This window comes from Semicossyphus pulcher, unplaced genomic scaffold (genome assembly GCF_022749685.1).
Source record: "Semicossyphus pulcher isolate SPU_LCO1_2020_fin unplaced genomic scaffold, fSemPul1.0.p SCAF_6, whole genome shotgun sequence".
NCBI lineage: Eukaryota > Metazoa > Chordata > Actinopteri > Labriformes > Labridae > Semicossyphus > Semicossyphus pulcher.
In genome coordinates, this window is record NW_027211737.1 from 19,062,760 (window position 1) to 19,127,500 (window position 64,741).

At 45.5% G+C, this 64,741-nt stretch overlaps 1 protein-coding gene across 2 annotated transcripts; it reads right to left on the reverse strand.

The window, feature by feature from the left end:
* Positions 1-26,825: 26,825 nt before the first annotated feature.
* setbp1 (SET binding protein 1) lies at positions 26,826-60,612 on the reverse strand. 2 transcript variants are annotated; one of them, XM_069682686.1, is made up of 7 exons: positions 59,870-60,612; positions 52,271-52,862; positions 36,727-37,109; positions 34,509-36,416; positions 34,185-34,392; positions 33,030-34,092; positions 26,826-29,296 (listed from the first exon to the last, which is right to left on the reverse strand). In XM_069682686.1, exons 2-7 carry the CDS (start codon positions 52,703-52,705, stop codon positions 28,791-28,793), a joined length of 4,503 nt encoding a protein of 1,500 aa, XP_069538787.1. In that variant the 5' UTR covers positions 52,706-52,862; positions 59,870-60,612; the 3' UTR covers positions 26,826-28,790. The 2 variants fall into 2 exon arrangements, with proteins under 2 accessions (XP_069538787.1, XP_069538788.1); XM_069682687.1 differs by lacking the exon at positions 59,870-60,612 and having other exon boundaries at positions 52,271-53,005.
* Between the last annotated feature and the right edge of the window lie 4,129 nt (positions 60,613-64,741).

The following is a 64,741-nucleotide window of genomic DNA, read 5'->3' on the forward strand; positions in this document are numbered from 1 at the left end:
TTGCATAACATCGAGATCTTGGTTAGGTAACAGTCCACAAAACCACAGCGACTGACCATTGTGTAACAGATATTTGACCTAAAAAAAATGCTGATCCAAAATAGTTGTGGTTCACTTGGATGTTGACATTTTTTCTACAGAACAAAACAGTGGTTGCCAACATTTTTTTGAATATCTAACACCATCACCAACCACACCTGTGCTTGTACATCATGCAAACGCAGCTCAGCGTCAATGCTCTTACATTGACCGAGTCGACCCTTTAAAGGGATAGTTTGGTTGTTTGAAGTGTATGAGATACTTATCAATATTAAGTGTACTACATACATTGGATGCCGGTGTTTCCGTTTAACGTGTGGCCATGTTAAGAGGAGTGAGTTCGAAACCCGTGATATTTCTTTTAGTTTGTAGGCTATTACTTTTATTTATGTTTTTATGCTTATAAAAACAGCAACATTGTTCGCTTATGTTTCACATGATTACACACACAAGAGACTCCAAAGACGGTTTGGTGTATTTAAAACATTTATTAGGCTAGATACACATTCACAGGAAGAGCGACTTGGTCTCTTCCTGTTTCAGCGTAACAACAAGCAGCGATCAAAATGCAACTGAGCGTTAGTACATGACACGTTTGCACAAACAAGACTTCAAAGACGTAACAGATAAATATATTTTGAGGCATTCTCGAGGGCAGCTACGTATTCCCTTCCCATTTCCAAAAGCTGCTGTAACTACGACAACCACAGAAGCATTTGGCTGAAAGTCGCCAGTTAACATGGCCACACGTTAAACCGAAACACCGGTCAGCACGGTCCGTGTATTGAGTAATTGGCACAGAAGCTAGGCTATATGGTGCTGCAGATAGGGTCAATTCTCATGAAATGTATCCACTTATAAGGACGTCTCACCTAAAAATCAATAGTGGTATCGATTGTACGCTATATTTGAATATTTCACCGTGTTTAACCTATCATCTCTGAGCAGTCCGTTCACACCTTGCATTAGAATGCGTCTCCAAAAGCGTTTCCAGTGACAACTTGTGATCGGGTCTTCGTTCCTCGCTTTATATGCAAATAAACAGGTAACCTACACCATTATAATAAATATCAGCTGAGTAAAAACGGTGATGCCGACTCGCAGCAGAGGGGAAGAGGGAGATAGAAAGAGCTTGCCAATATGGGCGAGCAAGACGGGTGTGAAACAAAATGATGTGCCCTTCATTCTCTTTGGGGGGCCTTCTCAGATGACGGCCCTAAGTCTCCTTTTCGCCCCAGTCTGGGTCATATCTCCTGCCTGCGTCCGGGACCTGTCTCACCCTCTCCCTTCGTGTCTGTCTGTCCATCCCTTATTGAATTAATATAGGAAGTGAACTTTCCCGCAGTTTTCTGCACAGTCCTGAACGCATAAACTTCATTTTTACACCCTCAGAACGACAGGGAAAATGGTATAACTAAAAGAAATCCCCGAACAAAGTGGAAAAGTACTTAAGTGTCGAGTAAGTATCAGAGAAGTAACCTGTGACTCAAATCAGCCTCCAGGTAAGAGCTGCTGTAATGCAGGGACGACGTTTAGCAGAGCATAAAACCTTCAAGTTGTCACTGATTCATTGCACTCGTCTTCCTCTACCTGCTCTACCCGACAGATTGGATCATTAATATGGTATGACTCCATTATGAGTTGTTGTAATGTGACTCCATTATGTGAGCAAGGGTTAAACAGTCACAACAAACTTCATTACTGAACTCGCGTGCTAGAACCATAAACTACTGACATATGTTTTAACTCGTCACGGAGGAGACTGAAATAAACACTGATGCCTCGAAATGATCTACAAAAGCTAACAAGACCATCAGGAAGAATACTGACCATCTCTACATAGTTAATCTTAATGCCTGCAACCAGCTGGGATGGGCTCCAGCCCCTGGACAGGATCATCAAGAGATAAGACATACATCTTTGTCCAAAACCAGACGATTCACACGGTACACAACCGGCTGCTTCATGAACGGAATTGTTCACATACTTGTCTTTGTAGTACGGGTGTTACTGGAGGACACTGCTAGAGGGGGAACACCAGAGAGCTCAGGCCTTATGCAACTACTGTATGTGCAAGATGTCAACAACAGACATGGAGACACTCGAGGACATTAATATTATGTTAATTCTGAGATCACAGCAGCTTTTGTGTGTTCAGTGGACAGAACACATCGTCTGCACCGACCCCGCTCTCCAACATTTCCACATAACGGTCCCGGGTTTGTTTCCATTGAGTTTTGCAGGTTTCCAGTTTGACCTCTTAAATCAAACTCATCTGTCACCAGCTATTTTGACATGCATGTTTGTACTGTGCAGTGGCAATGACACACAGATGTGGATAAATGCGGACTTTTCTTCAAAACTTTCTGCTATTGTTGTCCCCTCTGTCGCTACACTGCCACTATCATGTAGTGTTTTTGGGACGTGCACAGCTGACGCACCAAACAGACGCAGGGAACGCGCATTAGCCATCATGCGTACGCAAGCACGTAGTTAAAAAGCAAGTATTTCTCCAGCTTTATACTTTGTAGTATGGTGGGATGTAGCCAGGACTGTCGGAAGAAAGGTACGTGTACAGCTTTCAGTTATAAACATACGCTGACCTAAATACCTCTGAACCAATCAGGGCAACGGGATGTGTGATGTAGTGGTAGGAAGCACGGTGGGGTAACATCTGACTCATTATCTCTACTTGTAACGTATCTCTACTCTAACTTATTACACAGATATTTGACATGACGTAACTTTAGGCCAACACAAACCATTTACACAGGCCACTTCATACGACACTGGTGTGATAGCAGATCTAGAATGTTCGGCATCAGCGACAGCCATCTTGGTTGTTTCTAAAAAACGCCTATGCGGGTTTTAAACTGGCACAAATAAGATTACAGGCTGTGATTCCCAAAACCTGAATCAGGTCAAATTTAAATCTGTCTGACTCTAAAGAGCATGACGGATCTGCCAGAGGAGATTCAATGTTATGATTAAAATAGTTTGTCCTTGGTTTATCTTCACCTCTGTCCCATTAACCCCAATCGAACTTAAATTCTGTGTCAGAGCTGTTATACCGAGACTAATTTAGAGCTCCTTTTCATCACAGTAACTCTCTTGACGAAATATAATTTATTGAGCAAGTCAAAAAGGCCGGACAGTCATCTGAGATCATCGGAGCTTTGTTTGGTGAACAGCCACATCACCGGGACCACAACCAGCCAAGTCACACAACCAGAGGAGCTGAACGGGTTCTGCGCTCGCTTTGAGGACCTCAACACCGACCAACGGAGGGGGATTCTGGCCATAGAGGGCACACAGGACACACTATTCTCCGTGTCATCGGCGGAGGTGTGCACCGCGCCGAGGAGAACAAACTCACGGAAGGCAGCTGGTCCAGACAACATCCCCAGGCCACCACCATCCTTGCCCCTCCCAAAGAAGAGCACAGTGACCTGCTTAAATGACTATCGTCCCCTTGCACTCACCCCGACTGTTGTGAAGTGTTTTGAAAGGATAGTCATGACAGACATCAAAAAGACCATTCCACCTTGGATCCCCTGCATTTTGCATATCGTCAGAACCGTTCTATTGATGATGCAATGAACGCCACCATCCACAAAGCCCTCACACACTTATACCCCTTTACCACCTAAATTTATCGTGTTGACGGGGGGTTTTCAGACCCGGTAAGACCCACTTATAAATGCCGAATGTCTCTTTTCCCACTGCCAGTGCAGTATACTCCTTTCGGTCTCTTTTCTGGTCAGTCTCTGCATCACAGTCTGACGTCACAAACATACCCGAAACAGGGTTAGTGAAGATGTTACGGTGGTTAGATCTTTATTGTACCTATAACTCATTCAGTCTGTGTATCAGCGCCAGAGAGAGATTTCCAGCAGTTTCTCTGGACTCATTGAAAGAGGAATGAAGAAGATCCTGCGATAATGAAATAACACACCGGTGTATGTGAGACAATTCTTCTTTTCATTTCCGGATGTTGCACAGTCACCCATTTGCTTATCATAATCAGCGTATTCTTGCATAACATCGAGATCTTGGTTAGGTAACAGTCCACAAAACCACAGCGACTGACCATTGTGTAACAGATATTTGACCTAAAAAAAATGCTGATCCAAAATAGTTGTGGTTCACTTGGATGTTGACATTTTTTCTACAGAACAAAACAGTGGTTGCCAACATTTTTTTGAATATCTAACACCATCACCAACCACACCTGTGCTTGTACATCATGCAAACGCAGCTCAGCGTCAATGCTCTTACATTGACCGAGTCGACCCTTTAAAGGGATAGTTTGGTTGTTTGAAGTGTATGAGATACTTATCAATATTAAGTGTACTACATACATTGGATGCCGGTGTTTCCGTTTAACGTGTGGCCATAAGAGGGAGATAGAAAGAGCTTGCCAATATGGGCGAGCAAGACGGGTGTGAAACAAAATGATGTGCCCTTCATTCTCTTTGGGGGGCCTTCTCAGATGACGGCCCTAAGTCTCCTTTTCGCCCCAGTCTGGGTCATATCTCCTGCCTGCGTCCGGGACCTGTCTCACCCTCTCCCTTCGTGTCTGTCTGTCCATCCCTTATTGAATTAATATAGGAAGTGAACTTTCCCGCAGTTTTCTGCACAGTCCTGAATGCATAAACTTCATTTTTACACCCTCAGAACGACAGGGAAAATGGTATAACTAAAAGAAATCCCCGAACAAAGTGGAGAAGTACTTAAGTGTCGAGTAAGTGTCAGAGAAGTAACCTGTGACTCAAATCAGCCTCCAGGTAAGAGCTGCTGTAATGCAGGGACGACGTTTAGCGGAGCATAAAACCTTCAAGTTGTCACTGATTCATTGCACTCGTCTTCCTCTACCTGCTCTACCCGACAGATTGGATCATTATAAATCCATTATTACAGCTTGTCAAGCTGCTGGTAAGTGGTATGACTCCATTATGAGTTGTTGTAATGTGACTCCATTATGTGAGCAAGGGTTAAACAGTCACAACAAACTTCATTACTGAACTCGCGTGCTAGAACCATAAACTACTGACATATGTTTTAACTCGTCACGGAGGAGACTGAAATAAACACTGATGCCTCGAAATGATCTACAAAAGCTAACAAGACCATCAGGAAGAATACTGACCATCTCTACATAGTTAATCTTAATGCCTGCAACCAGCTGGGATGGGCTCCAGCCCCTGGACAGGATCATCAAGAGATAAGACGTACATCTTTGTCCAAAACCAGACAATTCACACGGTACACAACTGGCTGCTTCATGAACGGAATTGTTCACATACTTGTCTCTGTAGTACGGGTGTTACTGGAGGACACTGCTAGAGGGGGAACACCAGAGAGCTCAGGCCTTATGCAACTACTGTGTGTGCAAGATGTCAACAACAGACATGGAGACACTGGAGGACATTACTATTATGTTAATTTTGAGATCACGGCAGCTTTTGTGTGTTCAGTGGATAGAACACATCGTCTGCACCGACCCCGCTCTCCAACATTTCCACCTAACGGTCCCGGGTTTGTTTCCATTGAGTTTTGCAGGTTTCCAGTTTGACCTCTTAAATCAAACTCATCTGTCACAGTGACCTGTGTAGAAGAAATTAATAATCTTCAGGTCCGATTCAGTGGCTGGTTCAGATGAGTTTTATTCACTGCGCAGTGGAGAGAGATCATCACAGCAAGTTGTAGAAAACCTCTCTGACTAGAGTCAGCTCTAGTCAGATTATATATCTTGGGTCACAGTAAACAAAGGGCTAACCAAAAGGGCTATGCTTATTGAAATTGAGCAACAAAGGGCAATACACAACCAAGATGAAAGAAGCTACGGTGTCATTCTCAGAGGGGGGTGTCTGGGGGACCAAACTAACAAGAGGGTTCAAGCGAGCTTCTCGAGGCTCATACAGTGGTCTTAGGTGTGAAGAACTCACAGTCTGATGGCTAAACAAATGTATAGAAGGAAGTTAATCACAGGGGTTCCTTTGGAAACATCAAAACCTTGATTAACACTGATGTGATAGCAGGAAGGAAAAAGAATACACTCTGATGTTGTTCAGCTCTGAAGTTACAATTTGTTGAGACAATTTAACTAAAAGTAGAAAGGTGGAACGAATTGTGAAGAAAACCATAATTATTTAAGATGTTAACAAATACAGAATTAAAGCTATAAATTCTGTTTCCACACCTGCTTAAATGACTATCGTCCCCTTGCACTCACCCCGACTGTTGTGAAGTGTTTTGAAAGGATAGTCATGACAGACATCAAAAAGACCATTCCACCTTGGATCCCCTGCATTTTGCATATCGTCAGAACCGTTCTATTGATGATGCAATGAACGCCACCATCCACAAAGCCCTCACACACTTATACCCCTTTACCACCTAAATTTATCGTGTTGACGGGGGGTTTTCAGACCCGGTAAGACCCACTTATAAATGCCGAATGTCTCTTTTCCCACTGCCAGTGCAGTATACTCCTTTCGGTCTCTTTTCTGGTCAGTCTCTGCATCACAGTCTGACGTCACAAACATACCCGAAACAGGGTTAGTGAAGATGTTACGGTGGTTAGATCTTTATTGTACCTATAACTCATTCAGTCTGTGTATCAAACTTGGCGCAGACAAATTTGTAACGATGTTCGAGCGCTGCTTGGACGGAGACGTGTGGAATTTGTAGCTGAGATGACAAGGAGTCGCAGAAGTTACCGACGGAGCATAGCATCGTGCTGGAAAGGGGGCAGAGATTAGCGTGTTGACACAGGTTTTGTGTTCCCATCAATGCCGCATTGGAGCTGAGGCGATAATTACCCGGGTCTACTGCAGAGTCATTTGACCCGGGTCTGAAGCCTTTCCCACTAAGCAAAAAGCCGGGTGTTAACGGGTGTTAGCTGGTTAGAATATGTTAGAATGCTATTCATTGACTACAGCTCAGCATTCAACACGGTCATACAGACTCTCTGAGAAGCTCCTTAGCCTCAGACTGACACCCTCCCTCTGTAACTGGGTGCTGAATTTCCTAACAGACAGACCTCGGTCAGTCAGAGTTGGAAACCGCACATCAGGCATAAAAACTGTAAGCAGGGACCCCTGCTATATACGCTGGTCACATATGACCAACACCAGCATTATTAAGTCTGCGGATGACACTACAGTCATTGGGCTGATCACTAGTAGGGATGAGAGAGCGACCAGAAGAGAGGTGGCAGATCTGGTGGCCTGGTGTCAGGAAAATAATCTCTCCCTAAAAACAGACAAGACCAAGGAGATGATTATTGATCCTAGGAGGAAGAAGGAGCTACACAGGCCACTACACATCAGGGGGACTGAGGTACAGAGGGTGAAAACCTTTTAATTCCTCGGCACCTTCATCAGCGAGGATCTCAGCTGGTCATACAATACTCGACAGATAATCAAAAAATCCCAGCAGCGACTGTACTTCTTAAGGAGGCTGAGGAAATTTGGCACGTCAACCAAAAACGTCAGTGACCTCTACAGGGGTACAGTCGAGAGTGTCCTCACCAGTTCCATCACAGTCTGGTATGGAAACAGCACCGCTCAGTCCCATCCCTTCAGGACATTTACAACACCAGGGTCATCAGGAGAGCTCACAACATTATCAATGGCCCTTAACACACCTGGTATTAACATGTGGTGATCAGATCACAAGTGGACAGCCTTAACTACAGGTGTGAACACACAGGACGGATTGAGGACGCATTCAGATCCGATCAGTCAGGCCACATACGGAGGTGGTCTGGGACGCATTTATCCACATACAGCTGGTAGTGTGAACACACGTGTCCCAGGCCACATTAAGCACCTCCCACTCTCTCCGTATCCACGCCAACGATCATGTGGATACGGGAGATCACTCGCCTCTCATTCCTTTCTGATTTAACATTTCTCTGATGTGTCTCCTGAAAATCGTATTTGTATTTATTTCTCATGTCACTCCAGCAGTGTAAACATAGATTCACACAGTGTGCACGGAAATACAGACAGATCGTGTCTGTATTTATTCAGTAAGGAGACTACATTTAGGTTTTTAATACAGGACGATCCTGAACGAGGGGGAGAGACGGCGCGAGTCGGAGATGTGATTCACAAGTATTTTATCACAGTTTAAAAATCAAGTGATCCACTTGCAGTTGTAGGACACAGATCTGTGTGTGTTTCTCATGCTCTGTCGCTGGCTCAATAACATCGCGATCCGCATTTCTGTGCACAGCATCTAAAGTACAAACTCCTTCATTTTCATGATGTCATATGTCCATATGCGGTGTAGTTCATATATTTAATATTTCACTTATAAGCACAGAGCTGAAGGAACATCAGGCTTCATGATCAAACAAAGTTTCCATACTCAGCTGCCCCCCCCTCCCTCTGAGCGCTTAGAGCTGACCACTTGTGATCACCCAGTACACGTTAATACCAGGTGTGTTAAGGGCCAAAGACAGTACACACCCACAACACAGTCTCTACACACTTCTGCTCTCAGGCAGGTGCTACAGGAGTGTGAAGTCCAGGAAAACAAGCCTGACCAAAACAGCCTCTACTCACAGGTCAGGTCATCAAACACTGCGCCCCTCTCCCTCACATTCAATCACTCTAACAGCTTCAACTGAACTGTACCATACAGACATTTGTTGACTGTGAAATTTACACTACTGTGCAATATTTTCATCACTATGCAAATTTATATTACTGTGCAATATTACTGTTCATGTTGACATACTGTACTTGTATTTACAATATTTGCATGAATGCATCGTGCACTTTACTTTAAACTTATATTTTTTACTTAAATTGTTTTTACTGTTGCGTGAAGGGAGACTGACAAAGTAAGAATTCCATTGTATGGTGTAACCACTGTGTTTTTACCGTGCAGGTAACAATAAACTTGAATGTTGACTTGGGCATCAGTACGTTGACAGCGACATCTAGTGGAAATATAAGAAATTACACTTTAACTGTGTCTTCATTCCTCTCCCCTCCATGATTATTTAACCTGCAGACCTCACACTGAATCAAACCGACAAATTCCTCTGGAGCCCTTCATCTAAAAGCAGCGTCTTCACTACAAAGTGGAGGAGTTTCGCTGCAGACGATGGGCAAATTCGAGCAAAATGAAAGTAATCAGACCAAGACGTACGCAGGATCACTTCTGCCCTTTACCTCTACAAATCAGGTCTGACAAGAGTAGAAGAGGCAGCCAACTCACCCTCATGTACAAACAAAAATGACGAGGCTGCAAAATATGCCCCTATGCATGTGTTTGTTTCTGTGTGTGTGTGTGTGTGTGTGTGTGTGTGTGTTAAGGGGTGGTGGGTGGTGAGGGGGCTCTTCAACCTCTGCCAGAGTCTATGGAACCTGATACTTGATGACTCCTCATCACAAGAATGTGAGTTTCCTTCTCTCGGAGCATCTGGCCCGACGCCCGGCCACATCTCCATCTGTGTGTGTGTATGCGTGTGTGCGTGTGTGTGTGTGTATGAGTGTGTTACTTGTTACTATTTGCCCCTTTTTCAGAATGAGCGGCCTCTTTCAGCACAGTGAAACATTCTTTGTATGATGGTTGTCTGATTGTTTTCTTATTCTTCGGCTAATAATGCCGTCACTTGCGTTCGAAACACTCTGTAGGACCCCATGCATGCGGGCTGGTGTTGGTGCGTGTCAAAAGTGTGTGGCAACCTTTCTGCATATTTTGCACTTTCAAAAAAGTGGATTTTAATAGCCAAAAATGGTCAAATAATGTGGCTCTTTCTCCTCAGCTTCAAAATAATATGTAGTCAGTTTCTTAAAAAAACAGTTACCCTAGAGACGATAGAAGTCTGCTGCATCTTGTTACCAGTCGCATGTCAGGGAATTTAGAATTTTCAGATGGTAAATAAATAACATTATTACAAACAACGAGATTCATTGTACCGGGAACAGAATTGAAATGCATGTCACTAAATGTACAAGCACAATTACTTATTTATGTATCACTATGAAACGAAAACTTTCCCACAAACCAAATCATAGTCAGCACAAAAAGCATCTGTGGACTTACAAAATCCTTCAACTGTGAGCAAACGTACTGTAGCACTGCTTGAGTTGAATACTTTTAGGTAAATCAGCAGCATTCATCTTACATTTCAACGGAAAAGTCCAAAAGTCCTGCTAGCTAGCAGCTGCCTGCTAGCTAATGTTAGCGCGAGGTACACAGCACATGACAGAAGTCGCAAAAAGTTCTTTTAGCTAATGATGCTAACTTCTGGTATACATGCAGCACGTTCAGTCCTCTTCCTAAACCTCCTGTTCATCGTCCTTGTTTCCCTTTATTTGTTTCGACACAATGTCTTCATCACATTAGCAATTAGCATCCTCGTTGCTGAAAGCAGCCTGTGATCTTCAACACAGCATCATAAGTCATTATTATCCCATATTATCAGCTGATAAGTATGAACATCACTTCACTTACGTATTTCGCCGTATATATGTATGTATCTGTGTATAATCAGAATCAGGTTTATTGCCAAGTAGGTTTGCACCACATACAAGGAATTTGTTTTGGTGGTTTTGGGGCAGAACAATTAACACAGAACTAGAATAAAAATAAGTAAAATACTTAAATAGAATAAGATAAAAAACAGGCAATAAGAATAAGAATAGAAAAAGCAATACCTATAATACAAAATATGTCCAACAGGTGATAAAAAACTGGACAGATGTGCAGGATATAAGTGAGTGCAAAAGTTAAAGTTAAAAATAAAAATAGTGCAGTGTACAGACAATATAAAAGTCCAGTGTGCGTTAATGTAACGCATAGAGTCTGAATTAGAGTCTATTAAACACTTGTGGAATGTTGAGTGACTGAGGGGCTGGATGAGAGTCCATGTCACATGGGGGGTGGTCAGGACCTTGTTGACGAGGCTGGCAGCAGAGGGGAAGAACCTGTTCCAGTATCGGGAGGTTTTGGTCCTGATGGAGCGCAGCCTCTTGCCAGAGGGAAGGGTCTCAAAGAGTCTGTGACGGGACGAGAGCGGTCGGCCACAATCTTACCTGCACACCTCAGGGTCCAGGAGGTGTACAGGTCCTCGAGAGATGGCAGATTGCAGCCAATCACCCTCTCTGCAGAGCGGATGATACGCTGCAGCCTGCGCTTGTCCCTGGCAGTGGCAGCAGCGTACCAGACGGTGATGGAGCAGGTGAGGATGGACTCAACGATGGCGGTGTAGAAGTGCGCCATCATTGTCTTTGGCAGGTTGAACTTCTTCAGCTGCCGCAGGAAGAACATCCTCTGCTGTCCCTTTTTGATGAGGGAGCCGATGTTCAGCTCCCACTTGAGGCCCTGGCTGATGATGGTCCCCAGGAAGCGGAAAGACTCCACAGTGCAAACAACCCACCTGTAGGCGGACTCGTCCCCACCAGAGATGAGTCCAACGAGGGTGGTGTCGTCCGCGAACTTCAGGAGCTTGACGGACTGATGACTGGAGGTGCAGCTGTTGGTGTACAGGGAGAAGAGCAGAGGGGAAAGAACGCAGCCTTGAGGGGAGCCGGTGCTGATGGTCCTGGATTCAGAGACGTGTTTCCCCAGCTTCACGTGCTGCCTGCTGTCAGAGAGGAAGTCTGTGATCCACCTGCAGGTGGAGTCGGGCACGTTCAGCTGGGATAGCTTGTCCTGAAGCAGAGCCGGGATGATGGTGTCGAAGGCAGTGCTGAAATCCACAAACAGGATCCTGGCATAGGTTCCTGCTGAGTCCAGATGCTGGATATAAATATAAAATATATCCTTCCATCCCTTATCTACACTGTTTATCCTGTTCAGGGTCACGTGGGTGCTGGATCCTATCCCAGCTGTCATTGGGCGAGAGGTGGGGTACACGCTGGACTGATCGCCAGTCAATCACAGAGGGACAGTGAAGGGAATTTTTTTTTTAGAGTCACCAGTGAACTTTACGAGCATGTCTTTGGACTGTGGGAGGAGAACAGGCAAAGAGAAAGGCCACCTATGTCCAAACCAGGATTCGAGCCAGGAACCTTCTGCTTTAGTCCATAAATATGTTCCACCAGGAAAGGATGGACGACAGACCTTTAACAGGGCTTTGACATTCAAACACACCAGCGTAGTTTTCCAGATTCTTATGTAATGTAAAGTACATGTGATTTTTTGTAAATGGGCCAAAGCCTAAAAAAGCCAGTGGCTTTGTCCTGTAAGCCAACATCTGTTAAAGCTCCTGTGATTCTTTTCACCAGTCATGAAACTGACGACACCATCAGTGAGTAGATTGACTATTCCTATAAAGTATCATTAATGCCTGTAACCTCTGCCTCCAGGTCGGTGTCAGAGCGACCAGAAGTGGCTTTATTCACATTTTCCGAGGGAGACATTCACATGGAGTCATATTTAACTTGTAAAAAAGGAAGCAGGATGAGATCTTTTATCAGACAACACTACTTACACATGTACAGGACGAGATCAGCACGGAGATAAGAGGCACCACTCTGTCCACAGGGGTCGCGAAGATTGCCACAAACTTCCACACTTGGAAAACATCTTTAGGTGCTAACTCTCTGTTTTAAATAAAGTTCTTCTTTAACTTTAAATAAAACTGCACTTCCCAGAAATCCAAACATGATACAGCTATTTGTATATATGTGTGTGTGTGTGTGTGAGTGTGTATGAGACGCGAGAGAGCAGGTATGTGTGAAGACAAAGGCTCACTTGTTCACGGCGGTGCTTTATCCTCATTACACTTCTCATTTGTTTACACTGTTAACTCACCCATTTCCTACATCCTTCACTGCCTCTCTCTCTCTCTCTCTCCCTCTCTCTCTCTCTGGTGACACATTCATTTATTCAGTACACAATCTGTAATCAGTGTTAACACTCTTGCCGCCCTTCACTCATGACATGAGTTGCAGCTCAAACATGTTTCAGTAAATTGGTCCGCGTTGGCAGGACATGCAGGCGTACAAACATCTCACATCGGAATCAATAGGCCGAGGTGTTCAGCCCGATGAGGAGAAGACAGGACCGAAGAAAAGGATGCGTGTAAGAGGAGGATGAAGTAGTTCAGATGAAAGGGGGCAATAGAGACGATCGGGTTGAAGGTGGAGTAAGTTTGTTTGGTGGTGATAGCAGCTGAAGGGTTAACCGTGCAGCTCACTCTTGGCTCGAACAGAGACGGGCCTGCAGAATTAAAATCAGACAGACAGAGGAAAGTGGGAGCAGAAGAGAGAGATGAAGAGAACGAGAAGAAAGAGGGAGAGCGAAGGAGAGCAAAGGACAGAAAGTAATTGGTTCTATGATGGCTTCCAGCTGCATGGCACCCGGCCAAACCAACTCTTCATGACACACACACACACACACACACACACTCGCACACACACACACACACACACACATACACACACCATAAACATGAGATCTTGGTAGTTTCTGACAATATATGTTAGCAACTGACATGCCTGGCTGCTCAACGTGAAAAATGCATTTTGTGATTGCAATAATGACCTGATACTTTCAATAATAATTACTTCCTGTTGTGGTGGCTGAAAATGTACAACATGAATATGTGTTTGTGTTGTGTGCATGCTGGCTGCAAGAAACAGTGGACAAATGTTTGTTTTTTTACCTTTATGTAGAGACATACCCCTGCAGCAGAGCGATTTAAGGCATTGCAGCAATGGCCACTAGGGGGCAGAAGACTCAGGACCACAATACTCCATCTATTCATTATCTATTCTGCCTATCCTGTTCAGGGGGAGCGGGGAGCCAATCCCAGCTGTCATTGGGCAAAAGGCGACTGATCACCAGTCAATCACAGAGCAGAGACAACCTTTCATGCTCACTCTCACACCTACGAGCAACTTCTAGAATCTGAAATGAACGTTACGACTGTGGGAGGAAGCCTGAGTACTCGGAGGGAACCCACGCATGCACAGGGGGAACATGCACAACATGAACAACCAGGATTCGAACTAGGAACCTTCTAGCTGTGAGGCGACAGCGCTGCACCACTGCACCACCACGCAGACACATTTACCACTTAAATGACATATCTATTGACCTCTGGATCTTAGTTCAGCGTAAATACAGATAAGAAACAGCTGTAGGAGTCGACGCTTCGTGACTTAAATTCACTGACAGCTGATATAAGCACATATGGGCAGATGTAACTGTGTTTGTGTGAGCGTTGGAGGCGTAATGTAGCATCTGTTTGAGACATAGATTGTAAATTAGCAAGTTTCCCTGTGAGGGAAGCGAAAGAGTGTCACTCAAAACTAATTGCTCGAACACACACACACACACACATTTGCACTCACAGCACAACAAAACCACACAGTCATAACACGAGCTATCATAAACATTAAATAGTGCAGACATGATAAATAACTCGGGGACGTATCGGGGATGTGCAGCGGCGGGGAGCGACAGATTAACACCCATGTTAACGATTTGACAACTTACAAACAGTGTCAACAGATAAACAAACAGAATGAATTACACTAACGAGGCAAAAACACAGAAAACGAGCCGTTTGTCGTAAAACACGGCAGCAAAAGAAGTTATAACTGTTCAATTATTAAACATGAAGGCAGATAGATGAGCTGCCAATGGAAATAAACTCATATTAAATCATGACTCCAAACAACATGGCTGTGAACATTTCCCATGATGCCTCACAGGGATGGATTTTGGCATTTACAGTTAAAAGGACTTTTTTTTTTTTGCCTTTATGCATTTTAAAAATGCAAATGAGCCGTCACAGATGTCCCTACAAACGCTTCTAAAAACTTGACAAAGATTCAAGAGGAGAATTTATTCAGACAGGACTTTTTTTTTTTTTTGTAAATGAAGATGTATCTGCGTTTGGCTGAAACATTTATGAGGACAGAGATCGGGAGCTGCCAGTTCAACAGCTCATTTTCAGCTTTGAGAGATCCTCTCTAATTGATATGCGGCTAATACTTTGTTTTACACTGTAGGTTAGTCACGGGCTGCTCAGTAACACTGTAACTCCTTAGACAAGGCTTCTGATGGTTAATCCATGTCTTGAGTCAGTAGAGCCGTCTGCTGTTTGACATTCTCACAGCTCCTCGCTCGCTCTCTCTCTCTCTCTGACTCGAGTTGCCTGGAGGCTTTATCCACTAAGTCAAAACATTGGCAGTTCCAACATTTTAATTCCTTTTTGAAAACTGATTTCCCCTCTTTACGGCCCCTGCTCATCTGTTTTCTATGCGGCCGTGACCAGGAGAATAATGTTATTAGAGTCCAAGTAAAGACGAGAACACTGTTTGGATCAGATGGAGCCTGATGAGGGCTGGAAAGAGCGAGTAAGTGTATCTTTGTTGCACGCCAAATTTCTTCCTCCCTCTCTCTCTCTCTCTCTCTCCTTCTTGCAATGATGGACGTCCACCGCTCTGCTCTCCAACAGATGGCGGACGCATTAGGACGGGGATCTTCAGAAACCAGAGAAGTAAAATTATTATCTCTGACATTTCAATAGAGCCTTTGGTCCAAGCCTCCAGCAGGGCTTCCAAATCCATTCCAGCTAATCTGAACTCCTCTTCACACAGATTATCCTGCTCGAGGCTTTTCTCTTTAAGCCCCTCGGATCACGGCACTTCAAAATCATCTCAAACAATTTACAGTGTGTAGAGCGCTCCCACAACATAAAGGCACCGACGTGTAATGACATTTAAGCCTATAGATACAGACTGGAAGTGACTGTATCCATTCCCCTTGGTGTTTGTTTCCTCAGCGGGAGGCGGGCCAAATCCCAGGCTATGCTATGCTACATTAGCGTCGCACGATTTGACTGTGTTCTCCACTTTCACAGCTATATGAGCAGTTTTCACAAGAGAGTCTTATTATGCATGCTACTAAATGACTAATCTTTAATGAGACCCACATTTAACCTTCTAATGGCTCTTTATTAGACTAACAAGCTATGCCCCAGTGTGTGTGTGTGTGTGTGTGTGCAGACTGTATGTGAGTGCAGCAGTGAAACACTAATTAAGCTGTCGGATGGTGCAGCAGATTAGGAAGGGCCCCCCTGCAGAGTCTTCGGCCCCAGTAGGCAAACAGGCTTCATCCCTCAGCCAGCCAACCCAAATACATCTCAGACCGCACTACCCATAAGACACCACTTCCACGCTCACATCTCCGCAGCCCAGCGAGGCCGGATCAGATGGCCGGCCGGAGAAGACAGCCCCGACTGCTGCTGGAGGCTGGACGGAGATTTAAGCCTCAGCTGCAGGGGGGATTATTAGCCCCTCTCACAGCAGTGTTTGTATTACACACACAGATTTACTCACATGCATCGAGCACGCACACACATGCACAAATGCCTGAACATGAAAATAAAGAAACTGGTGTCAGAGATAAAGTTTGGGATTTAATGTTTTGCAGAGAGCAAAGCGTTTGTCTCATGGTTTAAAAACCACATGATTATATAAAGCTCTTGTATGATGTGTGTGTGTGTGTGTGTGTGTGTATATGTGCGTTTTAAGATGGAGTTACTCGCCACAAAAGGAAGGAAACTTTAGCCTCAACTTTTCACAATAACAGTTGGAACTTTACTGTGAGAGTTATGGAGGGGAAATGTTAAAATAACAAGCCTACAGTTAATGTAGTTTCTTCTCTCGGTTTCTTTCTAGCTTATCGCGTGCACACACACACACACACACACACTCACTCACACCAGAGCGGTGCAGAGCAATTATTTCACTACATCTGCTGTCACATAAATTAAAGAGGTAGCTGTAGTCGCACTCAGCAGGTTTCATGAGTCCTGAATCACAGAAGGCTGCACATCCTGACCTGAGTTTAAATAACTTAATGAAGGAGGTTCCTGCACATTTCTCACCATATAAATGACGCATGTTTTATGTGTCTCTGCTGGATTTGTGGGTTTCTCGCGCTGGGTGGCCACAGATTTGGATCTGAGTTTCTCTTATATTAAGTAAAGTATCAAATTCAGCGTCGTGTCCAAAGGGAACAACGTCCTATTATTCAGCGTTACAGAGCGTGAACGATGAACAAACCGCAAACAAGGGAAAGTCGTTTTCACCTTTCAAGTGTTCACAATTGTGTGACTATTTCAGCTTCAAGTCCATCCTAGTTTGTACATCCTTCTTGTACCTGTTCATGGCCTGCGTGTGACTGCGAGTCTGCTCTCCCAGTCTCTAAAAATGGCCGCCTCGAGGCACGGAGAAGTAGAGCTCGTTTTATTAATGCTACACCTTTGATTAATCTGAGCAAATCTGTTCCCCATCCAATGGCTGACAGCTCTGGGGCCGAAGCAGGGACCCCAAAGCATGCACTCACACATACACACACACACACACACACACACACACACACTCACACACATACACACAAACAGTGTCGGTGAGTGTTGACACAGTCCAGATGTTGGCAGCTCTGTTCCAAATGAAAGCAGGGCAGCCGGCCAACAACCTGAACCGCTCTCCCCATCAAATGATATGTTTACAATAATACTGTTCTGAGGCTCAGGAGACGCACGCACATGTGCACATGCATGCACGCAGGGACACGCACACACTCGTACAGCGCACACGCGCAACAAACGCGCAAGCAGGGGGGAAATGAACTAATGGAAAGGCAGCGTAGCACATTGGGTGCAGAAGCGAAGCAACTCGTGGTGATGCAGAGAGAGAGAGAGGGAGAGAGAGAGAGAGAGAGAGAGAGAGTTTGGAAAAGAAGACAGAGAGAGACAAAGACAGACATGCGGTGACAAAAAGACGCATAAAAAGAGAAGAGAAAGTCATTATGATCTCCTTGTTGGATCCGTGTTCCCCCCGTTATGTCAGTCAGACAGAGACAGGCAGGGGATGGAAAAATAATAACGCGGTTATGTAATGTGCTTATGAGGGAAGTGAAGCAGAGAAACAAACAGAAAGAACCCTCAGGGTCCACGCAGGGGTCAGCAGAGGTCAGACTGCGCCTACTGCTCTCTGTATTAGCCCAAAGACTACATGTCCCACCTTTAAAGGACCAAATGTTGAGCTTTGACAGCCACACCGATTCTGCTTTTGTTTCTTTATCTTTCTTTATCATTACTCATAATTTCTTTGAGCCTAAGGGCCAGAAATTTTGCAAACACTTGGCATTCATCACAAATATTTAAAAAAACGATCTTAAATTTATGCAAAGCAGGTTTTTTTCCTCACAACATAAATCATCTGTCAAATCTTCCCTCTCTCAAAGCAGCCTGGGGGGTCCTGAGCCTCCTTCTCACACACACTTCTGTTGACACACTAAAGCACCTGCACAGGTGTTTTAATCTAATGACTGCCTGAGAATATTTCTATACGCTGTCACATAACCAAATATTGTCAAAATGCGTCTAATGAGCAGCCACTCAGTTTCAGGCTGCCGACTCTGATCCGTCGTTTGTTCTCAGCGTGTTTCTCTTGAACGTCACACAGTGTCAAACCTGTAAGTGTACCTGACAGCTCAAAGCTTCACTCTGCTTCATTACGTGCACGCACAAACCAAATGCACACACGCAGGCATGTGCATGAAGGCGCATATGTTCACAGATGTGACGATTGGCTCGGATTATATTTCAGGTGCTGCAGGAGAAATACTTTTATCTTTGTTTCCGTTCTGAACGTTTCCCCCGAGCAAAAACAATCAGATAACATTTCCTTGTTGTCGAACCCGACGAAGACAAGTCACCGCAGGCACAGAAGAAAGTTTAACAGTGTGATAAAGAAGTTTATCCATCCATCTGTTCCAACAAGACCAGACAACGAGAGAAGACTCAAGCTCATGTGAAACTGCAGATTACAGGGGTCGGTTTGATGCACACGCACTCACAGTGAGTCCTTAAAGCCCCTCTCAGCGTACAGCGTGTTATATTGCAGTGGAAACATAACATTGTTCTGTATCATGATTGTGTGACTTTAGTGAATAATGTCTTTTACTGGCAAATGTTTTTAATAATCTACAGAAGATGATATTGATTTGCACAGAGGCTTTAACAGTTTCTTAATTTTGGACATGAAATGAAAACTGCGGGCATAATTACACCTGCAGGTAACAATCAAAGCTTAAAATTCTGTGCATTATATATCAATAATAAATTCATGCAGCAACATTGTGCATGATGAATTTCGATGGAAACATACAGTTTGCTGCTTCCTCTTTGAATGTTTTTAGCCAAACTAGCAGCATGGCTCTGGGGACGGCAATCTGTTGGGCTGTTGGTTAGTCCACCGCTACGGTCCAGACTGAAGCGTTTAAAAAAACAGAACAGGAATCATCATGACAATTTGTCCAGGAATTCATGAGGATCCAGAGGATGGATCCTCGCGACTTTGGTGATCTCCTGACTTTTCTTCTTTTTCTAGCTGCACCATGAGGTTCACATTTGACAGCTGTTGGACAGAGTGCCGTGAAAACGCAGTACAGACATTCATGTTCCCCTCAGGATAAATGTTTTTACTTTAGTGAGTAACTTTTCATCTAAAAGCAACATCAGGTCAACTTTTAAAGTCATCCAGCACTTTGGTTTATCACCACATCAAAGCAATACATCATGACGTTCTGAACATTTAGCTTAAAGCTTAGCCTGTGTGCAACAGAGCTGCTAGCATGGCATCACCTATAGATGGATTTAGCAAAGTAGACACACTGTATAACATGACAGCAGATATGTAAATACTTTACTTAATTGCTTGGGTTATATATCACTGGAGCAGTCATAGTGTTTGAGCAGTTTGGAGGGGTTGCTTCAGCACAGAGCTTGAAAGGCCTGGCACTGCTGAAACATATGGGATGAATTATCTGCACAACACTGAGGCAGAGAGAGAGAGACAGAGAGAGACACGGAGACAAGAAGAATATTTCCACTGAATGTTTAACTCAATAATTGGATGCTGCCTTTTATTTTGCTGTTTTGGGCCTTTTGAAGCCGCTCTGTTCCATGCTATCACCGAGCTGATGGAAGTGTAATGAAGTGTGGAGGAACGGTGCCAACTTCAGCAGGAATGCCTGTGGTTCAGCCCGACGCTAACAACACGGCAGAGGAAAACGAAGCGAGGAGCTGAAATCATTTTTAACACAGAGACACGCTCCCTGTGCGTCACATAATCTCCTCCACCAAGGGGTGTGTGTGTTCGCTACGGGGGTCCATTAATAAAATATGACTGTATCATATAATAGACTCGTCTGCCAAATTACAGGAGACAGAGAGACAGCTTATTAGGAGGATTGAGGGGGAGGTGTGTGTGTGTGAAAGAAAGACAGAGTGAGTGTGTGTGTGTGTGTGGAGCCTGAATAGAGAGATTAAGTGGCCTACTCTCATCAAAAAGGCACATTACCTAAGTGTTGGCATCATTAATAAGACTAAGGCAGAGCCAATCTGCTAACAAAGGCTCTAACTGTGACCGAGCAGACATGAGAGGGTCGGACAATTACGCTCCACTACAGCCGAGGAGATTCTCCCTCTCTGTTTTCTTTTTCCTTTCTCATCCCACCATCACACCAATATAATCCTATAATACACACACCTCTTTATTTATATACAGGTAGACATATTTCACACATTCTTATGCACACACACACACACACAGAAATCACACTCACAAAACACAGCCCCGCTCTAAATCCAAATCAAACTGCCATGAGTCACACTGTCACCGTGGCAACAGTGGCCGGCTCCATGCAGAACACACTGTGTTATATCTCTGGTGGGGTTTTTTTTTTTTATATGCGCCACACAAAGACACAGACATGAGCAACTTTCAGCTGCAATAATTCCTGCACTCATCTTTCGAGTGGAGCCATGAAAACAGCACTGAGCTGTGCAGGTTTGACTGGTTAAAAGGTCAAAGTTCACATTTTTAATCAATCAAAATCCATAAAAAAAATCATCTTCTTCATCTTAGACTGAAAAAAAAGCATCTGTGTACCTGTCACATGTGCTGCTTTCACGACAGTGAGTGGTCATGCTCTCTGTGCTGTGGATGTGACAGGAGGGGTTAGAGCTGCACTGACACATTTCACCACCAGATGGTGTCTCCAAACACGGCTTCACTGTGCCTAGGAGAAAAAGAGAGAGAGAAGGGGGGGAGGGAGGTGTGCTTAGATGTTACCCGCTCTATCCATCTTCATAAACACAAGCAATAGTCATCCTGTGAAAACAGCGACAAAGATAAATGGAGGGGATGCTTGGTTAGATGGCAGGCGTCCTGGTTAGTTGGCCGGACTGCAGGACGATCTGTTGTAAATTTATGGCTCTGTGTGATGTGTTTGTGGTCTGTGGACGAGCCTCAAACAGTCTCTGATATTCACTGGCTCTTACTCATGCATGCTGCCTCAAATTTTAATCAAGGAGATTGTAAATAGTTAGTGACAGAACTGTTTCAAAACTGTTGCAGGATAAGTACTGTCTCTTTTAAGAGTAAGGAATAAAGCAGTCACACCAAAGGCTTTCAAGAGCTAAATTCATATTTTAAGTAAATATATGGGATTCTGCAGCAAAAGGAAAAGGATACTTGTCTTACTCCAAATACCAACATTACAGGAAAGGTGGTGTTGCATAGACCCTTATGTAGACTTCCTAAAGCCATGGCAGAGATATGGAGATAAACTGCCAAAAGTCAACACAAACCATTATGATTGTTTACAGCTTTTCAGACAGTTGTGGTGCAGATGTTGATAGGACATGAGCTAAAGTACTTCGTCAGCAAAATTTGGCAGAACAAGTTAGGCAAGTCCAAAGACCGAGTGCTCTCTGGTTGTTTCCACTAACTTGTCCTTCTGTTATCCAGAATGTGGTACCAGGACAGAAAATGTGGTAAAACACCATTTTACTCAGGGTATGAAGGGGACAGGACGGAGAAAGAATCAATTATTTGAGAGTATGATCACAGAAGACTGCCCACTACATCTATAATACACTTCAAAGCTCATTGTTGTTGCTGTTGTTGTTGTTGTACTGTGGTTATTTGTCTGTACCTTACTATGCCTGTCTCTTGTTGCCTCTTATCGGTGGCTACTTGACCAATTTTGTTGCTTATTTCCTCCCTACAAAGACTGGCAAGACCAGGAAAGCAAAGCAAACAGACAGACTGTATTAGCCTGTCAGATGCTCATCAACTCTAGTCTTTCTAGTGCATCTTTTAACAGGAGATATGACGTGATTTAAAGCGGAGTATTCTGATTTAAGACACATTTTGTCAAATGTAGCTGTTTGTGGCTCAGATATTTACCAACACATATTTAACTTAATTAGTTTGCTAAGATATGCTGTGATGTCAGCTAGGGTTACAGGAGAGTTGAGAAGAGGAGAGCTTGTGTTATCTTTGAAACTGCAACTTTAGCTAACAACAACCTTGCTAACGTTAGCTACATTACGTACTGTGTTGATTCTCCCTTTAGTGTCATGTAATGGTAACTGACAACACTCACGTTTTTTTGGTAAAGATCCTCCAAATAAAACAAGCGCTTTACATCTCCAAAGAGGCCTTCTTGCATAGCATGCAACACAACAGAGTCTACTGGGGGACAGGAAGTGATCTCACAGGTGAGTGTTTCTATCACGCGCTGCTACAGCCACAAAATAACAAAAACGTAAAGAAGTGAAACTTTTTTTCAGTTAATAATCTATTAATCTAAATGACAATTCTATTGAACTATTATGATTGAACACAAATAGTTCTTGTGGATATGGGTATGAGTCTGTATCAGGAGACAAGCCACCTGTAACCTGGAAACTTTGTCAATATTAGTCAATGCCTTCTGTGTACAGGTTCTTTACCTTTATAAGGAGAGGTACACATCATAGTCCTAAAACAATCAACCGCAGCAAACAAAACTGAGCACACATAGCCACCTCAGTATGCTTTCTCTTAAAAGTCCGGACGAATTTTTTTTATATCATATATCGGCTCGATCTGTCTGAGTGATATTAATGGTCAACTTGGAACATGCATAGTTTTTAGATGCACACATTCAGTTTCCCTAAATCCTAAATCCTGCATACCACAGGAGACAGGTCCTCGGGGGATTGGTGGGAAGGATCCTCCCAAATTTTTTTGGAACATTTTCCTTAAAGAGGAACTTGTTTAAGTTTGGAAACTGTAAACCTTCAGACCCCAGCTGAGCCCCACGATTTATAAGCCCTGTCCTCCCTCATGTACAAACCTCCACCACAGCATTTACATTACAGTCTGTAGCTCCAGATATCATAACACATTCAATCCTGCAAATATTGGTTTCCTTTTGTTTTGCACTTCTATGAGAAATATTGCTACCATGTGCAGATGTCAGATGGAATATGATTTATAAGATTTCACAATAATATAGAAAAGTTTTGAAAATATTTTGTGGGCAACAAGAAAGAGGTCAAAGCATGGGGGCTCCACCTACTGAACATGTGGAATCATTTGTCCATTTACCTTGACATTGAAAATGCCATTGCAATTTTTTGGGGGGGAAATGCTCACAAATATAAAGAACTGAAGGGTGAAATTCCTCTGTAATTACTAGTACAGGCCCTCACTTTTAACACACATGTAACTACTGATAATTTAATCACCTTCCCCTGACATCTCTTTAGTAATAGTGTATATTTTCTTGTACCTGTAGCTTGTGCAGTGGACCACAGTCTCTTAAAGGAAACTAAATTATGACATTAAACATGGTGAGAAAATCCACATTGCACCTCAGACTGATGATCCTGCTTCTCTGGCTCCACAGTGCATCCCTCATGCAGGGTGTGTTTTGCCGTGCTGTTTCACGATGATCATCTGTCTCATCCTCTCTGTGGTGCTGGAGGTGGAGCGGGGCCATGTGGGCTCATTTACAGGCATCAGTGCGGAGTGATTTGGGTGCAGCGTTTCTGCAGCTCTGACTTCCATCAGAGGAGGGATTTTTTTCAGTATAACACCAGGGATGCCAACAGTTCCATCAGCACCACTCGATACACAGAGACACATTTGGGCAGCTCACCCTGCAACCATGGTAACAGAAGAATTTTACTAGTTGGCAGCAGCCAATAGTAGGGCACTTCCCACTCAGCTCTGGCCAATGGGAGCGCAGCCTGCAGCCCAGCCCACCTTGAACTGACACTGATGGGCTAGTGCGGGCAGGATTTAGAGATGTAGGCTTGGCTAATGAACAAGTATGAGAGTAAGAGTGTGTAGGTATGTGTGTGTGTGTGTGTGTGTGTGTGTGTGTGTGTGTGTGTGTGTGTGTGTGTGTGTGTGTGTGTGTGTGTGTGTGACTGAGTGAGGCTGTAGCATAATCTGATGAGAGGATTCCCTCTCTTTTAACCGCATCGAGGGAACACATAGTACTCATTCACTGAGACCAACTGACATTCTGCACTGACAGTGCAGCAAAGCCTCCTGTCATCTTGTCTCGCATAGATTCACATGCATGCTGCACCCACTTATCTAACACACACACAAAAACACACACACTTATGCATGCACAGTCGCAACGAATCAGTTCTCCCTGTACGTGACAAAGCAGTTTTTAGATCAGAATGATCATACAGAAGAAAATACATGCCACCATCAGCTGTCAATAAAGTCATTTATTATTTCACACAATGGATAACATGAACAACTTCAACTGTAGTTCTTTTTAATAAGTGCTCAACGCTGCCAGCCAACAGAAGGGTAGCAAAAGAATGAGCTTTTCTCTCTGAGGAAAGAGAAATAAAAAAACAAAAACAAAAAAAAAAGAACCTACAAGATCATGAGAGATAAACATGACCAAAAGCATGCCAGCGGACATGGATATACATATATATTGCATGTATATATGTGCTTAAGACATATATCTGTATGCCAGCAAATGCAAATACAAAATATATGTGTACATTTACACATACATACTGTGAAGGATATATGCATATGCATGCGCATCTAGTATTTACTCTATATGTCAAATATTTGCAGTTTTTAATATTCATACAATGTACAAAAATGCTTCATGAATTAAAAAATTCATTACAAAAAGAAACATATCAAACAATGTACAAGTCTTGCTCCAAATTCAATTGAAATTCAACTTTCGGCTTGTCTAAAATATTTATGCATACAATCAAGTTGAGCATGCAAATAAAGGAAACCCACTCTAGAAAAGGTTCAAATACACTATGTATACAAACTAAAATATGCCCACACTGTTAGAAGAGCTCACTTTGTGCTCTGAAGAAGTACATTTATTGGTTTTCTCGATGCTTTATCTGCTTCAGCTTTGAATAACATTATAGCTTAGAACTGTAACGTATGCTGTGAGGATGACGACATGTACATTAATGAGGCTCTGTCTCATGTGACCCCTCACTCCATGTGTAGTACACTCATCACAGAAGGCTACAGAGGGGACAGGGGGGTGATTAATATTTAGGTGCCATTATATCCCATCCTAGTAGCTGTTAAATGTGGACTACATTAAAAACACCCTGAACACTGATTTCAGGTCAAACACTGCTGCGTTGTCCTTGATGCTTAGACCAAAGACAACGTAAAAAGACCCTTACATCAGTGCTTAGGGGCCTCCTGTAGCCACCGATGCTAACTACAACACAACAACAGTGACCTCTAACCCCAATCACAGCCACATCCCCTCTGCAGTGTCTGTGTCGAGTGAAAGCTCTGGATTAGGACAATACTTGTCAGTGTTAGAAGGCACCGGAGCATTGGCTGGTAGGAGAGACAGACAGGACGGACAACACCTGGGGTCTTTAACTCTTACACCAGAGACCGCTGACTGACCACAGAATGGAGGAGTAAGCTGCCAAGCATGTAGTCAGACCACGTACGTAGACCTCGTCTTCACCACAACAGACTGCAGACCCAACCAAAGTCATCCAGCAAAGCAAGGTTAAGCACACTAACGTTAGGACGCGTGTATTTTTGGCTATTTCCTCTGAGAACATACACACAACCCTCCTGCTTACTCTTTATGCTACTGCAACTGGCTGCAGGCAGAAAAGCTGCAAGTCAGCAGGGATTCCTATTTTTGGTCGGGTACACTACAGAGGGGTTTGTATCCTCCAAAAGCTTTAATGGTGTGAAAAGGAAATAGTTTTATCATTCTGTGTTGGCGCTGTGACTTTCTCCAATAGGAAATCAATTTAGAAAGTAATTTCTGCATGTTTTCTTGGGTCTTGCGCAGTCGTCGTGAAGAGACGAGGTCTACTGTGGTTTTAGGAGACAGTCCCAGCGTAGCAGAGCCCAACCGGTATCCATGCAGGATGGACAAACTAACACTATTTACAACAAACACTTCAATACTGTAGTTTTACATCTGGTTAAGGCTGTACTGCATAGAGCTGCAGTAACTATAGTTTTCATGAAATGATAGTCACTTTCTGCACAACTTATTACAAATTATTACTGGTATTATTCACAATTCGCGTTACATGAATTCATTTTATTCAGTAAATAAGACCACTTATTTCTCTTTGTCGAAGGGTGGACCCAGAACAGAAATTCCTTTTAAGGTCATTGCCAGGCGTGGCCTGATGCATAGCAAACAACAATGTACGAGAACGGGGTTTCCAGACGACCTCCTCTGCTCCTCCTCTGCCGAGTACATAACCGTAACAGTATGTTGTAAATAACTGTTGAAATACTGGGCAGAGTGAATGACTTTAATTGTATCTAGGACATTGAGTATGATCAATATCTGCGGACAGAAACGCATCTGATATGGTTGACCTTTCTGTCTCCAACACTGCTTTTAGGCAGCACGGAGGCCAGTACATGATGTGGATTTAACATGTATCATATAGTCTCCATCAGTCCAGCCCTTCTGGTTTTGTTATAAAGATATGGGCCAGAATACGAGGAGACAGAGGAGGTGCCTGGTGACAGAGGATGCTGACTATGGAAGCTGTGAAGGGACACAGGCAGTGTCAGGGTTCTGATGATAAGACACATGACTCATTTGCACAATCGTGAATATTTTGGGTCAATTTCTGCGGCACTCTTTGCCTCTTTAATATTTCTCGGGTCAAATGTAATTGGTGAGAGAAAGAAACATAAGGCACAAGTTGAACTGCTGCAACTGAGAATCCCACCCAAGCCAAAGAAGACAAAGAGTCTCCTGGAACAAAACAGAGAAACACTGATCCATTGCTTATATTCTGAATACTTGTTTGAGAAAATACCAACCACTACCCAAAGCCACGTACATTGTAGAAAGAGCTTAACAAAGGCTGAACATATTGACACGTAAAATCCAAGATGGCTACATTCTAGAGTGCACGTGGGAATGCTTCACTTTAGTGCCAACATGACGGAGAGTTTGTCTGACTCTGATTCTTTTAAATAAAACATCCTCACACTGAATACTGAGACTTTGGTTTCTAATCTAAATACTGGATTAACTTTTAAATAAAAACAGGTTAAGTAGAAAGTATGGGATTTGTTTTTCAGAACACTGACTGTGAGCCCTCTTTAACTGAACCGTCCAATCAGGACTCAGAACCTGGGCTTCGGTTTGACGCTTTTGGCTGCGCAGCCTGCATATACAAATTGATTAAAATAATGCATGCTCTCTGGAATGGATATCCACACCATCAAGGCCAAAACATAAGGCTGGAACAAGCATGTAAGTGCTGCATTTGATTGATGCATGGTTTTTTCATAGTGCATTAAACCAATTTTAAGGTTTACCAAAAACACACCTGATATTCCTCCTGTATGCAATGCCCCCTGCGTATACACACGATAATGAGGGTATGAATGATTATATGTGGTTCTTTCTGTCTGAAAACAAACTTGTCTTGAGTCGCACCCATGTCTGTTTTTGGTTATAAAACAATACACAACTTTCATTGTCTATGGTACAACAATTCTATTGATATACTGTGAGCCAGTACATGTCTATGAGCTGGTTTCTCATTGAACAAGGCAGGCGACAGTGGACTTTGTTTCTATGTACAGTCTGGGACAGTTTCATCCACCATATTGCCTTGATGTCACGACTCAGGACAGGCCCGAGCAGGGAGGGAGAAATAAAGGAGACATGGGGGAGTTAGAGGGAGGAGCAGAAGCACTGGTGGATGTAAAACATGATTGGGAGAAGATGAGAGTAGAGAGGGAGATGAAGTTGAGCGGCACGCACCAGGGAGGGCTAAGGAATTGGGAAGGGGGAGCAGGGGTGAGAAGAAAGCAGGGGGTTACTCCTCGGAGAGAGAAAGGTACATCTGGGGCAGAGAACAGGGAAGAGAAGTAAGGGAGTAAGGTGGCTTATTTACTGCTGTTTTATCCCACATGTCTTTGACAAGCTTCCTCAGAAAGGCAAAAATAAGCAGAGCTGCACAGTTTAATATTAACCATCCCCCTCCCCTTGCTGGTAAATATATGGCTAAAGCCACATTCAGATACAGTATCATAAAGTACCATACACGTCACTGTATCAGATACATAAAGAATCACATAATGTCCTAAACTATCATAAGTACCACACACTTTATAGCATCAGATTCAGTATCAAATAGTACCATATAGTGCCATTGTAAATGAAGGTCCAATGAATCCTTGAAAGGCTCATGTCTGGGTTTAGCAAACAGAGAGAGGGCACAGGAAGTGCTCCCTCCTCCTGCTCCTCCGCTGTAGTCCTCAAACCAGAGGAGAAACAAGTCAAAGTGCACCAAGGAGTCCCAGAATTAAGGGCACTGCATCTGACACAGCACAGACTCCAATAACAGCTCTCCTTCAGTCACCGAGTCGCTCCCTCCTGCCGGTCTATAGACTAGAGGGAGCCCATAACTCATCCCTGCTGTGGCCCCTGCCTCTGCGTTTCCCGGCTCTAGCCGGCGGAGGCACAGATCGCGCTTGATGCACCACAGTCTCGATCGTTGCTGAGATGGAGTCGTGATTTTGAAACTCCAGCGGCTCGGGGGTCAAGCTCGGCCTGAGGCTCTGCCTTCCTGGCAGGTCGTCGCACCTCTCCAGGACCGGCATCCCAAGAGTCCGACCATCACCTCTCCTACCGGCCAACATGTCCAAACCCCGACCATCAGCCCGGTCTTCCTCCCTCCTGCTGGTCAGCTCTGACTCCTCCAGGGGTTGTTTTCGGGGCCTTCCGGGCCGTCTTTTGATGACGTTGTTTCCTGTTTTGGCTTGTCGCTGCAGGCGCTTGGCACGGAGGATCTTCTGCACATGCTCAAAGTTCAAAGAATGCATCCTCCTCACGTCCTTTTGGATCTGCTCCACCTCGCGTCGCTTGTACCTCCGCTTACCGGGAACACCTGGGAGATAAGAGAGAAAACATGAGTGAGGAGAGACACCTCAAGGTAAATTAAGGTTCTATAAAGAGCATGGAGCTTTTGTTCTAGAGCGTCAATCAAATTGAGCAGCCTTGGAAAGGCCAGGAAAGACATCATGCCAGTTTAGCTCATGAAGAGACTGTCTCTTTCTTGCTACAAGAGCTTCCTGCTAATTTTGACATATTCATGTAAGCCTTTGAAAGCCCAGCTGAGCCAGGAGAGCAGATCCTATCCTGTAATTGTCTACTAGAGAGCAGCGAGGAGAGGGGAGAGGAGGAGATCCCATTCTGTGAGCAGGAAACCCACAGAAATGTCTCCTTCAACCATTTAATATGTCGCTACACAAAAACAACCCTGTGCATCTGGAGCACAGGCTGCCAAAGAGCCAAACACACACACACACACAAATACAAACACACATATTGACACATTTATCCACATGCACACACAGACACAAATAGACAAACACAACATGTGCAGACACGCACATGCACAACATGCACGAATAATGAATTCAGCAGTTCAGAATGGCTGAGCAGAAGAAACTGGAGCCATATTGTTTCCTTCACACTGGCGAACTGGGCAGTTTGCCCTTTACACGCTGTTCTATCATTTCTCTTTCCCTCCTTCTTCATCACTCTCTCTTTTCCATTCGATTCTTTCGCAATACGCGACTCTGTAATTTTCAATTAAACTTGTAACGCTGCACCATTTCATTTCCGTCTCTATTTCAGAAACCGCTTCCTGCTCTTGGTCCGTCTCTGTCATTCTTTTTGTTTCCCATCTCTGCCCCATTTCTCAGCTCCCCCCCCCCCACCCCCCCTCCTCTCTGCCTGGGCACTGTTCCCGACGCTCAGACGGAGCCACAGCCAAAATGGAGGAAAAGCACAATCAGACACCAGTCCCCGAGCAGCGCGCACACAACATGTTCGGTGTCTTTTTCTTGAGATATTACTCCTATCGCTGGATTCCCCAACCATCTCCTTTCTTCTTTTCCTGCAGAACGCTGCTGATACAATGTAGCAGGTGCTCCAACGCTAGCCTGCATTAAACCAGATCGGCTCTGACTTCTAACAAATATGGAGGACTGGGTTGCAGGTTCATGTTTAAAAGATGCACATGAGAGAATATTTACTTAGTTTCGTAAAACATCTTGAGTTAAACTCGCTAATGCTTTATAGAGGTTTTAACATTTTGCAACAAGCAGATACAGAGTGTGGAGCTCAATGTTAAAGGGTTTGATAATGAACTAAGAGTAAGGAGAGATAAAGAGAGGCCTGACCGCCCTCCATTTAAACTCAGCCGCTCATCTCTGCCTATTGTTGCTCACGAATTCAGGGCAGACAGTGAAATTAGTCTAATGCAGAAAGCACTAAGTAGCAGTAGTTTATGAGCTGCACAGAAGTGTGCACGCGCTCAGCTCCCTCTCTCTCTCTCTCTCGCACACACACACACGCACACACTCTACTACAAAGTAGCAGAAATTTATGAGCTGCATACACGGAACATAAAACCGGTGACCTTCAGCAGTGTGAGGGGCCGTATAGCACCGAGGACCTGTTTCTCTGTGGAGTAGGAAGTCACTACTACACACAGAGACATGATCACTTATCTGCCGCCCCTGCAGCGGCCAATACCAGGCTTCCTACAGGATGGAGTGATCCGAGATGTATGTTATTTGGTGAGAGTGTTTCTCTGCATGAAAGTTTGAACAGGTCATGTGACACAAAGATTTTTTTTTTTTTATCACTTATTCAGTAGATGACCTGCTTTGTGCGGAAGTGCGTGATACCTGCTGATTAGTGAAGGAACACGCACACACGCGCACACATAAAAAATGAGACTAACTCTATGAAGGCATATTTTTCATATTTTGTTACATTTATAGACAATTTTGCACCTGAGATATTATTATTTACCCTGTTAATATTTTGTGTTAATAGAATATTTGTCGTACATTTAAATGCCTTGTAAACATGTGTGGCCCTCAGGATGAGTAGTTGCTACCTTGGTAGTGCCTAAAGGGGATCTAAATAAATAAATCTATCTGCTGTGTGTATGTGTATGTGTGTGTATTAGTATGACTCTATGCCTGTGCTGCATGCATGCGTATGTACACGCGCCTGTGTTTTAATTGGGCTAAAGCTGTGAAGTGAGGCAGTAAGTCATGCTAGAGGAGGGGCAGGGGGAAAGGGGGAAGGAGAGGGTAATGGGGGGAATGAGGGGGAGGGGAAACTGAAAGAGAAAGGAAAGGAGGAAAGAGAGATAGGAGGAGGAGGAGGAGGAGGGGGAGGAAGAGGTGGAGAAACAAGGGGAAGTCGCAATGGGATGTGGGTATTGTGGGAGAAAGAGGCGTAAAAAGGACAGCGAGGGCAAGAAGTGCAGAAGCAGCAGAAGGAGAAAAGGTGAGGACAGGGGAGGTAGAAGAGGCATAACAACACAGGAGGGATAACATAGAGGGGGGAGGTTGTGTGTAAAGTGTGTGGGGGGGGTAGCGTGTATATGAGTCATCCGTCCTGGTTCCCCTGGGGTGGGGGGTGTATTCTAACTGAGCCCCTGGCTTCTCCTCCCCGCCACTGGACTAGGCCCCAGTCATTAAACCCCTGGCTGCCAGCCAGCTCTTTTAACACAGGCAAGGGCCTTTTACGGCGTGTCTGTAGAAAATAAATCACACTGTGTGAATAATATATCTCTGGCAAAGGCATTGGCAGGAGAGGAGGGAGGGAGGGGAGGAAGGAGAGATTGGTGAATTATAGTCGTCTCCATCCATGCATTACGTTCTCTCTATCCCCAGCCAGATGTGCTCAAAGACAGCAGAATACAGAATGTACCAAAATACACATCAGTCTGGGAGTGAGGATGTGGGGCTCCCCTGCCTTTGTCTGCTTTAAGTCCTGATAGTGCTGCACATAGCACATCTATAAATAGGAATCACATTGATGAGTATGCTTTTACACGGGGAAAACCCTATTAACTTTGACTAAATATGTGATTATACATCCCTACAGCAGCAAATAACAGGCCCGTTATCACCAGGGAACAGAATAATATATTGGACACCAATTAGTTTTTTCTCCTGATTCAGCTCTGTTAACAGTTCTGCAACCTTGGTGGGATTATACACGGCCTGTAACATCAAGATGTTACACAGTAAATCACAAGTGTAGCATCTTGTGCTTATTTGTTATTTGCACATCCAGTGTTCCCTCACAGCTCCGGATGTGAACACGGCAAGCCTCGTGCGAGCCACAGCAGCGTCGTGGTACGATCATTGTCTAAACCTGAGGTCACACAGGTGACTTCAAAGAAAGCCACATTTTATCTTTAGCTTTAATGTATCTCCTCTGAAGAGCGTAAGTCACTGTCGGTTTTAGTTTTGTTTTAGTGACACGTTCACGTTCCTGCTTTTCTCCTGTCTTTGTGTTTCATCATCTGATCTCCTTTCTCTTTCAATTAGAGCTCTAATGATGTCGATTGCTGTGTTAAGCTACTGTTACTATCAGATAATACCTTTGATGCTTTATATCAGAAGCAATGATGAGGTAGTTGTGAGGGAGCTACAGGTAGTCCAGCTAGAAGTGAACTGTTATTCAGTCCAACCTCAAACCTCCAACACATCCTCAAAGTAAGAAACACATTTTACCATCATGAAAAACTGTCCCTGCTGTCAGGGTTTCGAACGTGCACTGGTAATCGTAACGTTGGTGGTTCTTACCAGTGAGGGAGGGACTGGAGCACTCGTTCACTTGTCCTGGCTCCTGCCGGGCAGCTTGGAACGACAGTAAGCCCTGATCTCCAAACACAGCGAGCCTCGTCTTCCTGCTCCGCCCGCTTAACTCGTCCTCGCGTGACCCCAAAATGAGGTCGGACGCCGACTCCGATCGCTGCGATTGGCTGCTGTAGCTGCTCATGAAGCTGTTAATTGGCTGTCGGGTCTGACGGGAGAGGAACTGACCGTCAGCGAGGGAGTGTGTGGACAGCTGGTCCGACTCAAACATCCCTAAGCTGGACCCCAGGCCCGAGGCTCTCCCGCTGCCCCTCTGCTTCTCCAGATGCTTTGAGGAGCTGTGATTGGCCAGGTCCCTCCTGTCACTCAACATGCTGAGACGTGCATTTGTCTTAGCTCCACTGAAGAGCCCGCCCAGCTCCTGGCGGTCCCGCAGTGAAAGGAGGGGTTCGTCCTTGTGCTTATGTTTGTGCTTGTGCTTCCTCTTGTGGAGTCGAACCCCTGCAAGACTTCCTGCATTGCCGCTGCCCAAGGACCCCAGGCCCTCTCTCACAGAGGGCCCCTGGAGGGGGGCACTGGCGTTGCGGAGCTTGGCCCCCGGCTGGAGTTTTGAGTGTCCACTGGAGTGGAAAGCCTTGGGTGGGGGGACGGCTGGCCTCATGAAGGGAGATGGAGGTGCAGGTCCTAGGGAGTGATGGGGCAGGTAAAACGGGGGAGGAGGGGGAAAGTAGCCCAGACTCAGATGAGGTGCGTAAGGCATCGCATACGGTGCTGCATAGTAATTTCCCCCGGCCAGCGGATAACCGTATCCTTGAACAAAAGGCAGCTTGGATGTGATTGGCTCACTGGCTTTGGCTGGACGGCCACGTCTCCGCTTAGCCTTCAGATCGGCAGTCCTGCGCAGATATGAGCTGGAGTCACAGGAGTACGAGTCGTAGGTAACGGGGTAGTAATGGTGGAAGTTGAGGCGGAAAATTGAGGGATATGGGTGCTGGGGGAAGCAGGTGAATCGTCTGTGAGACACTCGTAGCTGCTGGAGCTTCAACACGACCTGTGGGAAAGTTAAAAAGGAGAAGCACTTAGAAAAAAACACCGAACACTCTGTAGAAGATGAAACTAAGAATATATGATAGTTCTTCTAACCTCCTCCAGTTCAGAGAGAAAGTGAAGATGATCCCGACTCTGTAGGCACTTCCTCTTCCGCCGATGATGTTTTTGCTTCTTCTCCTGCTGTGACAGGAAGTTGTCAACAGCAGTTACTTGCCGGTCACAGCGTGTTCTGCCGCCTCTGTTTGATGCTTCTATGGCTGCTGCCTCGGCTGCCTCGTACCCACACAGGTCGAATGAGTACCTGTTCAAACACAAAACGTTAGCACATTAAAACCACGAAAAAGTTTAAGAATTATAAAACAAGGAAGACCTTAATAAAGGTACAAGGAACAGAAGTGTATTAGCAGTGTAGCGCACCTGCGTCGGGAGGCGGGGCCCTTCTCAGTTTGGTCTGAGGTGCTGTTGTTGTCCGTCCCGATCCCGCTGTCACTGGGAATAGTCTCCTCACTGTGGGACTCGCTGATGGGGGACAGGGTCGCCTCCTTCACTGACGCCCCCTCTGACAGGTGAGACGGGGAATTAGCCAGGAGGCGTGGAGGAGAAAGTTTCCATCCCCCAGAGAGGAAGCCCCTGCCAATCGGCTTGGAGGGCAGGGCAGAGATGGGCTGCAAACTGGGCATAGTGGCATCAGAGTGGCCGGCTCTTATGGACGGAGCAGTTGAGCTGGGAGACGAGGTGGAGGAAGGCACTGCAGGGCTCTCATAGAGACTAGATGTGGAGACAGACAGCAGGGGCTTGTCTCGAGTGGTTTTGGGAAGGTTGGAGGCTTGGGTTTCTGCTCTGGGTTTACGCCCCCTCTTCTTACCGATGTAGATGGTTCCTCTCTTACTGACGTTTATCTGCTTTCCCAGCCGAGCCTCGATGGTGGATGCCATGGCGGTCATCGCCGAGGTAACCGGGGCGGAGGATGACTTCAGAGCCAGAGTGCCGTTCTGACTGGAGCCTGTAAGGATCTCATTCAGGATGCTCTGCATTTTCACCATCTTCATCTTATTCACTGGCCTGGAAAGACCCCTGCCACGCTTCAGTTTCAGACTGTTAGCATTGACGCTGGTGGCAGTGGAGGTGAGTTGCACTAGTGTGTTGAGCGTGTGTGTCTTCCTCCTGCGGATCAGCCCTGCAGAGGCTTCCTGTGCCAGCGGGCTGGGAGGGGACGTGGAGGTGCCCTCGTGGATGGTCTCCACTGTTAGGAGCGGCTGTTTCTTGGGGCGTCCTCGTTTCCTCTTGATGGGTGTGTGGACGGTCAGGCTGTCCGTGTTGGTGTAGAGGGGGCTGGAGGGGGTGATGGGGAAGGCTGAGGGGGGGTCAGCTAAGGTGGAGGGGCTCCCCCTGATGTCTCTCTGGGGTGGGGTGAGACTGGCATGGCTTTTAGCTTTCAGGTAGGACCACCTGTCCTTGGCCTTGCTTTGCCTGGAGCTGGTTGTGGAGCTGGTGCTGTGGCTGGGGCTCGGACTCAGAGCCGCCCTGGGTCGAGGACTGGGACTGGGGCTAAGGTTAAGCCTTGGTTTAGGACTGGGGATTGGACTGATGCTGGCCCTGGGGCTCGGGCTGGGGTTTGGGCTGGGGAGTCTGGGGTTCATGTTCAGATTGGGTTTGTTGATGTGATTGTGAGAGGGCTCTCTGTGTTTGAGGGCGTCTGTGCTGATCTTAGGACGACCAACAGGGTTCTTTTTCATTCGATTTGACTCTGGATCAGACCCGCTTGGAACCATCTCTCCTCTTTCTGGCCTTTCCACCCTTTCTCCTTTCTCTCTTTTATCACCCTTTTCTGCTTTTTCTATCCTCTCTCTGCTGACATCAGCCTGACTCGTGAGTCGAGAATCATGTTTGTGAGTCTCTATCTTATGTGCTACTTTGGGTTCTGGCGGTCCGGGCTGGTTTTTCTCTGCCGCGTCCTGTCGCTGCTGTGATTGCTCCTCTACAGGAAACGACTCATCAAAGGAAGGCCTCCTCCGCCTCTTTCTTCCTTTCCCTTCCTCTGTCAGCATGGGCATCCCTCTGTCTTCTTCATCTCCTCTCCTCCTCTCTCGTTCCTCTTTCCTCCTCTCCTCTCTTTCTTCGTGGAAGCGCTCAGCCGTCTCCTCTTGCCTGTACTTCTGCCTCTCCTCTGAGTTAGTCGGGCTCTCCGATCCTTTCTCTGGCTGTCTTCCCCAAGGTGTTTCGGCACTGTGGGGATTACTGAGCATCCTCTGGGAGTCCTTCCTGCCGTACTTCCTCTTGATGTTCCCAAAGAGCTGTTCACTGACCTCTTGCAAACCCCTCCCCCTGGAGACAGAGACACAGAGAAAAAATGATGACAAGTGAAATTAATGGAGAGAAAAAGAGTGTGAGGTGTTTTGCTGATACTTTAAATCACGACCAGTACGAAGAGTTACTATTTCACCAGAGGACTCTCATTCAATGTTTCCAGAACTGTTAATCTCTTATTCATGCATATTTTTATAACACTTAATTATAGGCATGTTCATGAAGATAAATACAGATGTGTTGTTATCACATTGAGCGGTATTTGTCTTCTTCTTGTGCTCATGTTCGCCTCATGATAACATCCATCACACAGTAAAAGGAAGCGTACCTGCTGAGAGAGGTCAGGTTGAGAATACTGGCGTCTGTAACCACCGGCAGCTGCAGGTCTGGAGTCAGAGACCTCTGAGGCGAGGGGCTCCGTGCGGCTGTTCGTGAGAAAGGTTGGACCAGCTCTCTGGCTGTCTGAGAATCTGCAGGATTGGCCGGGGACGCAGAAGGTGCTGTGGACGTGATCCAGTCTGGACTGATTTGGTGTTGGTGTGCATGTTGGAATTGTTGCGCGAGGGCGTGCTGTGTTTGCTGTGTGTGTGAGAGTGTGTGCGCAGGAAGGAGGGAGCTGCGGAGCTGGTGTTTGGGCGGAGTGTGATCTCCCAGTAGTTGCAGCAGGCCTCCCTCTTTCTGCTCAGGCATTCTGAACTGGCGCTCGTAAGTCTGTGGACGAGAGAGAAAACGAAGTCTGGTTACGACACACAAACTCCAATCAAGAGGCGGCTTCACGCAGCTGCAGGGAAGCCGAACGACATGATAATGTGATCACAACACGATGACTACTCGATTTCCTGTCCTCATAACACCGACCTATATTCACAGAGATAACACACATGTAGCTCAGCATCCAGCGCTGCACACACTTTAGATTTGTCAGCACATGTTAAATCCGTGAATTGTTGCGCTCTGATATTACATTCTTGTCTTTTCACAGCAGGACTGAGGCTTTAAATACATCTTGTGTGCATGAGCAAACAGTGCGCCACAAACAAAAGGCTTGTTTACAGAGCAATTAAATTCCTGTGGCAAGGATGTTGCATGCTGGGAGAGCTGGGGGATGTAGTTGGGGTGTCTGACTGCACACAGTATTAAACACAGAAGCCTAGCACAGACATGTCCCTGACTGCACTGTACCAACAATTATATGTGTTTTATTTTGTATTGTTTATTGTTTATTTTTGTTATGTTTACAATTGTTATTCTGTTAACCCCTGAACTGAACATGTGTCCTGATTTCTCCACAAATTTCCATTGGACACCACAAATCTTTCATCCGTCTGTACCCAGTTTATTTGTCCATGTCAGATTGAAATGCAAAACAATACTAATACTGTATTATAAAATGTTACCCTGCTGAACGTATCACTGCTGCATAATCAGTATTCTGCTGGAAGATGAGAAATAGAGCAGCGGATGGCCTTTGTGGTTTAGCCTGTTATTAACAGACTCAGTATGACGCAACAAGAAACTGTTCTGCTGCGCTGCAGGGAGATGTAACCTAACCACAGGCCTGCCTCTCAGCATATACACACAGGCAAGCACACACACACACACACACACACACAGTCACACACACATGCATACAGTAAATGTACAAATTTCAAAGGCTTTGTGAAATCCTGCCTTCACATAGATTGTTGCACGAAATGCTAATGTACGAACACAGTTAGGGAACCAATTATAGCAGCGATGGATGAGCGCCTTGCTAACACACACATTCTTACACATAGAATAATTAATCATATATTTCTTCTTATCTCTCTATTTCTAACCAACCTCTCTTTTTGTTTCCCTCTCTGCTCGCCCGTCATCAGTCAGACTCATGTTGTACTTTCACACCGTCCAGATGCAACACTCACAACCTCAAAAAACACACATGAACGCCCAGTAACACAACACTCACTCGGCGCTTTGATGACAACACTCTGCACACGTGCAAGCAAACACTGAGCAGCGTAAATCATTAACAGTGCCACATAATGCACGTGCTAATAAATATCCTGCACACACAGCTACAGTATCCTCTTCTGTTTTCTATGTGTGTGTGTACATACAAGTGTGAATGCTTGTGTGCATGCATGGTGACACTGGAGATGAGACCCTGGGAGTCCACAGAGGGATAAGATGACAGACACCTGATACACACACGCTTTCTCATTTAACCTGGCCTGGAGTACCTGCTGTTTCAGGTTAAAGGAGGGCACGGAGGAGGGAGATGGTTAGAGTCAGACAGACACACGCACACACACACACACACACACACACACATAAAACATATCCTCCCCACTAACCACCGAGAAACCACAGGGAGATAATAAAGAGAGGGGGGCATGGACACCTTTTCCTACCAGAGATAGAAGAAAGAAAAAAAAAGAATCAGGAATATGGAGCCCCCCCCCCCGCCCCCCCTCTCTGGATGTGGTTTGGCAGCAGTTCAGCTTTTTGTTCTTAGCTTCCGCCCCTCTACCACTTCCCTCTCCTCTCTACCTCTTACACTCCATGAAAACACATTCACTGTCTGATATGTGCTCAAGCAAATATAAATAGATGGAGGTAATCCTATTGTTGTTGCAGACAACACAGTACGAAAATAACCTCTTATTGTCCCGTCTTTACCCAGACAGGGAACACCTTGTTCACGCTCACAGTTTGACACTTGCACATGATTTCATTTTGATTTAAACTGTGCACTTTTCTCGCATGCATGTTTTGCAATGCCCGGTTGCATCAGTGCCAGAAGAAACATTGTTGTACTTACCAAATTGAATCTGATATTGGCCTGTTACACATACGCTGCCCTGATCCTGTTATGTCATGTGAGTAATCGGAGTAGGAAGTTGCTGCCTCTGGATACCAAAACGACAAGCTCTCTTGGTATTTATAAACGGAAATTAAAGAGCTTTCGTTTTAATCTGTTTTCTATCTGGTGTTTATTTGTCTCATTTTATTTGTTTTACACTTTATTGTCCTACTTTATTGTCTGCTGTATTGTGAAGCACTCTGAGCAGCATGTTTGCATGAAGGGTGAGTCAAGTTGAGTTGATCCCAGTGTGAACAGGGGCTGTACTCTCCCTGTGCTGCAGCAGGGGGCAGCGCTCAGGAAATCAGCACCAGCTTGGACTCTGACCCTCTGGAGCAAACCCACAAGCGCAGGAGCTGCGAGGCTTCGGCCTTTTCCACACTGTCCGTCTCCTCCGAGTCCCCTCTGATCAGACTCAGATAAAGAGAAAGGCCAACACAAACCAGACCGGCAGCATGTTTAGTCCTCAGCCCGTTTGATGCACTCTCCCTCCCTCGAGGCTCTCCGGGCTGTGTGTGTTCAGGGGTTAGGGGTCGCGATCTACGGCTAGGTCAACAACCATTTCTAGGATGTCTTCCTCTGGGTGAGCACTGTAACAACATGGATTGGTCTCAGTCAGTCACACATAGGCTCTCCGACAGCCCGAACGCAGGCAGATATGGAGCCGCACATTCCTTTCAGCTGGTGATGTAACCATCAGATAAGGTCAGAACGCGGCGGAGGAGGTCATGGATAATATGTGACTAAGTGCTGCAACTGAAAGGCACTTTGCAGATGAGTCAGCATGTATTTACTGACAAATACATGTGAGAGTGTGTCTGGATGTTACGTTCACACTCGGCTGGCTGTTTAAAAGAGCTCAAATTAAAACGTTTTACTCCTCGCTCCTCCAGTTTGATGTGAGGGGAGGTATGTGACGGCCCCTCCTGTCCTTTCCTCTCCTGCAGCCTCTCATTTTCCACTGTTGAATAAACTTTAACTCTCACACACACACACACACACACACACACAGAGAGAGCACCCTGGCTGCACCATTATACTGGGAAAAGAACACCCTAAACAGGCACACCCAAATCTCACAACCTAAGCACACATAGACACACATGTACAGCAGCAAACATATACACAAACTCCATGCACGCAAACACAGACGCACACACAAACACGCTGCCCTTCAAATAGTTTTTCGCAGCCTTTTATTTGGCTGCACGCCCGGTGGTTAGAGTGTTTCATTTTTCCCTGTGTATGGAACTGGGCAGCTGTCCAGACAGACACACAAAGAGAACGAGAGAGAGACAGAGGGAGGGAGAGAGAGAGAGAGAGAGAGAGAGAGAGAGAGAGAGAGAGAGAGAGAGAGAGAGGGAGAAATGAGGAGGGAGGGGAGGGGAGGGGGTTAGTGAAAGAATGAGAGAGGCAGAGAGGGAGCGAAGAAGAGGACCAGTAGAAAAACAAGAAGAGAGATGACTGGACCTCTTAAAAACTAGTTCCCTCTGAATCCTTATGATTGATATGATCCTCTCTTTTTCTCACTCTCTCTCCTCGTCACACACACACACACACACACACACACACACACACACACACACACACACACACACACACACACACTCTCCTTGGCTTTGACACCATGCCGTCTCTCTCTGCCCCTGTGGCCTTGTGCGCTGCCCCCCCCTCTCCTCATCTCATCCCTCCTTTTCTTCCTCTTCTTTTCTCTTTTCTGGAGCTGACCATTCTCCCCCTGTGGGAACTACCATCCTCTCCACCCCCCACCCCCACCCCCTCTCTCTCCAGCTCCATTCAGAGCGCTGCATCGCTGTGATCTGTGTTTCTGACAGCTCTGCACACACACACACACACGCACACACACACACACACACACACACAGCTCCTCTGCAAACAAACACCATGAATACTAACACGGCTTTGTGTCCACAGCACTTAAAACGGGGAAGAAGGAGCGGGAGGGTGGAAAGGGGGTGCAGAAAAAAGGAGGGAAAAGCGACGGAGGAGGAAAAAAGAGGCACTGTGTTGATCTTGTGGCTACTCTCACAGACCTCCCTCCCTCCCTCCCTCCCTCCCTCACTGCCACCCCCCCCCTCCTCATCCCTGTTTCTCGTTCTCTCGTTCTTCCCACCAGTTCTCCCGGGAATAAAGACTTCCATTCATGCGCCTGAGGAGACCCACAGCAGGGGAGAGAAAGGAGGGAGGAGAAGGGGGGGATGGAAAGAGGAGGAGGGGGTGTCAAGGTGGGACAGTTTGTGGATCGCTTGGATCAGGACCGCTGCTGAAAAAAGTGTGTGTGCGTGTGTGTGCGTGTGTGAGTATGTCTAATATCACTCAGCGTGTGCTAACTGAGCCAACGCTTCACTTTCACAGATCTGCTGGCGTCCGTGCCAGCAGAAGCATCTTCTGGGAAAGTTGGGTGGGAAAGTTTGGAAATTTGGCTCCATGCAGGAATTCCAAACTCAGACTAATTCTGCAATTCCAAAACTATGTGTTCAGCCTGAAGCCACAATTTAGCAAAACAAAAGGCTTTGATTATCCAGGTCAAAAACTCTTTCCTACCTCCTGCTCTGCACCCTCCCTGCTGGTAATGATCAGGCATTAAGTCTACAGCACAGTCCCTTAAGTAAGTGTAAAGAGAAGGCAGATTTAATGCACAGCAGTAGGTGTCAAGTAAAACGCTCCCTCCTACGACCGCAGCAGTAATCCTTCAGATTGGAGTGCTCCTAAAGATAGCAGCAAAACACCCGAGAGTCTCCTTGTCACACTCTCTTCAGACACGCTCGCACGTAGATGACTCAATCCGAACAAAAGCCTGTGATTGGCTGAGCTGAAGCATGTTATTACGCTGCAATTGGAGGTTTTCACCCTCCCAGTAATGACAGACACATTTACATGCTACACAAAGTATACATCTAATCCCCGCTATTAGCATTAATGGAGCGTGTGCGGGCATATGTGTGTCCTGCCTGTGAATGGCGCTAAGAAGCACATTAGGAGTTTTTTCATAGTGATTATTACAGCGATTATGTTCCAATTGTTCCTTTCATTGACATGGCCAAACCTCCAGTGACAGCTTTATGCATTTCAGTCAGCACAAAGAAAAAGTACACAAGCGCAGGGACTGGCCCCACACACACACACACACCCACACACACACACACACACACACACACACACACACACACACACACACACACACAGAGTCTCATACAGGCTGCAGCGCTTCATAAATGCTGTTTAATCAATGCATTTATTAGAGGATGTAAACTACACACCCGTATACCCTTGTTCACCATACACTGTGAAGCATACGAGCCAATCGGACCGCCTCTGTACAACAGGAAACAATTAACAGCCAATGAGCTGCTCTAAGTCCTAAGGGATGACTTCCTGTGTGGAATGATGGGTAATTCAAGACAGAAGCTGTGCCGAGATTTAACACTTCCTCTGTGGCACACAGTGGTGTGCAACAGTGAAGCCGCACTCGCTGATTAGTTATGCACAAATAAAGGACTCAGATAAATCTTGTTCATGTTAGTGAAGCAAAACTTCCAAAGAAACTACTAAAAGTGACTTTATATTTCATTTAGTGAAGAAAAGAGGAGGTGTAGTTAATCAATAAGTTCATTGATTTGACTTTTGTTTTTTATCTATATATATTTTGTAGGCCTGCCCCACAATGCTTCCTAGCTTTAATCGTTGCCATGGCAATTGACTGCAAAAATCAGCATCCGAATATTTTCTTTTCCTTTTTAACCCCTCCAAAATAAGAATTATCCCAGCAAATAAGAAAAAGCTTATTGAAATAATAACCCAACATTAATCACTGTAGTGACTTTGAAACAAACTAATATATCTATATAAATAAGCCACTGAGGTGTGGACGGGTAGACAAATTTCAAATTAGCGGAGATTCGAATACAATCGAACGATTGCTGCCGAAGCGTCAACGCCCAAAACAAGGTATTTAACAGCCCTGATATATTGTTGCCTAAATCCAACAGCCGAGAGATTGCAGGAAATGAGGGGGGTTACAGTAAAAAGGGGGAATGACAAGCAACAAAAGCCCCCCGCTGCGACTCAAACTGTGATGTTGCTCTTACATGATGAGCGTCTTAAGAGCCTTCGCCACCAGGACAGACCAGAGAGCTCACATTTTACCGTCATTACTGTCATTTATCGGGCAAAAATGCTACACATGCACGTTTTTCAGCAATATAGACTCTAGCATTTAGGCTTTTGTCTTTTTAATATTAATTTATCTTGAAAAATAATGGACTATTAATTGAAAAATCTGCTCTACTTTCTTACATTTAATAGACAGAACGATTAACTATGTAATCAGGATTAACAAACAAATCAATAATGAAAACAATCATCTGCAACACTGCTGGAGAGCAAATAGATTTCCAGCACATGATGCCTACGAACAGCTCCTAACAGACAAACAACTGTCTGAAAGAATACCTCGAGATTCTGCACTTTGACTTCAAAGCTTGCAAAGTTAAACTTTCATTGTTTAGTCTACATATTCCTGCGAGTACCCGCAGTCCTCAGATGATCTCCGGCCTGCAGGAGGCACAGAGTCAGAGAGCCGCTGTAATGACATCCTCAGTGACAGGGAGAATGGGCAAAGTGAGACACAATAGTCTTAACCAATCAGACGGCCCGCCTCCCCTCAGGCCCCCTCGCACCAACAATAACGCCTTTGTATGAGGCTGCACTCCACTCGCACGTTCACACACACACACACACACACACACACAGTGGAACAGAGCAGAGCATCCTACACTTTCTCAGACAGCCACAAAGAGAGAGAAGCAGAGCAGCACATCTCGGACTGAATCAGTGCATATAAATAAACAACGTTAGAATTAAATGTGTGTGTGTGTGTGTGTGTGTGTGTGTGTGCGATTCCTCCCAGGCCCGGGCACATGACTGCAGCTGCCCCCTCGCTCCCTCATCTTAACCGGCACCCCTCCTTGTTGTAGGTGAGAGGTCACACGGAGTGGCATTCCTCTCGGTCTGAGAGCGAGCGAGCATTACAGTGAGCAGAGGGGGCTGAGAGAGAGAGACAGGGGGACCGGGCAGAACACACAAGGGGGCAAAAACGCAGCAGAGCAGGGCAGGTAGAAGATGAGGAGCGCGGGGCATTCGGGAGCGTGCGCGTGTGTGTGTGTGTGCGTGTGAGCATATGTGTGTATGCGTGTGTTGAGATGGGCGACTAAACAGAAGACCCTTGTGGCTCTTCCCTGCTTCATAAACACAGCTGTTTGTTTAGTCTGAGCCGGCCCAGGGGACAGACACACAGACAGAAGGACAGACAGACACATTTATATCATTTATTCATGTCCACATTCATACTTAAGAGACGAGGAGCGTAAACAAACAGACGAACTATAGACGGATTATTTTACAAAGCTCCGCTACAGGGAGGTGAAAGGCAGCAGAGGGCCGAGCAGAAGGACACACACACACACACAGAGTCTGAAAGGCCTCGCTTTGACATTTGATGTATGATAACATGATTTCAGCATCAAGATTTAAACTACTTATCTGTGATTGTTTAACATGGTAAAAAATATGGTTTAAATTGGTCATTCATGCCACTAACGCTGGAGTTCTTAGAGGAGTCATTGCAACCTTTCCACTCTCATTTCTCTTGCTTTAAAACACACGCACCCACCGTCTGACAGGCGGGTCCCAGACAGCTGATGGGGCCATCAGATTTCACTGACAAACACACTTACGCTTCAAGTGAGACACAGTGAAAGTCAATACTCTGCTGCCTGCCTCTCCTCTCCTCTGACTCCCATCAGCCCTCTTTTTTTACTCCCCTCTCTGAGCTGAACATCAGCTGCTCGCCCTGCTGGACCTCCTCTCAAAACCACAGCATACACTCCTCCTCACATAAACACACACACACACACACACACACACACACACACACACACACACACACACACTAACCACAGAAGCAGAGGCATGATGGAGCCACAGTTACAAAGCGGCCACCAGGAACACATGATGCTGTGACTCAACATCATCTGTGACCGCAGCGAACATCAAACATGGCCGCCCTCCAGATAACGCCACAGTTATGCGAGTCACTGTCAACCACTGTCAAAGAAACAATTCAGGCCTGTGTACTCTTTTTTTTATAGATCTATACTTAAATTGATGTAATTGGAGTGAAAATCAGCTGTAAACTGTTCTGCAAATCAAATTCTTATTATCAGAATAACAAGCTTTTTGGCCCAGCTGATATAATCGTCCTTCATGAAGCCACGGCCATTTCTTTAAGTGCAACTGGCTGCCTCGGGTCTTCATCAAAATGTAACTTGAGCTAGACCGGGCTATTATAGTCGGCCTGCATCTGCCTGAAGAGGGACAGCGACCCACTGGGACTGGACACAATAGTGAATGAAAAGGGCTTGACCTTTGGGACAGATTGAGAAGACGGTATGTGTGTGTCTGATTGAGAAATTAGCTACAGTTCCAACCAAATGGTCAGCACACACACACACACACACACACACACACACACACGCACACAGACACCAAATCCAGCCCTGAGGGTAAGAAAGCAAAGGCCAGACTCCAGTTGTCTCAACCCTGACCCACTCGCACAAACAAACAATTCAACACACACACACACACACACACACACAGACACTGAGGCCCACACAACTGTGGAGTCCAGCTATCATCCCAACTTTTGAATGTCCGGCAGGGTCAAAGTTCATCTCTTCTTCTGCCAGCCTCCAGCGTTCCTTTGTGTGTGTGTGTCTGTGTGTGTGTGTTTGTGTGTTCTCACTAGGAGTGACCTTGCAGAGTCATTCATTGTGGATACACTGCAGCAGCAACACTACTGCAGAGCTGATTAGGGAGCATCTTGCTTCGTGTAGAGTAGAGCGTGTGTGTGTGTGTGTGCGTGTGTGTTCCTATACGTGTGTGTGTTAGTGTGAGAAAGACAGATGAACAGATTGTGTTGTGTCTTGACTTTCTTCAGGTTTGAGAGACACGCAGGAGCAGATCAGAGGTTAGGTGTGTGCGCGTGTGTGCGCGTGTGTGCGCGTGTGTGCGTGCGTGTGTGTGTGTGTGTGTCGGTGTGTGTTTCGAGTGTGACCAGGGTGTGTGTATGGGGGTCAGACACAGATGGACAGCTGGTGTTTCAGTGGTGCTAAATCACTCACCCCTCCCCAGCATGCAAGCACACATGCACACACACACACACACATGCACGCACACACATACACATGTCCCATCCCCCATCGGCCACAGGGAAACGCCCCTTAAAGCATTCCCAGCTCTTACCCTCAAAGACTGCTCACTAAGGACGCACACACAAACACACACACACCAAAATAAAAGCCTGGTTATTTTGACAAAAATGATGGACACCAAAATAAAAGTCCGGTATGACAGTTTGCTGAGGCCGAATACGAGGTCATCATTTCATGTTCATACACATTCATAAATCAGTCAAGGGTTGCGCTTTGTGGGTAGGCACAATGCTTCTCACACACACTCTCACACACACACACACACACACACACACACACACACACACGCTCCTATTTTATGAGCTCATCAAGTCCCTTAGGTCACCAACCGCCATCTCAGCCAGGGATAAAAAAGCTCGCATCAAAAGGCTAACCATTTCACACACAAGCATGTGCACACGTAGCAAGCGCACACACTTGGCGTGGCAACTGTGGCAGCATTAATTTCCTTGTGAATGCACTTGACTAACACATAATAATCCCAAACACTACTGGGAGACCACCGAGCAGCAACACACACACACACACACAGACAGACACACACACACACAGCCAGGGGGACCACCAAGCAGAGGGGCTGTCAAGACAAGATAAGTGTGTGTCTAGCGTCAGGGTTTCAAAAAGACACACTAATACACACACGCACACACACACATATACAACAACAACAACACAGCCTGGCCTGGACTCCTGGAAAAGCTCTGGCTTATCTCTCCCCACAGATAGTGAAATGGATTAAGAGCCACATTTGGCACGTCCAGAGAACTGGACAGATAACCAGGAAAACACTCTCTCTAACTGCAATCACTGCTCCACATGATTTGTGTTTGTGTGTTTATGTGTGTGCGTGTGAGAAAGAGAGTGGATGCATTTTAGATTGCGTGTGCTCCTGCATGTGCAGGCATTGGACAGATAGCTGTGTGTCCAATGTGTGTGTGTGCGTGCGCGTGGGCATGCGTGTCTGGAGGAGTGATGCAGTGGTTGACCCGGGACCCGATCCGTTAGAACACACACATTCATCTCGCAAACACACACAGCGTGCGCAGACAAAGAGCCGTGTGTGAGGGGACGTTCAGCATGTGTGTGATGTCAGCTGGAGACAGAGAAGGGGAGCCCATCATATCCCGTTTATGTGTGTGCGTGGGTCTGTCCCCTGACACACGGCGCCTGCTCATTGACCCCCCCGGTTATAGATGCCTGCTATGAAGATGAGAGGAGAGCGAAATTCATGTTAAGACCAGGAAATTGTACCTTCATTCATTTCTTTTCTTCTGTATGTCGGTGTTTGATATCACTCATTCATTCACTCATCACAGCTCCCTGGATTAAAGAGACTCGGTTGTCTGCTCTATAGACAGCAGTACATTGAGATTTTATCCTAAATGAGCCCTTTTCTTGTCGTCTGTGACAGGTGTTGTGTCATACGACTGGGATTTATGCCTTTATTTAAAGTGACACATTGGATACAGTTTTCATTTTAATGTCAGGATTTTTGAGGGAATTACACGCTTTGTACATTTTACACTGAGATTTAAGACACTCAAAAAGGGCGAGGTGTAAATATAGTGTATATATAATCAATAGGGAGTGATTACTGTTTTTAAATCTATACTTTTTCCTGACACTTGGAGATGTTATGATACCATTTTTTCTTTTATATACCAATTGTGTTACCTAGACTTGAGTATTGGCCTACACCGAGTTTCCCTCTGATAACGTTGCAATAAAAAAATATCTATTTTTGGTGGAAAAACAGCGACTGTTGACAATTTGATGGCTTAGACTATAATTTACTGTAAAATTCGGCGTATAAGACGCACTTTTTTTTCATCTAAAAAGTAGGCTGCATCTTCTATACCGATGCTAACAATATAAAATGCAGAGAGGTAAGCCCACAACAATCAACGTAGGCCAGGGGGCTCCAACCTTTTTTCATCTGAGAGCTAAGAGCTACTGGCATTACATCGCTGTAATTCCTGGTGGCGCCCTATGTTGATTCTTTTGTCGACTGAAACGTTGGTACCACACATGAGGCACACACACTTGTCCTTCACATTACTGAATTAAAACGTGCTCTCCCTCTCCCTGTGGAAATAGTATGTTTCCTTCTTTTTCTTGGCGTGGCCACCTTCAGTGTCCATCATGAATCTGGCTAAACAGGCTAACAGCACCGAACTCCTCACAGTAGCTCAACTAGCACGCAGCATAACTGACCCGACCTGTCGATGGAGGTTGCTGCAGCATTGCTGTGATTGGTTAGGTTCAGACGCTGACAAACTGGAGCACCACCGTTTTTTATTGACAGCTAAATGGCCTATCCTATTATTTTGTATTGGAGGGGGGGCATCTGTGTATTTGATTGAATGGAAGTGGGAAGAGGCTTTCAAAGGGCATTTATTGTCGTCAGATTTATTGTCGTCAGAGTCTGTGAACCTCTTGGCGAGTTACTGAGAGCTACCTGTTAGAGACCCCTGCCGTAGGCTAACGTAGTTAACATAGGCTGCTAGCTAACGCACCAGGAGCTAGCAGGATTTCAAACTCGACATGGCAAAAACAGCTATGGTATGGTATGTGGTAATGGTAGGCTATAGTTTGTGTGTGTTCTGAATGCATTTTTATTAATAAATAGCTATAGAAACTCCCTCTGGAATACCACCCCAAAAAAGAGCGTGTCTTATATTCCAGATTTTACGGTAATTGTCTGCTAACATTGTACTGTTGCTTTTTGTTATCTTCACGTGGTAACTGTCCTCAAACAAGTTGATTTTTTGGGGGTCTAGTATATGATGATGTGCATTGACAGGCCTGCTCAACTACATTTTCTGCCTGTATCTGTGCCTGCAGTCTGGTATCGAAATAAGTCTGCTAATATGCAAGAATCGACGCCACCTGGCCCACGCTGATGATTGAGACAGATTAACATAACCACTTTTTGGATCTTTTTTTGTGTCTCTTCCAGTTTTTACTTGTCAGTTCCCTACATTACTAAAGTTTAATCTCATCAAAAGTTTGAGCAGAGAAGAAAAGAGAAGTTGTGACAGCTGATTGTTTTGCTCGTACAAAAGACAGAATGGTTAAAAAAGCACCATTTCCATGTCTTTCTTTTCTCCATTCTCCGTGTTTGCCTACTTATCTGTCTGTCTGTCTCTCCCCTTCTCCGTCTATTAGAGTCAAATCTCTGTCTTAATGGGCATCTATTGTATCCTGCCTCTCCCCCTCCTCTATTCATCACACTACCACACGCACACACACACACTCCCTGTGAGGGGGCCCCTTAACCAGGCTCTCCATATGCCTGACCCCCACCTCCTTTCTTCTCCTCCTCTTTCCTCCACAACCCCCTTCTCCTCTCCCCTGTCTCCTGCTCTCACTCTGGCTTCTGCTCTGTTGCTGCTGCTGCTGCTGCTGCTGCCCCACGCTGCCATCTGCCACAGGACAACAGAGGCCGAACGCGGGAGGAAGAGGGAGAAAAGAGTGGTGAAAAAGAGCGGGTGAAAAGAGGAAGACACGAGGGAAGAAAAGAGTGAGGAGGAAAAGCGGAGAAAGAGGGACAGATAAAAGATGAAGAGAAAAAGAGGGAGAGAGTAGATGTGGACACAATACAGCAGAGAGGCTGTCCATCTGCTCCCCCTCTCGCCTCCCCCTCCCCTCCTGACACACAGCCTCACACACACCACAAAGAGAGTATTTAACCCCAACACGCACACACACACACTCACACACACGAGAGGTAGACGGAGAGCAGCCCGGCCTCTCTCTTTAACCCGTTCTTCTCCAGTGAGCTTGCCTGTATTACACCCATGGGGTGGCAGGTGATGGGTGGATGGAGGGAAAGGATGCAGTGGGGGGAGCAGGCGGGAGAGGGAAGGGGGATTGGGGGAGGTAGGGGGTGTGATTGAGGGACAGAGCGTAGGGGATGAAGGATTGAAACTGATCTGAATCAACACCATCACATCCACCCCTCCCCTCCCCAAACCTCAAATCTCAATAGAGAGCAGCTTGCTTCCCCTGTCACTATGACAACCCCTGTCAATCACACTGTAGCAGAGGGGACCGATGGCGCTGGATTAGAAATGGTTGTTCAGACATGTGTGCAAGGTTCAGCTCGTTTAAGACATTTTTACACGCCTTCTTATACTGTATTTACAGAAGAGCGGAGCAGGTCGGACTCATATTCAGCTTTGTGGGAAGAGTTCACATCCTGCAGACGACTGGATGAAATTGTGGCTGCTAGTTACTGACGTCAAAATCTACAAATGACAAAGCAGCGCCCACATGTTCTCCTCCCCATTTGGTTGAAATTTCCTTTTTGAAACCGTACTCCGACACTGAGCAGAAGGTTTTGCTGTTTGGTTTCAACCAAAGTTTCAATTGTCTTGAAAAACATAACTGCGGAGGCGCAGTGGTTCAGGAACAGTGTGTCTTATGAAGCAGTTGCGTGCACACACACGCGTTAATGTCGTAGCATTACGTCAAGCTTTTTTAAGGGAATCATCGAGGATTCAGGCAGAATTAAAGCGTTGTTTTATCAGCGGAAAACATCAGCAGAAAAATGACATATCTGCTGATACTGATGTGTCAAAGTTCGTTTTTCCTGCCTTATGTGATACATTTTAAGAGTACTACAAAAATAATTACATTGTTAAAATTCAACTCTTATGTCATTCAAACCCTTTTCTGGGTTTTAACGTCCAAGTTTGGAGCTGAGTTATATAAAGTATGTATAATACATCTACACACTGCTGGCTTATGAGACAACAGGGAGCCTCACTGACAGGATGATCTGCATGCAGCCTCTAATTGGCTGACTACTGAATTTCCTTTCATTATCCGACTTTATAGAGCCCATGTGCTTGATAGTTTAACGAGGAGCGTTTTCGTACACCCATTTTTTCTACATTTGAAAAATCCCTTTTTTGGGTGCATCAGATCCTGAAACAACACCAACATAGAGCTGAGATAAACATGATGTGACCAATGCGAGACGTAAGAGATACGGTCATGCAGATCTTTAAAGCTGAATTTGAGTTAAAGCCAGAAGACTAAAGCAAAACACGGCCCAGCGTCATGTTGACAACACGACACCTTTGCTGCTGCTGGGCCTGTCGAGCTCCGTGAGATGCCTGTCAGGTTTGGACACACGCACACCCACAGGACTGTGTAGGTCAACACACACTGCAAACACTGGATTCCCCAAAGGACCTGTACATACACAGTGTCACACACACCGAACACCACTTTAGAGGGTGTGATCGAGGAGGGGGGGTTTGAGGGGGCGTGACCCACAAGAACTGATTTCATTAAAGGAGAGAAGAGGAGAGGAGAGGAGAAGGAGAGAGGAAAGGTCTCTGTGTGTATGACCACAAATGGAGAGAGCAGACACCAGCTGTCACTTGCTTATGTCAGCCCTATTCTCAGCTCCTATGTGAGTGTGTGTGCTGTGTTCCTATGTGTGTGTGTGTCACTGTGTGATCTCAGCTAGCCATGACTGGTTTCAATTACGCAGCAAACTTTGACCCTGTGTAACCAAGCAGGGAAACGAGCTACTGAGAGTGAGAGGTACAGTGAGAGGTGGAGTGTGTGAGAGACCGAGCGGTAAGTTCAAACATGTTGAGCTGGAAAGAAGCCACTGAAGCTTTCACTCTGTAAATCTTAAACATACAGTACATGTCACACTATATATTAAATAAAAGTATGCATGAGTAGCTGCCATTTCAGGGATGGTAACTTACCCTTTTTCGTGGGGGTCCACGTTCTTCGTCTTTCTGGCCACGCCCTCCTGATGCTCCGCCCCCTGCTCGTCCCTGCCGCCCACCTTTGCCCTCTCCAACAGGAGGTCTGATGGTCATCCTGATCTCAGGTGGACAAATGTAGTTCTCAAGGTTCTTGGGGGGCTTCTTGGTGCGCTTGGTGGTCTGGATCTTCAGCTTTAGACTTCCTTCCTGAAAACTCGCCTCCTTGATGGAGAACTCTTGCTCCTCCAGAAGCCCCTCCCCCTGCTCCTCTAGCCCCTCCCCTTCGCTGATGGCACCGTTAATCACATCATCACCGCGCGCCAAACCCATACCCCCCGCTCCTTGCTGGTCCCCTTCATTTGGCCCCACCCTGCCTCCCTGTAACTCCGCCTCTTTGGGTCGGGCCGAGCCAACCAGATCCCTTGGCTCCATCCACGCTCCCGCCTGAGCCAATCAGGATGGGGGAAGCTGTGGCAGCCAGCCAATAGGAAGATAGAGAACAGAGGTCAGGCGGCTGGTCGGTTGTTGTCAATCAGCTACTGGGGTTGGGTTGGTTGTCCCGCAGGAGCACGGCGAAGCCAGGGACAGTCTGCGGAGAGAGCAGGTGAATGATATGATTAGGAAAACCTAAATAAAGAGTCCTGTCATCTGCATAGCTTCACTCCAGCGCTGCCTTTCAGCACAGGCCTGTCTGCTGTCATCAACATCATTAGCTGCCTGTTATGTATGAAGACAAACACTCACACTTAGAACAGAGCTGTGGAGGCATGCCGCTACACTCTCATTTGCATTTGTACCTTGCAAAAACAAACTCGGTTCTGACACCCACTTGCCTTCCTCTCTTCTTCACTCGCTCTCCCCTAATCCCCCTCTCCCTCCCTTCGTCCCTCATTCTATCCCCACGACGGATCTGAAGCAGAGCCGTGCAGACACTAGAGTGATCAGCGCAAAATAAGACATTCCTCTTCTCTGCTCTAAAACCAGGCTGAAGTTAGCCTGAGGACACAAGAAGCTGACTTCTGTTTTTTTTTTTCTCTTTTTCTTCTCAGCAGAGCAGAGACGGAGGGAGGGAATCACACATGGGGAGAAGAGAAGGCAGCGGAGAAAGACGGAGGGAAGGAATCTAAATTCTTTCCCCAGATGTGGTTTACGAGCTGGTCTGGAAAAACCAGCGTCTGAACTGTTTTACACATGCATGAAGTGGCATTGATACACACAAGCATGAAAAACAGCATGCAGTTAAGCACATAAATACACATAGAAATGACAGTGTTGCTGTCACTGAGTACACTTCTTCACCCCTGCTGCTATTTCTGCTCTCCAGAGGAAAAGGTTGTGGCGGCCATTTGTCAGAGAATCCCGTTTTTTTTCCTTTTTGGATCATTGCACACGCAGACACAGATTTATATGACATACTTCCATCAGTCACATATGCATTCACTCAGGCTGACTTCCACACAGGCGTATAAACAGAAAGCAACCCAAACAAACACTGGACTACACTTCTCGCTGCAGCTCCAGGGAATCCCATCAGTCAATATGACATGAGGCATGACTGAGCTGGAAGTGGGGAATGCTGTCTCACGCGCTGAGCTTACATTGACACCATTTACACTGATGTGAACTCAGACCGGACCACTACCTGCGGACACTCAAATAAAAGCTTATAGCCTGCTGCAGATTTACAATAACCTGAGAGCACAAAAGGTTTACAGCATATAAACCTGGATATGGTATTACCCAACCTGATGTGGGCAATATAGAATTACCCCCTGCCCTCCGCTAATACCCTCTCTGACATGGTTACTGTTGGTATTTTACACTAGCTGTGCGTGTTTTCTTCTCCTGTACCAGCCCACGCTACTGTACTAACAGCTGATCCCCTTCATAATGCCTCACAGCACATGCTTACAGCTACACCTGCTTATCCTTTAAGGTCCCCGGGGGGCTGGATACACTGAGCTGGGTACAACCTTAACAGGTCGCTGGTTAATCACAGGCCGACACATCCACGCTCACATCCACACCTACAGCTAATCTGCATTTGGACATTGGGAGGAAACACATAGAAAGCCTGAACCAGTTCACGACTCCATCCCGCTGCTTGATTGAATAATCATAATCCACAGCAACCGTTTAAGACTGCACACAAACACTGCACGACCCTGAGGTCAAAGTTTTTCTCCTGTTTTTGCAGGATTAAGTAAAAAGGAAAAGGCCTGTTTCTCCTCCGCTCTCTCGTTAGCCGTAAAGTTTGCCAATCTGAGACCGCAGTCGCTCAGAGCTGACTCATACGGGTTCTGGATGTAGGTCCTGGTGGCCCCATGGTGGTTTAGTATGAGAAAGGCTTAAAAGGAGCAAACTGTGGTTTGGCGTGTTTAATCTTATGAGCTTCAAATCACTTTTACTCTACATGACCAAATGTATACCACCAAACATTTTCCAAAGCATACTCATATGTTTCTGATTGATTCCCTACCTTCCTGGAAGTCACTGATTTTCACTCAAGAAGTGCAGCATGAGAAGGGAACGTACTGGAGTCTTTAGTCTGCTTTGTTTTTACGCAGCAGTCACGTTATTCTCTCATGCTTACACATCTCTGAGGAAGATCTGTTTTGAAGATTATTCCTCGTGGTTGCCTTCGGGAAATCTTCCAACCGTGACATTTCAGCTGCCCAACAGTGCCCTTTTTTCATGCAAGAAACTACCAAAATCCCAGTACTCTTTCTAGGCTGCTATTGTTTGACTTTTCGAGTTTGATTTCAAGACAACAAAGGTTTTGAGTGCGGCGCTTTTTGACAGCATGAAATCTCAGTCGCAGAGCCTCGTCAATTAAAGTCTTCCATTAGACAGAGTCTTCAAAACAAACCCAGCTTTCTGCGTAACCACAAGACGACAAGGGTTAAATCCATCAGCAGAACTGACACACGCAAAAAGGAGCCTAAATGGTCATTTTGAAAGATATCTAGGGATGCACAATATTGGATTTTTTGCCGATATTTTCCAACCCTTTTTGTATATTGCCAATTTTCGAGACCGATATATTAGGCACATGTTTTTTTTGCAGAGAACATCAAGTCTCCCCTGTAGTGGAATTGATATCATGCCTACTCTTATTGTAGTGGCCAAAAACTACCATACCGCAGACATCCTGCACCCTTCTTCACACTAGACGGAAGAGGCGTTGACAAAACATCAAGTGTCAGATCACTCACATTACTGAGCGCACCTGAATGCAGCTCCCCCCCCCCCCTAAAACACGGCAGTGAGGGAGACATGCCCGGACTTGCTTACTGCACCTACTACGGAGACATCAGTGATCGCCGATGGACTCTTTTTATCGTGTGTGCGTCCATGAATATGTAAGTTTGTTCTGCACTGATGTTTATGTTGCACTCTGTTAGCGTGAAGTGTATTTTCGGCGTGTTTGATGTTGTTAAGTCCGGTAAAATGATGAGCATGTGAGCTAACTGTTAGCTAGTTAACAGTTGTGAAAGTTGTTTAACTTCTGTTCATCAGCTCGAGTTTCTGTGAGTTTTAAGTCTTTATTTGTAAACTGTTGATAACTTTTTGCAGGCAGCGCGTGCGAACACTTGCGCCGAGTTAATGTTGCAGCTTTATGTCAAGCTGTTTTTGGAAATCATCGCGCATTTAGGCAGAATTAAAGCGTTAAAAATATCTGCAGATGCCGATATGTCATTTTCAAGCAATTATCTGCAGATACCAATAACATGCCGATTAGATTGTGCATCCCTAATTTTGATAGATAACCATAACAAGACTGGCTGCCTAGAGTTTAAGAAATCAGTCCAAACATACACAGCATGCTTTGGATAGTTGTCAGCTGTTCTATACTGTAAAGGTGATTTGCATTTAATGGGCTAAAACATGCAAAAGCCCAACAGTAATCCCTCCATAACTTTTAACTATTCAAAGTTTGACAGGGATAACCAGTCCTGCTCTCTGATCATACAGTGCCCACATGACCATGTTTGGTCCTCCAAGAACCTCCCAGTCCCTAATGTCAGCTTGGTGACTCGGCCTCATGGCATGTGTGAAAGCCACCCTGTGTGTCATGTGACCGAGGACAATGACAGGAAAAAGAGACAGCTGCCAACCACAACATCACAAACACACACACACATGCACACTGCAAAAAAGAAACCAGTCCACTTTGGGTGGCACTCCTAAGACTCCTCTCACAACTCTTACCCAGTATGACAACAAAATGGCGTCACATTTTAGTAAAGCCTTCATTCTGATCCATTACAGTTTAAACTACTTAGCCTGGTCATGACTGGTTCTCCTCCCTGCTTGGTGCCCTAAGCTGTGTTAGTTCTCTGTTAGCTCAGAGTTTATGTAAGTCTGACCCCTCCTCGGGCCTCCCTCGCCCAGCCTGAGCCTCCCTGTCTCCACTCTCGCTCTTACACACACATACACACCTCGAGCAGCCTCAGACAGCAGGGTGATTGTAAGAGGCCAGACTCGCTGCATAAATAGCTTTATTATGTTCTCAAAACTAGCAGCGCTAACAGGCAGCTTCCCTCTCAAATAGCATAAGGTCGCTCCCTGTGCTGGATGTGAGAGGCTGTGAATGAGACACTTTGCCTGGTCCTTTGAAAACAATTATGATATAGCATCGATAATGGAGCGCAGATGGACGGAACAGAGATGGTGAATGATACGGACGCACAGACAAAACGGAGGTAGACAGAGTGTGAGAGAGGAGGAGAGAGGGATGGCAGCAGAAACACAACCTTTTAAGGCTGCATACCCAGCAGCCCCGTGCCTGAGGTGGACTCACAAATAGCTCATGCACACATGCAGACAGATGCTCACACACACACCAAGGCTCACACATTCACACATCCACAAGCACAGCAAACGCCCGTGTGATTGCACAAGGTGAAGAGTCTTTTTTCTGCTTCCCTTTGATGTGAGAGTGGAGTGGAGGCTCGACCAGCCCTGGCAGTGGATGAGTATCTCAGAGGGATGATGAACATTGTCTGTCTGCCATTTTCATTTCTCATTTATCTCTTTTTCTCTTTCATTCCGGCCCCTCTAGTGAAGGGGCAATCACGTAAACCAATGTTTCTAGAAGGATCCGATCTTTGCTTGGAGACAAATCAAAAAGGCATGGCCCCAGCCTTCTAGTACTTCCAAATCCAGTGAGAGGAGCATGACTTTTCTGACTCGGAGTCTATTACTCCTCTGCCTCGGAGCGGGGCAAGGTGAAGGAAGCAATCTTTTTACCCTGTCCACATCAAAGAGCGTACTCTGTTTTTTAAGTGAACATTAACAACTTCTATTTGGATACGAAACACCAAATAAAACCCTTACTTTCCCCCTGCTCAGCCTGGATGGCACAGGCGTGTGTTCAGCTAGAAGGACAATCATAAAGTACCATGTGTGGCGGCCGTAATAGAAAATGATGGCCCTGTGCAGTCGGGCACGCACACACTCCTCTGGATGAGCCATATGCCAGGTAGCACTAAAACCATCCTCACCTAACTACCCCGCACAAGCAGATGAATGTTAAACCATTTTAACTGCAGCAGAAGCCACAAAATGGCTGTCAGCAAAAACACCTCCCCTTCTCCCCAACTGTCTTCCTCCTTCCCCTCAACTCACCCCCCCCCAAACCTCTGTTCTCTCCCCTCTTCTCTGTGCTACCTCTTTCCTTTACCCTCTCCCTCCCTCCCTCGCTCCCTCTCTCTGTGCGCTCTGCCAAAAGGTGCTCCAGTGCTGATATTCCGTTAAGAGCGCCTGCCAACAGTTAGATTTGTCCTTGGATCCCGTTCACATTCCCTCCTCCCCCTCTCTGTGATCCTGTTTCGACCCGAGGTATCCAGCTCAGGAGGGGGATACACCTAATCGATTTCTCATGCTTTAATTTAAAGGTGGCATGGGCATCTCATTACCTAATAGGGGTTTTAATAGCCTGCTTCATACTTTTACGCCACAAAAACGCTGCCAGAGTTTCCACTTCAAACCCCCAAACCTGTTAACAAGACAAGATCGATGCTTTCAATCACCTCTATTATCCATCCCTCAACCCAATTCCTTTCCACCTGATCACACTCTTCTCTTACGATTGCCTCTGTGCTCTTGTTCTTCATTTTCATCCAGTGCTCATTTCCTCGCCTCCTTTCCCATATATCCTCCAGACCTGAGCATTTTTCCACACTTTCCCTGACTCATTCAGGCTTGTCTATTTATCTTGTGCTGCTGTGGTTGTGACTGAGGTTTCTGGGGGCGACTGATAACAGTGGCGTACTGCATTTCCTCACCTTCATCCGCACAGCCAGCATGGCAATCACTTTTGGCTACGCTGTTTCCGACACCCAACTAAAATTCATCAACTATTGAAAAAATTAAACCAGAGTGGAGGAGTGCTGGCTTCCAGTCAGCAAACTACATGCAATAAGAAAGCCACATTTACATGTACGCTGGAAAGAGATGTTCCATTACCATTTTTTCCTTCCCGATACCAATCGAGATAGACCTGAGTATCTGCCAAATCGAGTACCCCTGTACCAAGCCAGTACCCTTTGATAATAAGATAAACATTATATTGTCGGAAACTGATTGCTGGCCCTTTTGCTAGCTTTGACTAACATCACAGTCTCTGCAAGCACCTAACTGTTGTTGTTTGTTATTGTCACATAATTTATCTGAAACCAGTTGATTTTGGGAGGCTAATTGGTTGTGGTATTGGTGCATCAACTGGCATACACACTGATACCCGCTACGGCATTTTAGCCAGTATTGGAGCCAATAACTAAACTGGTATCCTCATTGGTAAAACTCTAGTTGTGCTAAAAGAAAGAATGAATGCAAAGTGAGAAATGAGACACACTCCTTGCATACTGAGTGTTCTTAAAGTTGAAACTTTGAAACCACTAGTCGTCATAAATTTGTCCCTCTCCAGCCTCTGTACCTCAACCAGAACAGGTAGAAACAGCACATCCAACCTCAAATCTTTAAACAAACTCTATATGATGCCATAAATGTGGAATATCTTATGACAGACTGAAGGAGTCACAACCATCTGCTAGCATGCTGCATGTCACAGACTGTGCTGCTATGTGATGGACTATCAATGTCAATGAAGAAGCAGGAGGTCCACCCCAGAAGAAAAACATTGAGCTAAGCGCGTGAGCAGCAGTGTTTAAGCTGCTCCTTGATCAATGTGTAGTGGACACTTTATCCCATTGACCTAATTAGCTGTTTTATTTTACTGCCACCTAATTAGCAAGGTATTACACACGGTAATAATAGCTGGGGACGGAGAGGTACAGCATTGTTTGGGATGGTCTGTGTGTACGTGCGAGACTGTGCGCGTGGTGGACTGAGTATGTTGGCGCGTGCGTGATTTAAGTCGAATATGTTGGCATGTGACTACGAGCAATTCACATATTTCATGTTATTTACAGAATAAATGAGCACATACATGATATAAACGGCTATACATGTTACGCTAGCATGTAAAAGCGAACATGTAAAGCAGACACACACAGAAGCACATAAATAAACACATTTAAAGGAGAGGTGTATTCAGGTGTGGAATGTGGCTAGTCAACCGGGACTACTTACCCATGTCTAATGTTGTCACACACTCGGCTCTAACGTGTAAATATTTCATCAAGATCATTTACAATCCATTTAGACACATTTTACACAAGCGACGGATGGGATGACAGCCTCCCGGGGAGCTGTCAAACGGTGCCACAATATATGGAGAGATTTTTTTGACAGAAAACCCCGAGGAAAATGGCGTCAACGGGGCTTTGGAAAAGAAAAAAAGCGAAAATAGGATTTGCAGCCGATCTGATGACAGGAGGAAGGTAGGTAGCCGCACAGGGAGAAAAAAATCCAATCGGAAACTTGGCGCTTGTGTCCAATTCCTGACAGAAAAGAGATCGTTTGAAGCTCCGGCGGATTGACTCGTGCGGTGGAGATCCGCCGCGGTGCAGAGAGTCTCCGGTGCCGTGCAGGATCGCTGGTCACTCGGGGAGCTGCACAGCGCTCAGATCCCTCGCAAATCCGCTACTCGGCTGGTAAGGGAAGGAGGAGGGGGGGAGTAGGACTATTACTGCAGTCAAAACAAGCCCGCATACGACTACAAGCCCAAATCCAGCGGGAAAATGTCAGCAACAAAACCGCGCTTTCCGCCGTCAGTTCACAAGACCGAGGATCCGAGGCAGGAGACGGTGCGTTAGGTCGCCTTCCTTCGCCGGTTGTATCGGACCAGGCTTTTCTCTCCCTCTGTTTGCCCCTCTCTCTCTCTGCTTTTCCGATCGGTGAATGTCAGGTCCCGGAGCCTGGTGTCTGGTAATGATCTCACCCAGCAGACTGAGAGCTCTGGCCGAGCTGAGCAGAGGAAGAGGAGAGGAGAGAGGAGAGGAGGAGCGACATCGCCTCCACCTGGCAGCATGGACGCCTAACGTGTCTCCTTTTGCAACCTTCCCATAATTCCCAGGGCTTTCTCCTGTGGGACTGTAGGGCAAGGTGGGAAAGCAACATCTGGCCAAAAAGGCTTGTTATTTTGACTGAGTCACTACTTTAGGACAGAGTGGTGTTTGGCTTAGTTGTCAACAGGTTTAGATACAAGCAACAAGATACGAGTTTATTTATTGGACATAGTATAGTATGTAATTTTGACTCTTGGCTGCAGGGTAAACTTAAAGGCACCTGACAGAAAAAAACGTAGCCTAATCTTACTTCAAACAATTCTAATATAGATACTATAACTACTGCACTTGCTGAGTCATAACTTACATAAATCTTTTAAGATGTTGTGGGAAGTTTTGACATGAAACATTTTGCAAACCCGTGGGCTGAACTATAAATAAAGTTTATCACCTTTGTCTTAATGGGAAGAGATTTGCCCATAAACCACAACTACTGCTGACTGCTGCTGATGTTATTTGACAGCCACAGTATAATTAACGTGTGTTCAGTGAGACAAAAGCTGCCACAACACACTCCGCTGACACATTTCAGAATACAAGGTAGGTGTGTGATGATTACAGGTAGATTAATGTGTGCATCTCTCTGCGTGTGCTGGTGCTTTCCCCTTAATATATCAAATACTGGCACAGTGGAAAACCCACATCAACGAACCTGAACGCACCACAGTTGTTCCATTAACTCATCATTGTCACAAGTCATGTTTATATCGAGCCTCCATGCAAACCCTGACCTTCCTGTATGGAAAACATCCTTTAACATTAGCTGGTGATGCAAATGATGTCAGATGACCTTTCTCTCTTAGTGCCCCACAGTTAGCTGTTACTCATCCCTGGCATGTGTGAACGTGTGGATGTGTGTGTGTTTGTGCAATCCCATGTGTGCAGCTCTCACCGGGAGGTATTTCATTAGCTGGGTCAGTGTTTGTGATTATGTAGCATGTTAACACTCAGCACAGTCTAAATGTGTTGTTAGAAATCTGCAATGCCATCAGTGGTTTGGGTGTTGTTGCTTTTCACTTCCCCTGCTGCTGTGGCACACGGATACACAAACTTGTTATGTGCGCATTTATGTTTCTATGTGTACGTGTGTGTGTGTGTGTGTGTGTGTTATTGCCTGTTAGTAAAAGTGTGCCTATTGTGTTTAAAGTCTCAATGTCATAATAACTCTTTACGGCCCTTTGGCTAATTTCTCCCCTTATGGTTTGGGGCCAGTATTGTATTACTGCATGTGTGTTTGTGTGCTGTTTAGTTCTATATATTTGTGAGGACCAAATGTCTTGTGTGTAAAAGAAAAAAAACACTTTATTGAAAAGAAACAATTATTCATTCAATCGCTTAAAGGAGAAGTTCGGTATTTTTAAACCTGGGCCCTATTTTTTTTTTACAAATTTGGGTTCCCCACAGCTGCAATACAGCAGCAATGGCTGCAACATAATCGCCCTGGGGCAATTGCGCCTAATCAAAGTACGTCCACTTAAAGTGCTTGTTTTTACCACTCCTGTCACTCCAGGTGTCCGATAACATCACGGAAATGATCCCTACGAAGATCGTCCTATTTTTAAAGAGTAAGATCCTTTTTGTGTAACCAGAAACAGAAGTCTGGTTCAAGGAGAAGTCTCGCTCTGAAATCTCGTGGGTGGTGAGATTTTAGTGGACGTACTTTGATCGGGCGCAATTGCCCCAGGGGATTATGTTGAGTCCTATGAGTCATTTCGACAACCAAATTTCTAAAAATAGGGCCCAGGTTTAAAAATACCGAACTTCTCCTTTAAGCAATATACCTTTTTCATTTTTCCCCCCTCTTTTTATTGTGGTTGTCGCTTTTGTCATTGGTCATCATCTCCCTGCGCTACCCTGTCATGTTTTATATCCTGCATGCTTCATCAGGTTAACTTATCTAGCACAATAGGAAGAATTTTTTTATTTCACAGAAGATCTTCAGTAAGGACCCCAGTTAAACCTGGATTTATGTTTAAGCTGAGCTCTACATCTGCATTGAAATGCAACTCAGATTTAAAGATTTAAGGCTACATTAAAATGTGTGTTGGTTTGTTTTAGTTGGCTTTATTATTTTTAACAAGAAAATAGAATTTCCCCCCTTAAATATATTTAAAGACCCCACAAAAACAGCCAAAAAAAAATGTGTGTGCGTGTGTTCAGATTCATGTGTGTCTATTGATTTGGGATGTGTGCAAGAATACAAAGAGACCCCTGAGAGTGAGGGGTCAACAGCTGCTCCCCAACAACCAATCAATTGCAGGGTATCAGTAAACATTACACACACGCACACACATGGACACACACAGACGGCACTCTGTTCTCAAATCTGTTGCCATGGATACCAGATACAGGCAGCCAAGAGGGAGCAGTTTTGCAGCTTAAACTGTAAATATTGAATTATGACGGGGAGGAAGGAGACAGCAGAGCGGGGCAACGTTTCTGCCTGAATGATCTAAATATCGAGATCATGCTTTCATCTCTATTCACCGCTACAGGAAATCTGGTGCATCATTCATGTTCATCAAGTTCAACATAAAAAGATCAATGTGTCTTCTCCGGTCCTGACATTTATCTAACTCTCTATTACAGACTGAGAGCTGCCCTGATTCCTTCATCCCTGCCTGCCTTTTTGTCTCCGAGATCTTCATTCCCCTCAAGTGGGACGCAGAGTAAAAGCTTCCCCAAATGCTTGATTTGCTATACATAAAAGTGAATCTCATTCAAACCACTTTGACGCTTTTATGTGGCGTCAGTTCCTCTGTGGTTTCATCGACGGGGAGAGAGAGAGAGAGGATGGAGATGAAGAAGTGAAGGAAATAATTTAAGAATTAATAAATGTTTTAAGTGAGGCCACTGAGAGAGCGAGGAAAGAGAGACTGTGAAGGTGAGCGTCAATAATTGGTTTGTTCTCCTTATGAATAATAAAAGCAGTGAGTGGAGTCAGCAGAGCCACAATAATAACAACACTGATACTCATAACAAAGCTGAGGCACTTGACTGCGCTGAGAGTCCACACGCTAACCTTGAGCTGACATTGTGAGCAGGACAGACTCACGTTCAATCAATGAAGGGCTTTTCTCAGGGAGTCCACTAATCTCACAGGGCAGCCGAGGGTTCATCAGAGCTCACAGCCCCCCGGGACTGACACAGCTAATGGGGTTAGCTAAGAGAGAGCGAGAGGAGTGTGTGTGTGTGTGTGTGTGTTAACCATGCAAGGATCATGCACTTGTGTGTTGCAGATACAGGCGAGTGCATGCATGTGTGCGTGTGAGAAGGAGCGAAGGCCGCGCTGATGGAGTGAGAAGGTAATGGGACGTGTGACAAGGTTGATTACTGAGGCCTCAGTGATCTGACTGGGTTAATGAAGTAAATGACTTCTTGGATAACACACCGCCGGGGCGATCTGCAACTCCTGATACACTCAGATAAAGCAGAATGGGCTCCTCTTCTCCCTCATTTCCCTTCTGCAGACGACTGGCTTCAACTTCCTGCTGTGCTTAGCTGCGTGCTGAACACATATCCAGTAGCATCATGGGTTTAGATCCATCCTGGGACACTTTTTTCCACTTGTGATCTTTAATATGCACTGTGATTTTTTTATTCTTATCTATTTAGTTGACTTGTAAAGCAGCCATGAACAATATTAAACAGAAATGTTACAATTTAATGTGTTGTACCAGAGTTAGCTTCAAGCTAATTCTCATCAAGTTCCTTCAAATGTCACAATTTAAACCTCCACTTACAGAGAACTACACTGAATAGACTATAACAGAAGACACATTATACTCAGTGATACAGGGCATTACAACACACACACACACACTCTCGCACACACTACTTAAACTAAAAATTAAAATTAACTGCTACATCCAGCACTTCATTGAAACCGAGCTCCTCAGCACGCAGTGAAAAGTCTCTCTGAAGGGCTGAAGTGGCCACCTGCTGTTTGCACATACTTGCATTCATGCACACGCAAAGAAAGGGAGCGAAAGAG

What these genes read in the sequence shown, in the direction of transcription:
- setbp1 (XM_069682686.1), bottom strand. Translation starts at nt 52,705, where the DNA reads ATGGAGCCAAGGGATCTGGTTGGCTCGGCCCGACCCAAAGAGGCGGAG. An exon ending in AACCTGACCTCTCTCAGCAG is followed by an intron (nt 36,417 to 36,726) that starts GTACGCTTCCTT and finishes CTCTGTCTCCAG; the next exon opens with GGGGAGGGGTTTGCAAGAGG. An exon ending in TTCTCTCTGAACTGGAGGAG is followed by an intron (nt 34,093 to 34,184) that starts GTTAGAAGAACT and finishes ACTTTCCCACAG; the next exon opens with GTCGTGTTGAAGCTCCAGCA.